Raw genomic sequence first — 72,089 nt, 5'->3', positions numbered from 1 at the left:
AGAGGCTTCAAACTGTTTATTGCCCCTTGCAGTTGAAGTTCACTGTCAAAATAAACACATAAAACTGAGAAAATTACAAATTATGTATTTAAAACAACCACATAGCTTTGTCTAAGGAAAGTTTACTTAGCTTAATGCTAAGAAACAATGCAAAACACCTCAGAAATCATCTATGTGGTGGTGTTATAACCCTTTAAGCAACAAATATTTGAACACAAACAGTGCATCAACACCTGCTGACAATATAATACTCACAGTCATATGTTCTTTATCCTCTGCAAAAAAGGACTAATATTGCTGCAGCTTAATGACTTTTTTACATTAGTTGTGAAACTCTTCTTTGTTTGTCTGCATGACTGTATTATACTGCTCCCGGTGGCCAAGTCATGCACACCGGAAGGATTCGCAACGAATTAATCATACTGGATAAACTGTTTTAATTCTTTAAATTCTATTTAATCATGTTAATACCACGCTTTTACAAAGTACAATATTATAGTATTTATATCGTGCTATTTGTCTTATTAAAAAAACACATTACAAAATTAATCTTTTTGGGGGGAGGCTGGAACTGATCAATGGCATTTACATTTATTACAATGGGGAAAGATGATTTGAGATAATATTTTTAGTTACAAGCATGGTCACTGCACAAATTAAACTCGTATCTCCAGGCACCACCGTATGTCTTTGTTCTTGTAAAGATGCCAATTATTTTTCTTGAAAAAAACGTTATTCTTATTACATTACAACTTTTTTTTTTTAACAAAATAGTATTCATTTGTTATTGTGACTTGACAAACGTTTTCTGTAAAATAGGAACCACCTCGAGAACTCCTTCGCTACTCTATATTACATACGGGCAAGTGCAGTAGAGCAAGTGCGACTCCATGTGCAGCTGTCTGGCCAGTTCCAGTTGGTGGTTGTCCATCAACTTGTCATTGACCACCACCAGCAGTGCTTTGCCGGCGCCCAGCGCCTCCAAGCAGCTTCCGGCCCCTGAAAGAAACAAGATCCACATTCCTCTCTGTGTCAAGAAGTCCACCGGCAATTTCTGGTGTTCATTTAATGTCTTGTCACCCATGTTTTAATGGAGTCTGTGTTCATTAAAAAAAAATAAAAAAATACAGCAGAAAGTATGGACAGGTCTGTAAAGTTGGAAATAGAGCCTAAGGTGGTGTACGCCCTGGATTGGTCATCACAGGGGCTCTGAGTTTTCAAAGTTGGAAACGTTCTATGAGAATCAATAGGAATAAACTGGAATAATCCCCATCCGTTTTCAAAAAGTTCCCAGTACTGCTTGCCGTTTCACAGCGTTTTGACTGATTTTTGAAGACCCACAGAATATTGGGCTTTATTTACTAATAAATTCATAGAATATTCTCACTCTCCGCACAAGTTAAGCGTATACGCAAAATCACAGTCAGATTCATCACGCTGGTACCGATTTTCAGTATCCCACTTGGTGCTTTATCACTTGGCATGTTGTGTAAATCAACCCCAGTCTGCTCCTGTTGTTAGAGCTGGGCGATTATGGAAAGAGTAATGATCACGATTATTTTGAGTGATATTAAAAAACAATAAATAAAAATAAACACAACCATGGCTAAAAACATTGGCACAACTGGGGTGACTGTATTGTCTATTACATACACACATTTGTTTAAAAAAAAAAAATCATTCTCTCAATATTCTGGCCTTTAGCAAACAAAAATAACGTCTGTAATCTTAACTGACCTAAAACAGGAAAAATTCAGTTTGATTTAATGTCAGACACTCAAGGGGGAAAAAAAGCGTGTCTCTTTTTATACGAAGCCATGACCGTTAACTGCTTTTCCTGCTGTACGTGCCTTGGCCTCATGGGGGCAGTGTGGTGCGATGCAAGCATGGACTTGCATATTATAGGATGCCAAAAAGAGTAGAAGAAGAAAGTCACAATAAAACTTTATTAAACTCGCTTTTCACAGAGTAGGAAGAATATATGCCTGTGAGTATTTTTGTGATATTGTCTGTCTGTATATGTTACTCTAGCATTTGTGTGTAAATACTCGTTTGAAGGTAAATCCCTCCTGTGATCTAATGCTAATGTTAGCATCCGTCAATAGGTTTTTCCATTGACTGATAGCTTAAACTGGCGATTTCTAAAACGACGTGTGACTTGTATTTAAATATTCGATGTAATTATTTTTGTTGTCTGTTTAGGTATACAGTAAACTCTAACTGGGGTGTCAATAAACGCTCAGGGAGGGCAGAAGAACATGCGTCACACGCTTGCTACAACTAACACAGGGTGCGATTACAACGCAGGAACTTGCATACACAACCGGTGCGGAGGCACATTAATCGTTTTTCTTCGACTCTAACGTTTTTATGATTGTGAGAAGCCAAAATCGAAATCACGCTTAAATTTTGATTAATCACCCAGCCCTATTTGTTATGTCATTTTAAAAAATGTATTACACTTTTTTTTTTTTGTCTTGCGTTTGTTGTCACATTTCTGTCGGGCCAATTATACATACTCGTGCACTCACTGTAGTAGTCTCGCCACGCTGCACTATTTGCATATCTGTTGTTGACCGATACTGGCCACTCATGCCAGAGTAGCATCTGCCCCACTTGCACACTGACCTGAGGAGTATTTGCACCATTTGCACAATCAACATTGTCCCAGATTATCGCGCTACTAGTCACTTTAAACTGCATACACTCCTTGAAGTCTCGGCGCCCTTTGCACAATGGTCATTGCACCGGACTATTGCTATATTAGTAATTCAAACTGCTCTAAGTGCTGGAGGACTCAGCCTCTTTTTGGACAATTGTAAAAAAACAAATAAATAATAATTGTACCGGCATGACCAGATAACTAGCAACCCTTTATTGCTCAGTGACTGTTTTGTCTCAATGTCTTTATGTCTCAAACGTGTTCTCTGCCAATTGACTGTCTGTTGTCGTACTAGAGCGGCTCCAACTACCGGAGACAAATTGCTTGTGTGTTTTTTGGACATACTTGGCAAATAGAGATTATTCTGATTCTGACTCCTTATTACCCTTCAAGGGGAATTTTAACAATTAATGACCAGTATTATTGGCAGAATTAGAGGGCCCCAAACTCAAATTTTGCTTAAGGCCCCCTGATGGCGGTTGTCTACAGACCTACATTATTTGCTGCAAATTTGGAATTCTGTGTGAAACTCTCTGGGTAAAACTATTTTGGACAGAAAATGAGCATAAGTGTCTACTTGCCCGCATGGCTGATGATGAGGTCTGCCTGCTCCATGTCCTTCGCTATGGAGTCTTTGAAGCGAAAAACCTCCAGGTTGACATGTGGAAAGTTTTCAGGATCCGGGAAAACCGATCCTCTTCCCACCTGGAGAACCAAACGCTCATAGCCACGATGATTTAATGCCTGGTGTCATAATAATAAACCCTGGTTTAATCATTTGGAAAACAAGGAACCACCATATAGTAAGTAGCATATTGGCATTAGCAAATTCACTAAAGCAATTTTTACTGTAAAATGACTGATTTGGCGCCACCTTGTGGCATATTGAAGGGATGAGCTTCATTTAGGAAATAGTCTTGTCTAATAGAAAAAAAATGCTTTGTCACAATCATGTAGCATCTGTAGGCAATTACAATCCTTTTTAGGGGTGGAGCATCGATTCCTCATGGATTTTTGGTATTCGCGGCAGGGCATGGTCCCTAAACCACGCAAATAGCAAGGGTTTGCTGTATCCAGTATATGTCAGTGACCAAAACACATTTAACTCAAAAGTGGAGGAGGAAGTACTATTTTAGTCCCAGTGAAGGGAAGTATTGTAATGGATATTGAACTTAAATGTGGATTTTGCAGTTTTTAAACTGCTGACAAGATTTCAAATGCAGCTTCACTTCACTACCTGCCCCTTCACATCTCTGCCCAAAGAAACGCCCCCAGATCACTAACGTTACCGTGCACGGCACGCCAAGGCTGCTACATTGCTAGTATGACCAAGTTATTCATGATGGAGTATTGCCGGACACTAAACGTTACCGGTTTGATGTTGCATTTTTTCCAATGTACAATCAATAAAAAATATGAGCGGTGATAAACATACCTGACGACCCGGTGAGAACAGTGACGTTGGTAGTGTGTTTTCCTTAGACTTTATACCGTCGGATACCGATCGTACGCTGATCGTCTGAAATGTCATAATTCGCCGATCCGGTCAATGACGTCATTGATCAGCTCCGCAAAAGACATTTACTCCGCGTCGCCATCGTGTACAGTACATTTGAATTCAAAAGCTAGTTTATTTTTAGCCTTGTCGCATGTCTTTTGACATAGTACTGTAAATATCTGACAACCAATAAAGTTATTTTAAAAAACATGTCGGCGGTGTGGGACAGACAACACGTCTGAGACAGACAACACGTAATGCGTGCATCAGACTACAAGACAAATTTGGTCTTTCACGATTGTACTATGTCAGACTACTGCAATAAAATCTTGTATTCCGATACCCCTGCATTTCATCTTTTAAAATCACTGGGCTTCATCTTGTCAACTTAAACGACATCGCAACGCGTGTATTATAAGAACAAAATGGGGAAAAACGTGTACTGGTGCTCACTGGTGCTCGGGAGAATACGTTCACTTAAGGCTTGCTTGAGGTATGTTCACATACTTTTAATACGACACGGCTCGCAAGCAGGCAACAAAACGTTATGTTAGTGCTAGTGGTTGTACCAGCGTTCTGTCGAATCATGCTCTAACGTTTCGGTGTGTGTTAAGTAATTTCATTACATCCATCCATCCATTTTCTGAGCTGCTTCTCCTCACTAGGGTCGCGGGCGTGCTGGAGCCTATCCCAGCTATCACCGGGAAGGAGGCGGGTTACACCCTGAACTGGTTGCCAGCCAATCGCAGGGCACATATAAACAAACACATTCACATTCACATTCACACCTGCGGGCAATTTAGAGTCTCCAATTCATGCATGTTTTTGGGATGTGGGAGTGCACGGAGACAACCCACGCAGGAGAACATGCAAACTCCACACAGGCGGGGCCGGGGATTGAACCCCACTCCTCAGAACTGTGAGGCTGACGTTCTAACCAGTTGGCCACCATACTAAGAAAAGTTAATTTGCGCTGCAGTTATTTGGTCTACAAGCGACTTTAACTCACGTTAACAGCCTTGGCGGACGTAATTTCCTCAATGAGGTCGTCAAAGCTCGTTGTGCCCACAGTGACAAACACGGTCTTCATCGCTGCTCACGCGTATGTTATAATTTCAACACTTTTTCTAAGTACTTTAAACTGTCAACAGTATCACCGAAGCAGACATCGCACCACGGACATCTGACAGGCACTTCCGGATATTCCGTGTGGCGTCACAGCACTGCTATGAAAATAATATGCTGCCTCTTACGGTCGTAGGCGGAACTGCAACATTTAGCATTTATTCAATATGCTTTTTATCCACCTTAATGGTAAACTTTTTGTCCTCACTAGTAAGACAATTCAGTGCACTAGTAGAACACTTAGGATGGACTATAACAAACGTGTCTTACTCGTAAAATGTATTCTACTATAAGTGCCACTTTGAGCCGACTTTTATACATTTAAACCTTACTCATAAACTACTGTGCTGTATTAGTAACACTAGTAAGCATGTCACGAACCAGTTCAAGGTCCAAATACTCGTTCCTATGCTCTTTGTCCTCACTAGTAATACAATTCAGCACACTAGTAGAACAACTTGGGCCATCGAGTAGAAATACCATTTTAATAGTAACATTATTTCCACTACAAGTGTCTTTCTTGGCCAACTTGGAGTATGCAAATACACTTTACTAGTAAACTACTGTGCTGTATGATTAACACTACTAGGCTCAAACTAGTAGGTACATGTCCCTCACTAGTAGTCTGCTTCAAGTATATTGAATAAATGCTCAAATAGCTTTTAATAATTCGATACCAATGATAGTCAGCTTAATGTAGGGGTCATGTGTAGTAGTACACTTTGTCCTCACCAGTAGGCTAACTTTGTCATAGTAGGACAACTTATATATTACGAGTGAGGTAAAACTGCATGAGTTAACGACATGCATGCTGCTAGTGGCATAAAATTCTGCTAATTAACATCTGGCACATCACCAGTAGTATTAGTGCAGATGTGCCTCACTCGTAACGTGGTTAAACTACTAGAATGTCAAAGTTGTCCTGCTATGAAAATAAAGAGCATATTAATACACTGACCTTCCACTGGACATTTGTAAGCATGTCAGCCTAGTAGTGTTACTAGTGCTGCGAGTATACATCCATCCATCCATTTTCTGAGCCGCTTATCCTCACAAGGGTTGCGGGAGTGCTGGAGCCTATCCCAGCTATCATCGGGCAGGAGGCGGGGTACACCCTGAACTGGTTGCCAGCCAATCGCAGGGCACATATAAACAAACAGCCATTCGCACTCACATTCACACCGACGGGCAATTTAGAGTATTCAATTAACCTACCATGTATGTTTTTGGGATGTGGGAGGAAACCGGAGTGCCAGGAGAAAACCCACGCAGGTATGGGGAGAACATGCAAACTCCACACAGGCAAACTAAACCCCGGTCCTCAGAACTGTGAGGCAGACGCTCTAACCAGTCTTGCCGCCGCGAGTATACAGTGAGGTTTAATTGTATACTAGTAGGCCAAAAGCAGTACTGGCAGTGGTTACAAAACAAATAAAAAAAAACTGCACTAGCAAGACCCAGTCGTTCTACTAGTGCGCTAAATTCTTACTCGTCAGGCCCATACACCCTGGGAAGGAAGGCCTGAGCCTAGATTTGAACCCAGCACCTCTTAACTACGAGGTTGCTGTCCAAACCACAAGTCACCGTGCTGCCCTGTTTTGAGTTATTTGAACTGTATGTCACTGTTACTGTTTGAGGATGTAAGCAGACTGTGTAATGCATTTATTACCAGATGAAAATGTCTGTTCGTGGGAAAAGAAGCAAGACACTGGGATACACCAGAAATGATTTTTTTTTTTTTTTTTAAGTCTCTGTTAAATTCTCAGCCTAGTTAAAAAACAAACAAACAAAAAAACACAATATAGCTTGTAGCCTGATGTCACCAAAGCAGAAAACTAGTATAAAATTAAATGTTTAAAACTGGCTACTCACATCATTAGTTTTTAATAAATATACTATTTAAAACAAAAAAAGAATACAGAAAGCAATGTTAAATCTGCTTAACATGTTGCAGCTGGAGTTATTGAATGAACAACAACAACAAAAATCCCCATGTTTAAATGATGAAAACAAAATCTGCATGAAGTGTGTGCTTGCTTTGGTCCTTTCGCAATCCATCTCCCGCCTCAAAGACGTTGGGAGAAAAGCAAACGAAGATGGTCGTCGACGTGATCCGTGCGCTTATGTATCCGAGGCGCGCCGTAGAATTCAAGCTTTAATACAGGAACATGGCTCTTTTTTTAATCATCTCAAGACTGCATAAAACATTTTCAATTTTGAGCATGCAGATTTGAAGATTTAACAATGGCCTTTACTGCAAAAAAATAAAAAAATAAGTTTGTTCCATACTGTCAAACGTCCTGTCAACATTTCCTGAAACGACCAAAAAAAAAAAAAAAAAAAAAAGTCCCAAAATAAAATGAGCAGTGTACTGGAAGAACAACTTAAGTGTGCATGCTTAAAATTAAAAATGTTTCCATAATATGAAATCCTTGTTCAAACTCCAAAAAAAACAGTGATATATGGAAACCCTTTTTGAACATTTATTTGATATCCATTATATCCATCTTAATGTTCACGTACTAGTACACTCTTTGCCCTCACGACTAAGGCACTTTAGCACACTTGGAGAACAATTGCCTTACCAATGTTTTCCCCAATACTTTTTTTTTTTTTTGTCGAACAACTGTTTTAATAGTAATGTTTTTTCCATTACTACCTTCCACTGGGCCTAGATTGTTACTAGTGCAGCAGAGTAGTTTACTAGTAAGGTTTAGTTGCGTACTAGTTGGCCAAAAGTGGCACTAGTTGTAAAAAACAAACAAAACAGGCCAACTACTGTACATACATAATACATGCTACTAGTATTACCAGTGACAAAATTCTATGAGTTAGTGCTTCACTAGTAGTTCCAGTAGCATGCAGATTTAAACTAGCACACAGTTTTTCCATACGAATAACATGTCGTTGTCCTACTAATTGGCCAAGGTTGTGCTACTCGTGTACAGGAAAGTTGAAAAGTAGCAAGACAGTTGTTCTCAATGTTGGGAAAGTTCAGTTCACAAATTCTAAAATGAACTACTTCAGTTCAAAGTAAAACATTTTTGAAACAAGTTCACCACTCCAAAAACGAAGTAGTTCATAGCTCACTTCAAAAAAATTTAAACGAAAAAACTGATTTTCCCCTTTTCAGTTTTACATTTCGACAACAAACTTAATTGAACAGTTTTAGAGGTTATGTTTGCTTTTAATAAGTGCTCTTACCAAAAATGACTGGCCGTTCCATTCATCTTCTGTTCCGCTTATCCTCACTAGGGTCGCAGGCGTGCTGGAGCCCATCCCAGCTATCTTCGGGCAAGAGGCGGGGTACACCCTGAACTGGCTGGCCGTTCCATTTTATTTATTTTTTTATTTTTGGGGAGGTGGGGGGCATTTGTTCCATATATTCTCTTCCTTTATCTGTCATTTTCTGAACTTTGCGTGCAGTCTGGGATCACTGCCTGAAATGCAGATTTCATTGGCTGAGTCATGTGACGTGTGATGGCTTAACTTGCATGTAAATTGGTCTGTACATTTCATCGCTACTATAAAGCCTGTAATGCTGCGCTGCTTAAGGGAAACTGGCACTATGAAATAAAAATGAACTGCCGTTTAAAAACCGTTAAGAGACGCCAGTTTGACCGCGTTCTCAAAAACGTCCATCAAGCAGAAAAACACACTATGTTCAGTTCATGTTTGTATAAACGAGTTAATGAACTTTCATTCGCTGAACTTGTTCAGGTACAACACTGGTTGTTTTAATAATGCACCCTAGTTCTTCTACTAGTGTGCTAAATTATCTTAGTAGTGAGGATAAAGATTGGACTAGCACACAGACCTTAAGATGGATATCAAGGCGTTGGAATAAATGCCCCAACGGCTTTCCATAGTGATGTAATACAAGTCATACTAAAGTATATAACTGTGATTAAAGCAGCTTTAAAAAGGAGCTGCATCCTCACAAACACTTGTGTTGTTTCTTACACTTGAGGGAGACATCTCACTAAAACGAGGGTGGGAGGGGGGGGGACGAATGAAATTCAAGAGTACTTTCCTCCGTGTCAAGTCTCTTCTTGTCCCTTTCAAGGCTCTTAAAGTGGCATTAGAAACATCCCGTTAACAGTAAGGATATAAAAAATAGGAGCGACATATCAGCTTTCAGATGCGTTAAGACGCTCAAGAACCTTCAACGTTAGCAGGGCAGCCATGTTGTGTGGTGGGGATGGTCTCAAATTGTCTCCACCCCCCACCCTCCTGTTTATCCAGACAAACGCTGCATCTGGAAAGTGGACAAAAACAAACAACATCTGAGTACAAACAGGCTGCCCACGATATGTGAAAATCCATGCCATAGAAAGACCTTATCAATAAATAAAAAAAAAAAAAAAGGTTTTACCGCTCTCACATGTTTTAAACACATGTAGGATACAAGTGTTTTGAGACACAGGATGAACTCGAATCTCAGGGCATCACTGTACATGTACTGTAAAAAGTGTTTTAACAAGTTTACATCATCTTCGCCCATTGGAATCAATGGAACTACCATTAATCCGTAGCAGCCTCCCCCCAAAAAAAATTGTACTAATGTTTTTTTAATAAAAGAAACAGTACTCTGTAAAACTGTACTTTATAAAACCATAAAGTAAGGACCTAAATAGAATTAAAAGAAAAACTGTTTTTGCCACTTTTGTCCTTCAATTCAATGGCTATTGTGCTGCTCCTTCTGGTGTGCGCAGCTTGACCACCTGAGGGCAGGATAATAGAGACATACATCAATGGCCACTCCTCAGTAGGCAGCAGTAATATTAGGCGTTCTTCACAGAGGATAAAGAATATATGCATTTTTTCCCCTTCAGCAGTTTCCCTTTTCGTAGGAGCCATTCTGACTGTTTAGCCTTTTGTTTACTTGTTTAGAAAACGTTCACATCGTCCATTGCACTTCTCTGCTGGTTCATTTAAAAAACTATGGCTACTGCTCGCATCTGTGATTGGGTAAATGTGCGTGGGCGGAACTTCCGCCTAGCATTTCTATCCAGCAGCGCCCGGACTGCAGGCAGAGCTCACATGATCACAACAGGTTGCTCAGGTGCTAGCATAGTAACATGGAGTAAGAGTGGATGTTGCTTGCTTAGAGTCATTTATTAACACTCCAGTTTAAGTTCACTGTAAAACTAAACTCTCATAACAAAAGAATTACACCTATTAAATACATCACTGCCTTCATTTCTTTCGTCGTTTTGTTCACAAAAATCGCTAGCTCAAAGCTAACATACAATGAATGAAAAACACAACTGACAAGCTAACTAAAATTAGAATTGAACTCGTGGTACTCTCAAAATTGTAATTATTGGTACACAAATGCTCTATAAACGCATACAAACAGGCAATATAACCCTCTGGCATATATCGTTCAAACTCTGAGAAAAACGAGTTATAATAAAAATTTTCGATCGTGACTTCTCCGACTTTCCTTGTTACTGCAAATGTGTTTCTCGTTGCGTGTATCACACTGCCCCTCAGAGGCAAAGACATGCAAAGCAGGACCAGTGATTGTCAATAAAACTGAAGAACCCCAGTTGCATCAAGAAGTTCAAGTTTTTTGCCGCACGTCAAGAAAGCAATCTTCCCACCATATACCGACAGTAAAAAAAAAAACAACACAGAATTGAACATTAATTGATATTTTGCACTGTTTGTTTGAATTATTTAAAAGGGACAATGCACATGAATGACCACCAGTGCAATTTTTGTGTATATGTGCCGTAGTTAGCATAAAGCTAATTTACATTCGTCGTCTCTTGGCAGGTGACTTTAAAAGTATAATTTGTATTTATTAGAAGTATTTTTCAAACATTGGTGCAACACCAGAAATGTTTCTCTTTTCTTCCGTTTTGTGAGATTACGTGAGATTTCGAGTTCGGCGGTGGTGTCCTGTTTTGATATTGTCGGAGCACACTGCACACAATATGACCAAAACTGTTAATTGCCAGATCTTTCATCTTTATGTGTGGGGTCTGTCACAGATAAATAATCTTAAAGATTTGAAAAATCCTTGTGCATGTACCAGACATTAGCCGCAGAACAGACACCTAGTTTTCAGCTTACAGCAATGCATTGAGTCAATGATCGCTACACAGCACAAGAAAAAGCACATCGATCCTTCCGTTCAGCTATACCAAGACCATTTGTAAATGGAAAATAGTACGTAAATAGGGGTCATTTTTCTACGAAAATATTGGACGTCGTAAAATAGGTTGTTCGTAACCTGGGGTTCCACTGTATTGAAATTGAAAGTCGCTGCGCTTTGGTTTCAGAAAACAGATGGCCACTGCTCTGTGATAATGTCATGCTAACTTCCTGTTGTGGAACATAAATTCTGATTCAGGATGTGGCATTTTCCTCTTTGTACCATCTGCCTTGCTCTTTAGCTCTAACCGCAAATTTGCATCATTTATGGCTGGCCCCTTTAAAACATCCATCTTAAATGTCGCCACCCACTCATCCTTTTCACTAAATCCCTTGTCAGTCATACACAAGATGTTGCATTGCAACACCACGCAGTCATCCAATTTTCAGCTTTCTACTCAGTTTATGAATCAGTATAATAACGGCAGGGGACCATCCGTATAAAGTGAATTCCCACATATTCAGTTTAGCATTCACGAAATAGCCATGTCTAATATAAAAATATTGCTTTAGCACCATCTTGTGGCATCTTGGGGCCAAGGAGATTTAGTCAGGCCAGAGCTATAAAGAAGAATAGGACTAAATAAATACATAGATACATAAATAAATAAAGACAGAACAACTAAAGAGGAATAAAGTTGAGGAGCCAAACAATGAAGTTATGGGAAAGAGTAGTGGAGGCTAGACTCAGGACAGATGTATTTCTAAGGAACAGTATGGTTTCATGCCTAGAAAGAGTACTACAGGTGCATTATTTGGCTTGACGTGTTGAAGTACAGAGGTCAGAAGGACCTACATTGTGTCTTTGTAGATCAAGAGAAAGCCTATGACAGAGTACCTAGAGAGGAACTGTGGTACTGCATGCGGAAGTCTGGAGTGGTAGAGAACTATGTTAGAATAATACAGGACATGTATAAGGGCAGCAGAACAGTGGTGAGGTGTGTGGTAGGTGTGACGGAGGAGGTGGGACTACATTAGGGATCAGCTCTGAGCCCCTTCCTGTTTGCAGTAATGATGAATAGGCTGACAGATGAAGTTAGACTGAAATCGCCATGGACCATATGTTCGCAGATGACATTGCGATCTGCAGTGAAAGCAGGGAGCAGGTGGAGGAACAGTTAAAAAGGTGGAGACATGCACTGGAAAGGAGAGGATTGAAGATTATCTGAAGTAACACAGAATATATGTGTTATGAGATGGGTGGAGGGAGAAGAGATAGAGAGGGTGGAGGACTTGAAATACTTTGGGTCAACAGTCCAGAGCAATGGTGAGTGCGGTAAGGAAGTGAAGAAACAAGTCCAAGCAGGTTGGAACGGGTGGCGGAAGGTGTAAGGTGTGTTATGCGACCGAAGAGTCTCTGCTAGGATGAAGGGCAAAGTTTATAGGACAGTAGTGAGGCCAGCAATGATGTATGGATTAGAGACAGTGCCACTGAAGAGACAATAGGAAACAGCGCTGGAGGGGGTGGAAATGAAGATGTTGAGGTTCTCTTTGGGAGTGACCAGGTTGGATAGGATTAGAAATTAGCTCATCAGAAGGACAGCCAATGTTAGATGTTTTGGAGACAAAGTTGGAGAAAGCAGACTTCAATGGTTTGGACAAATCCAGAGGAGAGATAGTGAGTATATTGGTTGAAGGATGATGAGGATGGAGCTGCCAGGCAAGAGAGCTAGAGGAAGATCAAAAAGAAGGTTGATGGATGTAATGAGGGAAGACATGAGGGCAGTTGGTGTTAGAGAGAAGGATGCAGGAGATAGGCTTGCATGGAAAAGGATGACACGCTGTGGTGACCCCTAAAGGGACAAGCTGAAGGGAAAAGAAGAAGACCCTAAATAGTAGAGTTTTCAGTTAATCTACAATTACGGATGCAGTGATACTGATAGTAGTATCTGATACTGTATGTCAGTAAAAATGTTCCAATACCAATACCACTTTAGCAGCCTGACATATCCTTTTCAGCCTTGTCAGCCATGTGATGACTTTTAGGTCAACACGGATGACAACACTAAAGCCAACCGCAAATTATGCACTCCAAAATGGATGATCAACTCTGAGCTGCGAGCCAACCGTGCTTCACCAAGCCGCAGTGGAGGAGGACTGGCCTGGCCCTCCTCTGTCCGTGCGCCGTGGAGCCTACCTGGCTAACCCTGTCAGTAGCATATGGTGGTAAGATTAAGCCACGCAAGTTTAAGTACATGCTGGGTTCCATGGTGTAATGGTTAGCACTCTGGACTTTGAATCCAGTGGTCTGAGTATAACTCTTACAACCAGTTCAGGGTGTACCCCGCCTCCTGCCGGATGACAGCTGGGATAGGCTCCAGCACGCCCGCGACCCTAGTGAGGAGAAGCGGCTCAGAAAATGGATGGAAGTTTAAGTACACACAAACCTGTACTATGAAAACTGCGAATGGCTCATAAAATTCCCAACCCTTACTTGGATAACTGTGGCAATTCTAGAGTTAATACATGCAAACGAGCAAAGGGCACCTGTGCATTTCTGTATTTATTTAAGAACTGAAAAGGATTGTGTTACAGGCTACATTTAAATGAAATTAGTTGCAAGACAAGCTGTTGGATGGTAAAATGTAATGTACGGTAATAAACAAAAAATTTAAAAAAATGCCAGAAGTAAAAAGAGAGGGAAATTACAACTGTCAAGTTTGTAACCGTGCACGACTGACCAATGGTCAAGCAGAACAACGGAGACATACAGTCCTTGACGATTCCCTATATTGTCGTGGATTTTCAAATGAAATGTCTGTGCTTGCAGTCTAATGTTATATGGCCTTCTATGCATTAACTGTATTTGCTTCCATTAAGTTGCAATTCATGATTGCACTTTGTAATAGCACATTTATTCAGTTATCCCTTACTAAAGTAGAATTTTTTTGGGATAATTTATTTTTTTAAATGATCTATAATTTCTTCTAATTTAAAGATTCATTTTGAACACTGTTACAAATTCATAGATCATTTTACACTTAAAACTATGTGAGTCCCAGGATGCACATGTCTAGAAACAATGAGTCACAGCCCTGGAACAATGAGTCCCTGCAACTTATCATTACGAAATACAGATACAGTAAGGCTCTGTTCACAAAAATTGCACTGAACAAAAAAATTTAGCACAGAGGTATAAACAGGCATTAATGCCTAAACCGGCAATATACTACCAATCCAGTTTCCAGTTGGTTAAGAAAAAGTTCAAAGTACAGCAACATTAATAACAGCACAGAAATTAGTAGCTTTGTCAACATGTTCAATGGCTGCACCTCTTACAAGTGAGTCCGCTATGCCGTATAGAAGGTGACCACACGTGCACCACATACGCTGTCATGTTTCCATTTGCATTGTTGGGCAAAGTGTTCCATAACTGCAAGCTGACGGGATACAGGAAATGTCCCATCATGTTTTTTTTCCCCCATCTGAAGAAATTTGGTGGGATGGTTGTGTCTAAAAGCGATTTTGTCACTTTGAGATTTTTATTTGTGTGCTTGTCGTTGTGACTTCAAACAAACTCGACATACCAGCTCGTTGGTGTTAGCGGGATGGCCGTGTTCATCTAGCTTAAATCCAAAATGTTCCCACATCGTCGCGGTGACGATGGAACTTTGGAACGAATCCTATTTAAGCCGCTCAACTTTCTGTAACTGTGCAGCTACCGGCTCGCTGTCAGAAAACTTAGTTTTGAGGACGCTTACTACGCTAGTGCCTGCTTTTGAGAAGCACGCACGAGCGTGCGCACGTACGCTTAAATACGGCCAATCAGAGGGAAGGTGGGATGGTCCTGTCCTGCCCTTCACTATTTCCGATTGGTTTAGAGACAATATAGGTTTCATGTGTCTGCTAATAGGTCGCATTGCTTACTCAAATGGCTGAGCGTACATGTGGACCCTCTCTTTATTTCTAGCCTTATCATTCTGAAGGTAGGTTGCATAGGCGACCAAATTAGTCGCACTCTACAGCCCTGTCTTGTCAAATTAAAATAAATAAATAAATAAATAAAAATCCAGCACTTCACTGGTATACTTTAACCCATAGCATTGCGTCCTCGGACGCAGCCTCATTTAAATTTATGCGTCCCTGCTCATTTTTGTGTCTCAGATAAGGGACTCACATAACACGAGATTCTTGCATATTGTTTGTTAAAAAGTAGTGCAATAAAAATTTATATTTTTACCTAACATGAGGAATAATCTTGATTACAATATTGTCAAAAAAAGTTGTGATTATTATTTTAGCTATAATTGTGCAGCCCTAGGAGGAAGCTAGAGTAACCCACACATGCATGGGGAGAACATCCAAACTTCCCATAGGAAGATTGAAGCCAAGACTGGGACCCCGAACCTCATAACTGTGAGTGCTAACCACTCCTCCACCAAGCTGTGGGGATGTATTCGTGATCAGCAAATTATCCGTACCTCTTGGTCACTGTACCACGCAGGCAGTGCAGCACTGCTCCTGCTTCTCCGGCAGTGTGGAATAGTTCATCTGCCGCACGATCTCAGCGAACAGCTCATCCACCATCGTCTTGCTCTTGGCCGAGGTCTCGATGAAGGGGCAGCCCCACTCCTGAGCCAGGGCCCGACCATCCGAGCCCGCCACCTCACGCTCTGACTCCAGGTCCACCTTATTGCCCACCAGGATTAGCGGCACCTTCTCAAAGCGCTTCACTCTGACTATTTGGTCACGCATGGGTCGAATGTCCTGAAGGAAGAGGGAATAAAAATGAATGGGGTTATATAAAAAAAAAAAATAATAATAATCTATTTATAATACAAACGAGCAACATGTAGCCAAATGGTAGAACAAACATGAACATATTAGTACAGCAAACAGTGAAAAACTGTAATTGACCCCGAAGCCCCCAAAAATAGAAACCTTAAACTTTCGTAAATGTAAACTTTATCGCTGTTCATTGTTCCAGCCCCCAGTATATCGTAAAGTTTAAAGTGATTGATTTTTACGGGTTTTTAAAGAAAACAATCAAATTTTAATTGTGATCGTGATTTTGGCTGCCATGATTAAATAATCCTGATCGTTGGCAATTTTTTACATTTAAAATGCGGGCACTGCTACATATGAGAAGTGCTTCATTTGTATTTGTCCGCAACCTAGTCAGCCAGCCATGGTTTGGAAACCATTTAAAATGTGTATTTTTGCACGGTGCAAGCCTCCGGTGATCTGTTTTTTCCTCTTTAAATTCTCTTCTTTCTCACATTTTAAACACGTCGTTCACGACGTGACGATGTCACGCGACGTCAAAGCCTGTTTTTACATTTTCTTAGCCCCCAAAATGTCGGACACAACCCACAATACAAAGCGTTTCCTAAATCCTATTTTGAGTGCCATGGGGAAAGAAAATCTGGCAAAAGAACAAATATGCGGGGGATTGGATTAAAAAAAAAAAAATGAATAAGTGGGGGTTTGTGTCAGTTCTACCGTAAACTTCAACAGGGAGTGACAAATAGACAGCCTGAAGCAAGCACGCTTTACCTCTTATTTTGGAATTTTACCAGTCTTTTCATTTCCTCAAAATGATGTTATACATTACCCTCCCATTTCTTGAAAGCAAAAGAGCGAGAACAGGCGCTAGGAAAAACTTTTAAAAGTGTGTTTTAATAAGTCTAAGTGCATTTTAACTGTTTGTTGTAAATTACATTTTAATGTTAATTTTATTAAACGTGTTTAAAAACATGTGAGGGAGATAAAACGACTCGAGTTTTTCTATGGTCTCTTTGTATCACGCATTTTCACCTCTGGGTGGGTCTGGAATGCATCCCCCACAATAAACGGAGGTTCACTGTATAGTCAAATTCATAATGGTTCAAATAAAAATGCGTTAATGTGATGTATTTTTCATTTGTTGTGGCAATTTAGTACTTCTGATGGGTAGCTCTACCGTGTCAATTTCTACATGTTTCTATAGTCTCTCTATATCGCACACGGGGTGGGCCTGGAACGTATCCCTCATGATTAACAGCGGTCTCACCGTATCTGACTTAAACTGAAGGTAAGTTGTCGTACAAAAGTTGTTTGTACTTACCTGGAAAGATTGCTGGTTTACCAAGCTGTAGACCAGGATGAATCCCTGGCCGTTCTTGATGTACAAGTCTCTCATGGAGGCGAACTGCTCGGTGCCCGCTGTGTCCAGGATCTCCAGCACAGACGGCGACGAGTCCACCTCGATCTCCTTCCTGTAAAAGTCCTCGATGGTGGGGTCGTACTTCTCGATGAAGGTGCCGGTGACGAACTGGACGGTCAGCGCCGACTTGCCGACGCCGCCGCTGCCCAGCACGACCACTTTGTACTCCTTCATTTGTGGTGGACGGACGAGGAGCGAATTTAGAGCGGCTAACGGATTAGCTTCGCGGCTCCTCGAAACATTTAACAGGCCTTTCCCCCCCTCTCCTTTCTCCAAAGCGAGGCCGAGACAACGATAAAAACGACGTCTATTCGCTCACATTAACTATTCGAGCACTCATAATTGTCCCCGGTTTAGGTTAAGAAAAACTCTTGAGAGTAAGAAAAAAAAGTTGCTATCCGTCCACTCCACTCCGCCTGTTAGCTAGCTCGACGGTGGCTAAATCTTCGCGGTCCCATTCCCGAGCTGCTCAAGGGTCCGACCCGGTTAAGAAGAGGCGCTGTCGGGGAACGTATCGTCGAGTGACACACGCCGTGTACCACATTCTATTTAGCCGTGCCAATTCGGACACAAACAGCGCGCCGGCGGCGTCCCTTGCTCTGGTGTATCCGTCCGAACGGCCGTGGCCTGCTTCTGTTTCCGGGGCTGCCCGGCTTCCACCTTCGGACGGACTCCGTGTGTGCTACCGACGTGCAGCCAGCCAGCGGATCAGCTAACACGGCGGCTCCAGGAGTCACTCGACGACACACCGGGTTTACATCAGAAATCTATCCATTTTCTACAGCGTTTATCCTCATTAGGTCGGCGGGTGAGCTGGAGCCTATCCCTGCTGACTCTGCGAGGGAGGGAGGCGGGGTACACCCTCGACTGGTCGCCAGCCAACCGCAGGGCACATCGAGACGAACAAGCTTTTACTCTCACAGCGACGCTTAAGGATATTTTTGATTGATTGATTGATTTTATTTTATTATTATTATTATTATTATTCTTTTAGCAGTTTGATACTTCAAACTCAAGGCTCGGGGGCCAGATCTGGGGCCGCCAAATCATTTGATGCGGCCCATGAAAGCAAATCATTTGCGTCAGCTTCCATGATTCTTACCAACATCTGTACTGAATTTTAAAATCGTCATATGTAATGAGGAATAGGATTGAGATATTGAAAGCATTTTTGTTTTGTTACCAAACCCCTTTTTACAGTAACTTGATCAATAGTTGAACAAATCTGATTTCAAAAACTAGTTATCCATCAAGTTGTTGTATATATGTAATAATTTGAGGTGATTAAACATTTCTATGGTTTCAAAGTCATAGCGGCCCTTGAAAGTTCTGAGGTCCGGGGTTCAATCCCCGGCCCCGCCTGTGTGGAGTTTGCATGTTCTGCCCGTGCCTGCGTGGGTTTTCTCTGGGCACTCCGGTTTCCTCCCACATCCCAAAAACCTGCATGGTAGGTTAATTGACAACTCTAAATTTCCCGAGGTGTGAATGTGAGTGCGGGTTGTTTGTTTGTATGTGCCCTGCAATTGGCTGGCATCCAGTTCTGGGTGTACCCCCCCCCCCCCTCCCTCCTGCCCGATGATAGCTGGGGTAGGCTCCAGCACGCCCGCGACCCTAGTGAGGAGAAGTGGCTCAGAAAATGGATGGTGGATGGATGGAATTTGGACTGGTCGGCAGTCATTTACATTGCACGTATAAACAACATTCACGCCCATCAGACAATTTGGGGTTTTCAGTTAGTTTCAATTTTTTATTTTGGAAATGTGGGAAGAAGTCGGACTGGACTGGTCGCCATCAAATCGCATGGTGCATATCCAGCAACCATTCATTAGTCATTTAATTTACATGATTCACCTTAACGATTGTGATTTTAAATATTGAACAGGTTTACCAGTTATGATAGTTGACCACAACCATTTTCCAAAAGACCGGGGAGTAAAAATCATTCTTAACACACCTTGCACCGCAGAATAATCCCTCAGGATAATCTTTTAGAGACATCCCAGCATCAGGCGGAAGGGGGCACTCGGGCTGATTATTAGTATGTGTGTAACCTGCTGAAGACATATAAATTATCAGTCAGAAATTAATAGCAAGGATACAAAATAAGTGAGATCACAATGATTTTATTAAAGGTCAAACAGAAATAGCAGAATAATAGGCACTGTACCTTACTCATAGTAATAACTATACATGCCAAATGAATAATTGGCAAGCAGCACGGCACATACAAAACACAACAAAAAAAGAAACAAAACACTACAAAGCAGTCACTTGTGATTGAGTTTATCATTATATGGCTTATCCTGAAACTCTCCAACTACATTTTTTGACTTTTCTTTCATGTTTTACATACACTTGTTTTAGAAAGGAGTATCGAATTAAATGCAAAACATGGACAGAAAATCATATTAGCGTCATAATGGCACACATACTGTAGTTCTGTGCACTACTAGAAAGACTGTGTCTTACTAGTAAAATTTTTACTACTGTCCACACAAGTAGGACAACTTTGGCATACTAGTAGAACAACTGCATGTTGACTAGTGAGGCAAAACTGTGCACTAGTTGACATCTGTGCACTACTAGCGAAGCGCTAGATGCTGAGTGGTAGAATTTTTATAAACTCACTAGTAGTACTAGAAGTATGCAGTTGTTGCCTCACTAGTAACATGTAGTCCTTCTAATAGGCCAAAGTTGTCCTACTGGTGAGGACAAAGAGCATACTAGTACAAGGACCTTAAGCTTTCCAGAAAGCCGTTTGAGAATTTATTCTATATCCTTCATAGCTAGCTGAAGGTGTACTAGTATGTGCTTTGTCCTTATTTGTGAAACAAGTTAGCACATTTGTAGAATGTCTATTTTACTAGTTAAATTTCTCTCACTCGTAGTGCCACTTTTGGTCTACTAGTACATGGACCTTAACCTGACAAAGGACATTGAATAACTGCTCAAACGTCTTTAAAACTAGCAAGACAATTCAACGCACTAGTAGAACAACTTTTTCTAATTAGTCATGTTTTTTGCTACTACTGCCTTCTACTCATTTCTGTACACTAGTAGGACAACTACATGTAACTAATGCTACTTGTCAGTTCCAGGAAGGTAATAGTGCATGACATATGCCTACTATTTAAGGTTTAATTGTGTACTAGTCCAAAAGTGGCACTAGTAGTGGCAAAACATTAATTCTATTATTGCGCTGATTTGTCTTAGTAGGATAGTGAATACATGCTCAAACGGCTTTCATACCCCCCGCGTGCACTAGAGTTCATATTAAAGAGTTGGAGGGTTGTGAAACTAGTCATCAGGATGACTCAATAGAGCTGGGATCTGCACGATGGCAACAACATGGGCAAGCTGGAAGAGCAAAAATAAAGAGCAGAGAGTACACGTCCAAACCTGCAGCATACAAATGCTGCAGCAATATCACGACAAAAACAAATCTACGGCTTTGTCAGTGGGGATACAACACAGAAGAAAATTCAGTTTTGGAATAAAGGTAACAAGGAAACAACTTTAATGGAGCCCCGCCCCCCCCCCCCAAGAAAAAAACAAAAAACAAAAAAAAACAGGATGATATAGATATATAGGAGTCCCTTGTTTATCATGCGGGTTTACGTTCCAGAGGCGTCGAGAAAAACCTGCAAAGTAGACGAAACTGCAACGTAGCGACCATGTATTTATTATATTATTTATATATAGAGTAGTGCCTTGATTTGATTTACGTGTTTTTCTAATTTCTGTCTTGAGCTTAAGGGTAGTAAGACAAGTAATATTGTCCACTTGCGTTCACCATCCTCACATTCTACACTGTAGTATCTGTGACTTTGTATGTATGTTGCGTGTGGTTTTAAAAGGCAGGGCCCGGACTGGTGAGTGGGAGTCAGCGAATGAGAGTATAGCGTTGGCTGACTATTAACTGACCAACGCATTAGCTAGTCTGCGTGTTCAGTGCCTCTGGGTGAGCGCCAGTTTGTTTATTTTGTTACCAATTGTTCAATAAAGCGACTGAAATGCACATGTGGAAAAATTATCAACGCAAAATCCAGAGGTATAGCGACAAATCTGCGTTGTAAAATTAGATGTCATACGACTTAAAACTCTGTGATTCAGTGAAGTGTACAAGGGACAACTGTACTTCATAACTGAGTTATAGGTTGGTTTCATTTTGTTGGTGATGTGTTTGACAACAAGATTGCTAGGAGGGGGCCCCATTAGGGGGATTCCTGAATCCCAACGTGTCATTGCAGTATCTACAGTGGTTTCTGGTCGTGTCGTTGATAAGGCCAAATATCAGCAGTCTCTCAGGGGCCCCCAACTAGCCACCAGCCAACAACAACTAGTAAGGGGAGCTACGTGGGGCATTCCCAGTACATTGTTGTTGCAGTGTCTAAAGCAGTGCTGTTGTTATTGATACAGTATGAGTAAATAGTTGTCTGTCAGGGCCCTTAGCTCATAGCCCTGCGCGCAATGAACTTGTTTGCTGGCTAGTTTATTGGTTAGAAATGTTTCCGAGTGTCACAAATTTTCACTAATTATGTCTTTACTTTTGCATTAGCATAGGTTGGTGATAGGATACAGAATAAACTACAAAATTAGGTTATGTTGTCGCCATAGAACGGAATTACGTCATAAACCAAGGACAGTGGACAAGTAGGCTTACACCAGTAGGTATGGATTTTACAGAGCTAAAACATTTTATTACATTAATATGTATTATCCATCCATCCATTTTCTGAGCCGCTTCTCCTCACTAGGGTCGCGGGCATGCTGGAGCCTATCCCAGCTGTCATCGGGCAGGAGGCGGGGTACACCCTGAACTGGTTGCCAGCCAATTGCAGGGCACATAGAAACAAACAACCATTCGCACTCACAGTCATACCTACGGGCAATTTAGAGTCTCCAATTAATGCATGCTTTTGGGATGTGGGAGGAAACCGGAGTGCCCGGAGAAAACCCACGCAGGCACGGGGAGAACATGCAAACTCCACACAGGCGGAGGCCGGGGATTGAACCCGGGTCCTCAGAACTATGAGGCTGACGCTCTAACCAGTCGCCACGGTGCCGCCAAATATGTATTAGTTAATATAAATTTTTTTTAGCATAATTTAGTCTCATAAGTGCTCAAGATGTGCTCCATGAACAACGCAACATTCCTCAAACCGCTCCAGAACAGTATGACACAAAGTATGACACAAATCTCGATCTGCATCAGTCTACATTTGGCCCGCCCTGTATATCATTTTTAGTAATATTTTTATAGAACGAGTTCATTTCAAGCGGCACGGTGGACGAAAAAGCTCCAGCACGCCCGCGACGCTAGTGAGGAGAAGCGGCTCAGAAAATGGATGGATGGATGCATGGAGTTCATTTCATAAGCAGGACACTAAAGAAAAGGGCGTGACACTCGATTACTGCCGTGCTTATTGTTTTTAATTGGAATGTTTTATATCTATGGCCTACAAGTGCTTTCCATACAAATATTTACTGTAATTATGACATCACTACTGCCTTAGCATAGGTTAGTGATTGGCTGCGATGCCTTCTTACTTAATTTTTTATCATATTTTTACACAAGCAGTTCCATTTTGCTATTCCTCCAGATTATCTGACATCAGTGCAGGACTATACTCAAATAAAACAGCTTCTTTAAAAAAAAACAAGCATTTCATAAGCAGAAACAAATAAAACGGACATGAAGCAATAGCATTACACTGTCCTCAAATAATAGACATACAGTAGTCATACTATTAACAATTTACTGGTTGGACAGTCTATGAAATTATTTTCATCTAAATGTATTCAAAATAAACATTTTCGGGAGTATTTATACTTAGTTCTATAATATGTACATAAGTGCAAACGAGGTGTTACACATTCGTAGAGGCTGGACATTTGTCAGCAGCTGGACTCCTCCCCCCCACAAAGAGGAGACTTGTGGACTTTCTGTTGCAACTCTTGTATGAGTTTTAAAAAAAACAAAATAAAAAAACCCATGAAAAACTCAGTCCAAAAGCCCCATTATCTCCCTTATAGACCATTACTTTAGACACACAAATCAGTTGGTTAATATGGAAATATAGCTGTGCCATTAGAGTTAGAATTTCAATTTACAACACTGCATTTTACCATGAAATTTCTAACCCAGGATTTTTTTTACCGTCAAAAAAATGTAGCGTAAACATTTCAGTTTAAAAGATAACCCTCAATTTTTTAAACAAAAATCTTGACATTAAATATTTTTGATGGTTAAAAAAAAAGAACTGAATTTTTGGATGGTAAAAATTCTGTAAGAAATTTGATGATTAAAAAAAAACAACAATGTTAGAAATTTTCAATTAGTGTTACATATTTAGTTTTAGAAAATTACATAATTTGACACAGAATTTTCTTCCCTGAATTTAGAATTTTTGACATTGAACTTTGAATGTTTGACACTGAATTTTAACATTTTGACACTGAATTTTGAAATTTTTTTTAACTCAACCGCCACAGATTTTTTTAAATGGTAAAGCAAGTCAGATAAGTCAGATATCTTTGTGGTAAAAAAAATAAATAAATCTGTTCGAAATTAGTTGGGAAGAAAAATCAGTGCTTGACAGTCAGTTTAAAAAAAGACTGAAGTTTCAACACTGAAATTTGCGTTTTTGACAGAATTTTGAATTCTCGAAACTAAATTTTTGACACAGAATTTTTTTTTTTTTTACTAAAAACAAAATTGTGTTAGAGATTTGATGGTTAAAACAAAGAAATTCCATTTAAGAATTTTGGACAACAAATTTAAAAATGTTTTGACACTGAATTTAAACTCTGATGGCACAGCTATACTTCCATAGTTTTAATCCCAAAACACCATGTACAGTACAAGGATTTAAACAAATAACATAAGGTGGACTAAATCAACACCTGATCTTCCCAAAGGACCTTTGGATATTTTCATAATTCGGTATGAACATTCCCCTTTTTTTTTGAATAAATTAATGATGTGTCACACTCGCTTTATAATGAGGATACTAGAAATGTAGTCATGTTGTCATTTGTTGCCATAGCAACTATTAGCATCAACAATGACTCCACCATTGTGTAAAAATGTCAAATATTTTATATTATACACATTTCTTGTTGCTATCAACTATGAATAAAGATGTTTGTATTTTCATGCCGTCTTTTCCCTCTCAAATAAAACAAAATGATTAATTCATCGTTATACCTACAGTATGTTTTTACAGTGAAGAAGAGATATGGTCCTTTTTGTTTGAGACAGAAGGACTAAAGCGGGGTACACACATACCGATAATCGGGCCTAATTTGACCATTTTCTGATCAAAGTCAGCCAACGCCCAATTATCTGATGTCTCTCAAAGATTATCCAAAGCGATTATCCAGTGGTGTGGGGTATGTTCCCATCCCATCATAATCACATTCGTAAATGTTAAACCTGTTCAATATTTACGATCACAAATCCTAATGTGAATCACGCAAATCCACTGATTCTTTTCCTTGTCGCGTTTAAAGAAATTGGTTAAGATGTGAAAAATTGGTATGTGTGTACCCCGCTTTAGTTCTGCAAACAGCACCTATCAGTTTTCACACCTCAGAATGACACACAAGCTTTTTCACTGTTGGCTGATTTAAAAAAAAAAAAAAAAAAACGAGGAAAGGTTTTAATGTTTGAGTATTTATTTCATATCCTTCCATGAACTAGAACACTCTTTATTCTCACTAGTAGGATCACTTCGGCGTACTAGTAGGACAACTACATGTTATTAGTGAGGCCAAACTACGAGTGGACACTCCAGGTTACGAGTGGGTGACACTTGCCTATTCGTTAGGCCTAGTAGTGTTACTAGTGCAGCACAGAAGTTTACTTCTAAGGTTTAATTGCACACTAGTAGGCCAAAAGTAGCCCACTATGTCACAGTCTGCCATGACAGACAGCCAATCTGTTAGCCAATCACAGTGTGATGCCACAGTCAGCTACATCTCCCTATTTAAGGCTTTGTTGATGATCCAATTAGTGTCAGAGTGTCCGACGGTCATTCGTGCAAGATGCGACAGCGCTACCCCGTGAATCTACTCGCTTCCCGTCCACGACGGAGTTCCACCAGATCAAGTTTCTCTGTTCCTGTTGGCTGTTTGTCCAGCCTTCTGCTTTCGGAACTCGAACGAGAATTCTGACGGCTCAAGGTTGCTTGTTTCTGTGGCTGTTGGATCAGCCTTCTGTTTTTGACTTTTACCCCTACTAGTCTTTTTCCGGGTGCCTGTGGCGGCTGGGGATTCTGTTGCACGATGAACCAAGTGTGAGTTTTCCGTTTGCCCCGTTCTGCTCTTTGCGAATCATGGATTAAGAATAATGACGTTTGAGGATTCCTGACCTGCTATCTGTGGATTATGAAGCATTGCATCATTTTGTCAATCTTCAAAGCCACATCATCGAGTATGAAGTTGACTGCTCTGTACCTTGGCTTTGAAGTGATCTGTCACAATTGATCTTAAAGTAATTATTAAAATAATTTTCCATTTATTCCGATGGTTTGGTGTGCTGTACTTGAGTTTTACACCACACTCGTCCCGTGTCACACTAGTAGTGGAAAAAACTTTTACTCGTAAGTAAATTGTCCTACTAGTGTGCCCTAGTTGTACGAGTGTGTTGATTTGTCTCACTAGTGAGGACAGAGACCGTACTAGTACATGGACCTTAAAATATCAAGGATATGGAATAAATACTCAGATTTTCATAGACAGCAGTTAAAAAAAAAAAATAAAAATCCAAAAAGCATTATGAGGAAACTAAGGCTGGACTAATGGGATGTGTGTTTCTCTTCTTGGGTGGACAAAACTCATGTTTAAGAGGGAAGGTTGAACAAAATAACACTTGTCTCCACATTCTAAGTATTCATCATATTAACTGAGAGAATAACACCCCGTGGCTTAGATTCCTTGAAGTAGCCGACCTTAGAATTGCAGTACAACAGGCAAACAATGTATTTGTTTTAATTTGTGCTAAAGATGATACAGTCACATTTTAAGTGGTTCAAATAAAAAGTGATAACACGCTGATATGTACTTTTCATTTTTTGGGGCACTTTGGGATACAGACTTTTAAAATCTTTTGGAATTCAACATATTTTTATATGTCTAAAAATACGATGACAGAATTTTAGGCAACCACACTGAAAAGAAAAAACAATAATTACACTGAAATTTGAGTTATATATTATCAAGATCAAAAGTAATATTTTTTAGATTTAAGTCGTAATATTTTGAGAATTAAGTTGTATATTTTAGAGAGAAAAGTTGTATATTTTCAAGATTAAACTGGTAATACTGTATTATGAGAATAAAGTTGTAGATTTTTCCAAGAATAAAGTTTAATATTTTTCCAAGAAGGAAGTTGTATATTTATATGTAGATAAAAAGTTGTAATTTTGCAATTAAGTTGTTTATATTTTCGAGAACAATGTCAAATGTTTTCAAGATTAAAATTGTAATCTGTTTGAGGGAAAGTTATATGTTGCAGAGATTAAAGTTGTATTATTGCAAAAATACAGGTGTATCTTTTTCTGGGAATTTTTTTTAATGTTTTCAAGATGAAAAGTCGTAATGTTACAACAAATTAGTTGTATATATTTACAAAAAAACTTACATTATTTAGATTAAAGTGGTAATATTACCGGAATAAGCTCATACATGTTTTCGGGAAAGAAGTTGTATATTTATTTTAGATTAAAGTCGTAATATTATGAAGTGGATAGGTAGAATATCTTTGGAGAAAAAGATTAATATATTTTTGAGATAAAAGTAATATTACAAGAATATAGTTGTACATTCTTTAGAGAAAAGTCGTAATTATACGTGAATTAAGAAAAAAACACCCTTTTGAGATAAAAATAAATGTACTTTCGGACTAAATTTGTAGTTTTATGAGAATAAAGCCCACTATTTTCTAGAAAAAAAGTCATCTTTGCGCCCCAATACTCCTTTGTAGAGTATGCTAGCTAAGAGAGTTCATGTTAAATTAATCCATCACGATAAATTAATCCATGACGCCATAGTTATATTTTATATGGTCACATTTAGCATCTGAGCATTGTATAATTGACAAAACCGTGACGTGATTTATTAAAATGACTCCTGTACAGAGTGTAAAATCTTCAGCACCAACTAAGCAAATACCGGTACTTATTTCACACAATTCACTGTCGCTACCACACTGACAAATAAGACAGCACAGCTGCCTCAGAGAGTAAGTCACAACACCAGCAATGTGTTCACAAATATAATCATTAATACACAAAATTAAACAAAGTGTAAGGACATTGAGGGAATTTGAAATAGGCACATTTGAATTTCTATAGAAGGGATTCGCAACACACAATTTACACAGAAAACAACCAAAAACCTAAAACAATTCCTTTGTTAACTTCTGACTATCTGCGGCTGGCATATTTACAGTCTGCCAACTTTGGACTGTCACAAAACAATCGGAACATTTAAAGTTTAGACTGCCCTTCAAGAGCCGTAAAACAGGAATTTTATAGTGTCAAACATTCAACCTAAAAGGCTTCAAAACATAATGAAAATGACACAAATGATGTTTAAAAAGTCCATGTGTACATTATAATCCAGCATTGCGTAAAATGGTGCAGCTCCTTTGCATATAACAGCAGACTTTGGCCCGAATGAAATGTCTTCAATCATTGTGACACTCTAACGTCGTCATCATCATCATATTACTTGTGGCTTAAGACCAAAATGAAGCTTCTAGAAGCTAACACCATGTTTTTTTTTTTTTTTTCCCACAATCAAGAAAAAAATTTAACACAGTGACTCAAATGAAAATAACTGTCAGAATTCCACCCGTCTATTCAGTTAATTATGGTTACATTATTCCTAAATCCTTCCGGAAACATTATTTTACTTCTACCGTTGCGTATATAGTAAATATACTCTTAATTAAACACATTAAAATCTTTCTGTAAATGGCTTTTTATTAGTATTATTTTCTTTTACTGTACTGTACATAACTACAGTGGAAGTTTTTTTAAATGTAGTTTTCCCATAGGAATCATGGAAATTGAGTTCATCCACTCAAACTGGTCAGACTGTCCAGGCAATGTTTGAAGTAACATTTGAACATTCTTAACTGGTGTTCAAGTGTAAAAAGAAGAACAGTAAAAACATCATTTGTGCACCTGCCCTCATTTTGATGACGACGATGATGAGTGAATGAAACTACTGTAGTTATTTCTATAACGAAAACTGTTCTGTTGATATCATCCTCTAATTATTCTCTGTTCTGTATTTTTATACAGCAGAGGTTTGTTTATTTGTGATTTATTCATTTTTATATGGTCTCTCCATATTATGAATTTTCACCTATCGAATGTACTTTTGTAGTTTTTTTAAACAATATGGCAGGTGACTGTATGTTCCTTATTGGACTTTTGTGTTTGTGTTGAAGTCTGCAGCTGAGCAGCTCAAACAGAAATCACAACCAACTCAACACAGTAAGACCAACCAAATGTAACACAAGTTAATAGTGAAAGGTTTTACATGAAAGGCCATCTGTAAACACGTCGTGACCACAAAGCACGTCTGCCACAAATCTGTCTTTCGACTGGTCTTCATTTCATTGCTTCTGAACAGTCAAACAGTTGGGCTGCCCTCTAAGATGAGTCCAACTCATAAAGGGGGTTTAGTTTTCTGTTTGTGCATGTCTTACATTTTACAAGTCGAGCCACTGAGAACCAGAATGGGCCAACTCCATTTGTGTCATGAATACTGCATCCAAATCAAGGTTAAGTTCCAATTTCGAAACAGTCCCTTATTGCTCAAAACAGTCCCTTATTGCTCTCAGCACTTTTCCAGATTCATCACTGCAACACTGGCAAACTCCAATTTCTGAGATGGATGCACCCATTACACCAGGCTTCACCCACATATAGAAGGTCGGTCCATTTTTGCACCCGCGCTTTTCCGGACACATCAGTGTAACACTGGGGCAACTCCCATTTCCACATCTCGAAAAGTGAGGTTCATAGATTGTTAGAAAGTAAGTAGTTCTGTAGCTTGTGTCATTGTATGTAGTGTATGTGAATTTTATTTACCATCTTTCATGAAATATTGGCAGATTTAATGGATGTTTGGACTTAGATCACTATTGCACATTTCTTTTTTTCTAATCCTAGTTTGTTTGTTTTTCTTTTAGGCAACCTAAATGATTCTGATTGGGATCCAATCTATGAAACTGAAGAGGAGGACAGTACTTCAATTGTGCATAAAAGTGCAAGCAATATGAATATCCAATATGATCCAAGTCCAAAATTATTATATTTGGCAAAATGACAAAATCTGAGGAAAACAAACATTTCTGTAAAAAAAAAAAAAAATATATATATATATATCGCAGCCATACAACTTTAAATCACTCTCCTACCAAATGACAAAAAAATGGGGTTAGCCCACTCTAGTTCTCATTGGCTCAGCATGCACGTATGCTGCACTTTTAAGGTGTTGGTATGTACTGTATGGCTGAGAAGAAGGTGGCGTCTCTTAAGCACAGCCTTCAAACTTGGCGTGCAGTTGGCGAGGCACACGTTTGTCTTTTATTTTTTGTCTTCTTTTTATTTCTTATTATTTTTTTAAGGGATCTTAAGTGATGTTTGGAGAAAGGCTTACTGAATCGAGGGCCACGGGAGCCACCATCAGCAGTTTGGGCACGGGACACAGGTGAGCCTCCATGTCCATGGGGACACACGGGAGCGCCAACGGATCGGAAGTCACCAGCTCAGAAGGGTCTACTGGGAGACACAAGAGAAAATGGGGGTTGGTTCATCATTGTTTTATTTGGTTATTTGTCGGTTTAAAGTACAAATTAAAAAAACAATTATAGGTGAAAAGTATTATTTCTTTACTGCAAATAATGTATCTTTGTTCGCCTATTGATGCGTGTAACGGTTAGTGACAGAGAGAAGAATGAAATGCTCTTCCACTAGATTGAAGAAGGTACAATCAACCTGTGTATCCACTTGTTGCCATTCATACAAAACAATAACAGCTAAACACGCCCACATTTCACAAGCAGAAAGTTAATTTGCATGTAAATTAAGATGAGATCATCATTATTTTAATATGTATACATTTTGTGACATTTCTGTTTGGTTTTGTTTGATGATTTTTTTCTCATGTAAAATATGTGCCATGGCTCAATAACAGTTGGGCAACACTGCCTTAATGACCAACCATACAAATTGAAGACTTAATTTATTTGTAAGTGAGCAAAAATAAATTCTGCAAGACATCAATTAACGTTTGAGCTCATTTGCTCGTATGCAAAATGCACCGACAAGTGTAGAAAGATGAAATGTGACCACAACGCACACCTGCACGCACTCCCACACACATACACACACAAACACGAATACACAAAATAACAATGTCGATGACAACGGTGAGTGAATGGAAAGCTGTTTCAGGATTTATTTGATATCCTTGATATCCAGCTCGATGTCCATGTACTACTTTTGGTGTACTAGTGGGACAACTACATGTGACTAGTGAGGCCAAACAGTGCATGAGTTGACATTTGGGTGCTACAAGTACGACAGGTGAGAGTGAGAATAAGAATAATTTAATTATGGGACTAGTTGTACTGGTACCACACAGTCTTTAATTAGCCAACAGTTATGACGCACTAGTAGCATGTAGTTGTCCTACTAGTATGGCCAAGTTGTTCGACAAGTGGGGGAAAAGACAGTACTAGTACCTGGACCTTAAATTGGATATCAAGTACAGTGGAACATTGATAAAACTGACCCCGATGTCACGGCTATCGGATAAAACAGACCATCGGGACTGAACAATGTGTCCAAAAATAGTTTCCATTTGTCACTTAAAATGCCGTTGACAAAGTCTGGTAGTTCTAGAATTGTCCGTTGCTGTTTACTGGTGCCGTGGCACAATGCAGGCAGAGAATGGAACTGACGTATTGCCGGGTCAGAGATATACAATATAACTAGATCCAATTCCAAAAGACGTGCCTTCCGTGCCTACATGACGGCCATGTTGAATGTGGGGCATTGATGTAGCGGCCATGTGATGATGGTTATATCTATTGTCCATTGTACATAGAGCAGAGAGAGAGTGACATGGCTGCAGTGCTGAATTGTCTTACTGGAGAGGGCAAAGAGTGTACTAGTACACGGACCTTAAGCTGGATATCAAGGATATGGAATAATGCTCCAAAGGCTTTCCATACCAGACAGCTTGGTTAAAAGACAAGATGAGGGCAAACCTGATCGGAGGTGGCGGATTCAGCGAAAGGAACATTGGCGACTGCGCTGGAGGCCGAAGAAACAGTGGAGGAGGAGGCGGGCGCGCCGTGCATCATGGGAACTTTTATTCAGGCGGGTCAGACAACAGTCAAGAGGACGAGGATGGGAAGGGGGGGACAGGAATGATATGGTTACCATGGCAACAGGTCAAGCCACGTCGGCAGGATGAAATCGGACGAGTATCGCCAAACACGCAAACAAAATAAAAAACGCAATTGTCAAGTTTCCCAACAAATAGCCAAAGGAGTCATACAATGTGATCAGAGTGCGATATCTGTCAATTGTATTCAAAATGGACATGAACATGGAGAGAGCATATGATCAATAAACAACAGGCCTACAGTAAGCTTTACATTAAACAAATCTAATGAAACATTAATAGATTCAAAACTAAATCATAATATTGGTTACATGAAATTGTTGTTTGTCATTTATTGTTTTGATCTAGTTGCATTTCACTGGGCTTCACTGCTTCTTCCAGTGTGTGTATAAATGGATGTTCATGTTTTTTTTTTTTTTCGTCCTATCAAAATTTAGCCTCTGTGTGTTGCCATGTCAATCTAATCTGCCCAGGGACTTCAGAATCAGTCGTACATTCTTTCATTTCATTTCACCTGGACAAAATATGTCTTTGTTCTTGGAAAGATTATGACCTTTTTCATGACAAGGCAAATTTTTTTATCCTAAAAAAAAAAAAAAAAAAAAAAACAATCAATCAGAATTTGTTGTTGTAAAATTAAGAACTTTTTTCTCGAAAATAGGTAACTTTTTAATTGCTATGGCATTTACAACTCTTTCAAGAATATATATATATTTTTTTGCCAATAAAGACATATTTTGCCAGGAATGAAAGCTGTACAGTAAACTAACGAGAATAAAATTTCATTTTTGAAATTCACGTGTTAAAATATGACTCTCTTCTTTAATGTCATAATATAACGACTTTCTAAAAAAAAAAAAAGAATATTCTCATAAGACACCTCCTTTTATTCCTGGCAAAATCTTTTCTCTTGTGAATAGTAGTTTTTTCCTTGAAAAAAAAAACACAATTTTAGTCTCATAACATTCCAACATTTTTTTCGAAGAAAATATTAACATTATTATTACATTACGACTTCAATGACTTTAGAATTCAGAATTATCAACTCGCAAATGATATCTTTGTTTTTGAAGATTATGACATTTTCCCCCCTCAATAAACCCCTGACTATTCTCATAACATGACAGCTTTTTTCTCTGTAAAAACATGAATTTGTTCTGGTAACATTATAACTTTGTCTTGGAAAAATACAACTTTAATTTAATGTTATAATAACTTTATTTTAAAAAATATGACTAGTCCCGAAAGATAATGATGTTTTATCCAGACAAAATGTCTCTGTTCTTGTACAGAGGACTTTTTTTCCTTGGAAAAACAAAAAAAAGAATCTTGAAAAAAAATACAACTTCATCCTCATAAAATGTTTCTCAAAAAAAAAATAAAAAATGAATTTGTTATATTAACTTTACGACTTTGTTTCTCTAAAACAGGCAACCTTTTAATTACTAGGGCACTTCAGGGTACACATAGCAGTTATGTTTAATTGGTGCTAGGATTTGAGGGGGTCTTTTGAAAATTGTCTTGTTCGAGAAACCTCTGCTGTTGTACCCGCTTACTCACCAGTGGAGATGAAGGCAGGCTGTTGTAGCTGCATGCTGGCCAGGGCCTGCTGGTAGTGGAACACGTTGGGGTTGAAGACGAGGCTGCCGTTGCTCTTCTCCAACATCTGCCTCTTTGGCAGCAACTGCACGCCCGCCGCGGAATGACCCTGACCACGCCGACCGTGGAACATAAAACAGCATAAAGCAAACAGACTTTCATGAGATAAAATTAAATGGTTTGGTTGAACATTTTTGCTGTTTAAATATACAATGTTGAAAAGTTTTTATTTTTTTATGTTTCAGTTTTGCAGTAAACGTCAATTCGGAGTGACAAACAGCTTGAATGTTGTGAATGTAAAATATGCACATTGGCTCGATAAACATTGAGAAACACTGCCTGGTTATGATTATGTTTTCAAAAATAGAGCCTACTAATAATAATTTCATGTCTTTATAATGGTTTTAGTGAGTCATGGATGCAAATGCATGATGATAAAGATGCCTGTAATTTGACTTGCATATGTTTGTGTTTCTCGCCACCAGAGGGCGTTGCGGTATATAATAAGAGCTAAAATTTACTAGCAGTTAAACTTGGATCAAAAAAATAAATAAAAAAAATCACCTCTTCTTAGGATGTTTTTTAAAATTAGTTTATTAAAAAAACATTTTATATATATTTTTTGCAGTTATATTTTTTATGGCAGCACAGTTTACTTGTGGTTGTTTGTCTGTATGTGCGACTGCTCGATTGGCTGGCGACCAGTGGTTAGTTTGACAGTAAATTCCAACAGGTAGTGGTAAACATTATCAACAGCTTGAAGCTTCATTTTGAAAAATATTCACTAATTATATCAGCCAAACTGCTGCTTGTTGTGAAGTGAGCGGAGCCACCTGCCGCCATACAGCGCTTGTATCTCAAGTTTAGGCTCACAAATCAAAGTAAAAACACGGCCGAGCGACGGCTTGTATCGCGAAAAAAATCATAAGTCGGGTCACTCGTATCTCAAGGCACAACTGTAATTGTTTGTGTGGTATTAGTTTTGGGCAGACTGTTTTTTAGGCAGACTGTTTTTTTCGTCTTGTGATTTAGATGAGCATCATTTTTGTGACTAATTTCTACAGAAATTTTGGAAATTACAAAGGGTACACATAATTACTCCTCCCACCGTACCTACAGTGGGTACGGAAAGTTTTCACACCTACTTAAATTTTTCACTCTTTGTTATGTTGCAGCCATTTGTTAAAATAATTTAAGTTCATTTTTTTCCTCATTAATGAACATACAACACCCTATATTGACAGAAAAAAAAATATTTTTGAAATTTTTGCTGATTTATTAAAAAAGAAAAACTGAAATATCACATAGCCATAAGTATTCAGACCCTTTGCTGTCACACTCATATATTTAACTCGGGTGCTGTCCATTTCTTCTGATCATCCTTGAGATGGTTCTACACCTTGATTGGAGTCCAGCTGTGTTTGATTATACTGATTGGACTTGATTAGGAAAGCCACACACCTGTCTATATAAGACCTTACAGCTCACAGTGCATCTCAGAGCAAATGAGAATCACGAGGTCAAAGGAACTGCCCAAAGAGCTCAGAGACAGAATTTTGGCAAGGAGCAGATCTGGCCAAGGTTATAAAAAAAATTCTGCTGCAATTAAGGTTCCTAAGAGCACAGTAGCCTCCATAATCCTGAAATGGAAGATGTTTGGGACGATCAGAACCCTTCCTAGAGCTGGCCGTCTGGCCAAACTGAGCAATTGGGGGAGAAGAGCCTTGGTGAGAGAGGTACAGAAGAACCTAAATATCACTGTGGCCGAGCTCCAGAGATGCAGTCGGGAAATGGAAGAAAGTTCTAAAAGTTCACTGCCGCCCTCCAACAGTCAGCGCTTTTTGGCAGAGTAGCTTGACGGAAGCCTCTTCTCAGTGCAAGACACATGAAAGCCTGCATGGAGTTTGCTAAGAAACACCCGAAGGACTCCAAGATGGTGAGGAATAGGATTCTCTGGTGTGATGATACCAAGATAGAAATTGTTGGCCTGAATTGTAAGTGGCATGTGTGGAGAAAACCAGGCACTCCTCAACACCTGTCCAATACAGTCCCAACAGTGAAACATGGTGGTGGCAGCATCATGCTGTGGGTGTGTTTTTCAGCTGCAGGGACAGGGAGACTGGTTGCAATTGAAGAAAAGATGAATGCGGCCAAATACAGGGATTTCTTGGACGAAAACCTTCTCCAGAGTGCTCAGAACCTCAGATTGGGCCGAAGGTTCACCTTAAAAAAAGACAATGACCCTAAGCACACAGCTAAAATACCGAAGGAGTGGCTTCAGAACAACTCTGTGACTGTTTTTGAATGGCCCAGACAAAGCCCTGACTTGACCTGAAAATGGCTGCCCAACCACGTTCACCATCCAACCTGACAGAACTGGAGAGGATCTGCAAGGAGGAATGGTAGAGGATCCCAAATCCAGGTGTGACGAACTTGTTGCATCATTCCCAGAAAGACTCATGGCTGTATTAGCCCAAAAGGGTGCTTCTACTAAATACTGAGCAAATGGTCTGAATACTTATGGCTGTGTGATATTCCAGTTTTTCTTTTTTAATAAATCAGCGAAAATTTCAACAATTATGTTTTTTTCCTGTCAATATGGAGTGCTATGTGTACATTAATGAGGAAAAAAATTAACTTAAATGATTTTAACAAATGGCTGCAATATAACAAAGAGTGAAAGATTTACGGGGGTCTGAAAACCCTCCGTACCCACTGTACCTACCTACCTACGTAGGATTTACCTCCCTACCTGTGGTGTTAAGTGTAACTCACCAAGGCCGCAGAAGCTGTGTTGTGTCCAGCTTTGATCCTGGCCTGCAGGTGGGTAGGAGGGTGGAAGTACTTGCACTTGTCCCGGCCGCAGCGCCCCTTCACGTAGTCCATACAAACGATCACTGAGTTCTCGTTGCAGTCTACCATGCCGGCCTCCACAGGGTGCGCGTAGCGACAGTCGCTCTCCCCGCGCGTGCAATTCCCACGCTGGAATTCCCGACAAACCTGCGGGAGCCATGATCTGAGTTTACCTTTCGACGTACACAAAAGGTACACAAAAGATGTACGTGCCGTACCTCCAGCTTGTCTGTGCGTGCGTGCTTTGGCGTGGTCGTGCCGTTGCCTGTGGCTGTCAGGCCGGTGGGACTTCCAGGGACTAGTAAGGGAGTACTGGGGAGCAGGTCAGGCATTAAGCCCATGCCCGGGCCCATGTGACTCAGGTATGGACTGAACGGCATACTGGGACTGGTTGCAAGGGAGGGCGTCATGGGGAATGTTGTCTATGGGTTTCAGAAAATGCTGTTAATCAGATCAGTGTTTCCAAACATTTACTGAGCCCACGCACATATTTTACATTAGAACAATCTCATGGCACAAGACCAAACAACAAATGTCACCAAAATGACACACTGTTCATTGGTACCTTCACTTACTAGGGCCACAATGTAAATGCTGCTCCCTGTGTGTGTTAAAGGAGCAGTTATTTGAAGGTTGAGAAGTACTGTAATATCTTTGCTCATTTCTATCAGCCCGTTTATGGGATTTTCCATTACATGTTAGCATTAAGCTTGAAGACGTTTTAAACAAAAATAAATAAAAATAACATAAAAAAAGATGTTTACATGAAAACAAAATTTTAATGAAAAGGAGCAGCGAGAAGTATAAATCTGATATTTTCTGCCTTTTTTTTACTAGATAATATTGCCAAATTTCCCTTTTAGACTCTCTATTCAAATACATCCACCAAAATCTTCTGAATGATTTTCAACCTATTTTGCACTTTTCAACCTATTTTGCACTTTCTTAATTAACAATTTCATCATTATTTAAAACCTTTTATTTATTGAGCTTTTTAAATATATTGAGTTTGACTCTTTTGTTTCTTTGTTGAGGTTGTTCCACATCTTCACATACTTTTGTTATTACTGTATAATGTTTGGTTGAACATTTTGGTGGTTTAATATACCATGTTTAGCTCTATTTTCATTGATGTCAGTTTTATAGTAAACTTCAAATGGATTCACAAATAAACCTTATTTGGAGAACTGTGCGATCGCTCGTCTTCTTGCCCTGTCTTCAAAGTGATGTTAGACAATAGGAAATGAGTGCGAACAGGTGCTAAGGAATCTTTTATAAAGTGTGTTTTTTTTTTTAAGTTTAAATGTGTTGAAACCGTCTGGGAGGGGTTTAACTATAAAAAATATATAGTCTCTCTAAATTGAAAATTTGTACTTAATCGCAGGTGGGTCTGGAATGTATCCCATGTCAAAAACGGGGGTTCACTGTACCGCTGAATTTTAAGAATTGAGAATGTAGCACATTGGTCCACTCACGATGGGCTGCAGCTGCGCTCCGGGCAGCATGAACTGCATCTGTTGAGCCAACATGGCGGCAGCGGCCTTCTGCTGGATCAGGTTGTTCCTGCCGTTAATCTCCAGCTGGGTTTTGAGGTGCGGAGGAGGGTGCAGGTATTTGCAGTTCTCTCGTGCACAGCGGCCCTGAGGAAAAGAAGACAGGTGACACACTGCAGCGACTCGGAATACATGACCATATATTCACTTATGAAACAATATGATGTTATCAGGCTACCACAAAAGATGAAGTTCAGTCAGAGGAGGACATTTTATTTCAAGCATCACATTACTCAGATCACCTTAAAACAAAGGTGCACTTGTATTGTCAGAGTAAAATCTCAACATAATTATTTGAAGGGTTGTAAAGTGAACCCCCATTTATCACAGGCCTCCTCTGTCATTGATGAAAATCTGCAATAGAGACCATATAAAAATAACAAAATAGTTTTACCCCCCCAACACACACACACACTTTAAACACATTTAAACTTATCAAAACACACAGACTTATTAAAAGACTTAACAGTTGTTCCCACTCTTGCTGTCAAGAAATGTGTGACTATCGTACAACAAACATAAAGGAGACGTGCTCGCACAGCTCTCCTAATAAGAGCCAAAGTGTGCTTGTTTCAAGCTTTTTGTCACTCCCAGTTGACGTTTACTGTAAAACCGACATAAATGAGAATCAAACATTTAAACACCAAAATGTTCAACCAAACCATATCATTTCATCGAATGAAAGCCTGCTAGATTAATGCTAACATATAATGGACCGGCTTATGAAATTTGCTTGGTTACGGTAACTCAATGCAATTCATTTTATTTTTTGTTTTTAGAGCACTTTAAAACAACCCCAGCTGCACACAAAGTGCTGTAAATTATCTAAAAACAAACGTTGTAAAAACAATTAAACAAATTAAAACAATACATTATTAGTGACATTAAAAACAATAAAACACTAAAACAGTGCAGTCTCATGCTGAGTTGAAAGCCAAAGAATAAAAATGGGATTCAAGACAAGTTTTAAAGAGGGACAGTGAGGGGGCTTGCCTAATAATTAGGGGCGTTTATTCCACAGAGATGGACCGGCAACGAAAAAAGCTCCATCCCCACTGAGCCTCCGTTTAGTCCTCAAGGAGCGTCTGGTTGGCTGACCTGAAGCAACATACAGGAGTGTAGGGGTGGAGCCGCTCAGAGAGGTAATGTGGGGTGAGACCATTTAAAGATTTAAATACAAATACAAGAATCTTAAAAAGGACTCTAAAATGCACAGGAAGCCAGTGAATGTAGGCCAGAATTGGGGTGATGCCCTCCCTCCTACATGCTCCAGTTTGGAAGCGAGCAGCAGCGTTCGGAGCCAACTGGAAACATCTGAGGGAGGACTGGTCGACTCCAAAATAAAATAATTCAAAATCTTCAAACAACTGCTACATTAACACACACGGAGCAGCAACACATACAAACAGAACATACAGTACAACAATACTCACAGGCTTTTACCATGTTTTTCTGCTCTGTGGGAACAATAACCATTACTGCAGCTTTGTAGGGGACCTTTTTTGCCTTTTACTCTTGCTCTTAATTACATCCAGTAGAGCTCCGTGCTGCCCGGCATATTGTGGCATAACGTAGTATGACACTGAAGGCGTGCAACTCTAAATTGGGACTTGCCTGTATACTCTAAAAACCCATTAAAAAAAACAATCACTTAAAAATCTGCGAAATAGAGGAAGAACTATGCTTTCATTAACAAATCATCTTCAAGCATGACAATGCACCATCTCAAAGAAATTCTAATAGAAAATCTCCAAAAACTCATAAGTTTAAGGGATCGATGAATTGTGAAGCTATTATCAAATAAGGGTCCTATGTCAAAATGAAACTTGATTTATGATGTTTTTGATTGAAATTGATTTTGATTTCAGTAAATATGACCTCTGAATGTTCCAAATTCAATAAATGACTATTTCTGTTGTTTAGAACTTGTCAAATGTCTTGAAACTGATGTGCATAATAATTTGGAATGGTGCATTTTTATTTTTCAAAAAAATAATGTTATCATTGGAAGGTTTGTTCAAAATTGAATTCTATTCTGACAATTGATGACTTGAAAATTATGCCGACTGTCATTTGTATCAACTATGTCGGAAAATCAGAGAAAGATATATCATTTGCATAATAATTTGGAAAGCAGTGTAAGTGACAGGCCATCTAAGATTCTTTGAGTTAAATTTAGGGCCAGACAAAAGTAAGAATTAAAAATGTTTTACTCTTCCTTTCCAATCATCGAAAGTGTTGATACAAAAGTTATTGTGGATTTGCACATCATCATTTTGTATTGCACTTTCTACTTTCATAAAAGGAACAAAACAAAAAATAATAATCAGATCTACATGTAATCATTACAAAACTTGCCATTTTTTACATTATCATTGCAAAATATCAAAATTTGTTAGCTAGGCGTCGAGTGGGTTTTAAATACACGGCGGCATTTTGGAAGTTCTGCTGAAATAAAGTACTAATGAGGCCTCTGAGGAGCTTGTGCTGGATAATTTATGAGTAATGTGCCAGCCGTCTCTAAAACTGTAAATGGTCAGACACGCAGTTGGCAATGTTCTGTCTGAGCAAAACATCTACATGTAACTGCAATACAATTGTGCAATAAAAAGTCCATCCATCCATTTTCTCTTGCACTTAGCGTCACAGGTGAGCTGGAGCCTATCTCAGCTAATTTGAGGGTGAGATGTGGGGTACACCTGGACTGGTCGCCAGCCAATCCCAGGGCACATATAGACAATTATTTACACTCATATTCGCACCAATGGGAACTCGTAAACCGAGGGCCCGGTATGTGCATGATGCAATGCTGTTTTACCGAATTAAAACTGATATGACTTCGATGAGAGGACTTAGATAGATCTTGAAAGGCGCTTATAAATCAAATTTATTTTCATTACTACAGTATATACAATGGTGCCTTGCGATCAGTGCCTTGACTTTTCCAAATACGAGCTGTCATTTGACCAATGTTTTTGTCTTGAGGCAAAATTTGAGATACGAGTGTTTCAGACCCCCACCACTAGATGGCGACAGCAAACGGTTCCCCACAGAAGAAGAACAAGGAAGGACAATGTTTTAAGTTAATTCATTCGTGTTTTCCGTATTTGCAGGTTATGAGGAGAGCAAACCTTATAACTGTGTGTTTTTATACATTAAATAGAGTAAAATAGTGCAGTCAAAAGTCTTTAATAAAATACAACTGTTATGTTCAACTCACGCAAAATATTTGCAGCGGTTTTGGAATTTTTGCCAGTGGCAAACAACAAGTTGACCAAACAAGAGTGACAAGAGATAAAGCTGGTGTGTGGAAACAGATGGTCAAGTCTCACCACCTCAAGTTCAGTATGTGCAACACACTCGTAAATTGAGGAACTGGTAAATAAACGTACCACTGTTCTTGTATGAAATCTGTCTGTCTTAGTCAGGATTATACTAAAATATATTTTCTCCAACTGTATTTAAATTCTCGACTGAGAGCCAACCTTCAGTTTTGTAAATTCCTCATTCATTCCCATTAATGCCCATGGAAAGTTTGGAACCCTACCTATAATGAACATAGAATATTCTGTTCTTGATCCTGTAATCCGTATACAGTGGAGCCTCACAAATTCCATTTGTTCCATGACCAAGCTCATAACTCAAAACACTTGTATCTCAAATCACCTGTCCCCATTGAAATGAATTGAAATCCCTTTCAATGGTTTCAGCCACCCCCCAAAACAAACAAAATAATTTATAATGTGCTGTTCAATTTAAAAGAATACCAGCATTCCATCATATTGTACTTTATAAAAATCATACAATTATGACAATAAAACAGAGTCACTGATGGTGTAGTGGTACATTTGCCTAACGTGGGTGCAGGTTCAGTTCCCACTCAGTGACGGTGTGTGTGTGAGTGCGAATGGTTGTCCGGGCCAGTTCAGGATATAGTCTGCCTTTCGCCTGAAGTCAGCTGGGATAGGCTCCAGCACCCCACAACCCTAAACAGGATAAGTGGTATTGAGAATGGTTGGATGGATGGACAATTAAATAGTGTGTAAAGAAATTACAGTTTTTGCCACCTTTATTTTTTTTGCTTCAATTCAATGGACGTTGCAGTGCTCCTTTTGGTGTTAGCACCTTGGCCACCTGGGGGCAGTATAATACTGACATAGAAATACACAATTCATGGAGATGGTTACAAATTATGCCCCTGTAAGCCGCAAATATTAGTCCTTCTTTGCAGAGGAAAAAAAATAGTTGCCTTTGAGTATTGTTTTATCTGTCTACGTGTTAATCCACCTTTTGTGTTCATATATATCTGTTGCTAATGGTTTATGACGCAGCAACACCAATGCTATTTGTTTGTTAGCATTAAGATACCGGAATTTAAGGCATTATGTTAGGCATTAGTTATGTTTTTTTTCATATAAAAACTGGAATTATCTTTGTTTATGTTTAGTTTGACAGTAAACCTACACTGGGCATGGCATAAAGCAACTTGAAACCTCTTTTTTAAAATAATTTATCACTGTCTGTCAAACTGCTGCTTGTTGTGACATGAATGGAGTTCACTGCCACCATATAGCGCTCGTATCTTAAATTTTTACTCACAAGTCAAAGCAAAAATTTGTCCAAACGACGGCTCGTATCTCATAAAATTCGGAAGTCTGGTCACTCGTATCTCACGGCACCACTGTACAGCCAAAGCAATTCCACAGATCGGAATCGATTAGTATTAATAGCTAAACACGGACGGCGGAGTCAAAAGAAATGATTTTACTTGTGCAATAATGGCCTAAGAGGAGTGTTCTGGCTCTTTGCTGGTGCAGGAGCACCGCAGGTCAACAGGGAGGGAGGGGGGGGGGGGTGTGAGGGGGGGTGCTGGGCGGTGGGGTGTGGGGGGACTGCAGTTGCCATTAACCCCCCTGCAGAAGGGCTGTTAAAAATTACCTCTGCGTAGCTTCCACCAGCCCCATGCTTTGTCATTAAGCCACACCCACACTCACACACGTCATCTCTTCACCAAAGCATCCACAGAGAAAAACGGGGAGTAAAAAACAAAGACAAAGATAAGCTGACGTCACCATGAAAAAACTGGAATGGATGATGTGCTATCTTGTGTAAAAAAAAAATTAAAAAAAAGCCGGGGAGCTATACCAGGGATTGCCAAAGCTCAAGCACAGTGTTACCTCATTATATTGTTATCCTACTTGCAAACATTCATCTTACATACATTTTGAACATACACTTCTGTGTTAGTAATTGTAGTACCACATTGCACCACAAAATGCCGGGCACCATTGTGGTCTACTGGAAGACTGGCAGTGAAATTAAGAGCAAGAGGGAAAGACAGAGAAGGTCCCCTACTAAGTGCAGTAACAGTTTCTACATGCTGCTTCATGTGTGTAAATTAGCAGTTGTTTGAAGGCGTATAAAGTAATTACTGTAACAGCTATGCTAATTTATGTTAGCCTGTCTATGGCGTTTCCCATTATATGTTAGCATTAAGCTAGATGGCGTATGTTCTTAAGCTAGATGACGTATGTTATTACATTAAATTTTTTGGTTTGAATGTTTGAATCTCTTTTGTTTTACGTGTCAGTTTTACAGTATACTTCAACCTTTGAGTAACAAACATCTTGGAGACCTGTGCAGGCGAGTCTTTTTTTTCCTTTTCAAAGTGATGCTATACGATAGTCTTGATAGTGAGACCAAGAAAAGAATACTTTGAAAAGTATGTTTTAATAAGTTGCAATGTGCTTTAATACATTAAAATATGTTTGAAGTGTGTGAGTGGGGTAAAACTATATAAAAAAAAATTTTATATATGGTTTCTTAATAACACAGATCTTCACCTATTGCGGGTGGTTCTGGAACATATCCCACAAGATGACTATCTATCTTGAAAAACCCATAAATCGAGTCACCCTTATCTCAAGGCACCACTGTACATTGTGGGCGTGACCTTCCTCAGGCACCAACTTGAAGTCTCTCTCTCGACCTAACCATCATGACCTAGGGGCTTGAGACAATCATATGTGACCTCGATGCGTCCTCTTGGCCTTTGGCATAAAACAGCAGCAGGCCTCTTCCTGCCCTCGATGCCACCAACACCGAAGCAGACTGTTGCTCGGTGCTAAAAACAGCCGTGCCACTCAAGAAGATCAAACTATCCAATGGCTACGCACTCCTGTGCTGTTGCTAGGCCCCCCTCTACTCTCCCTTCTCCATCTCCCTGCTGCTCTGGAGGACATAATGCAGAAAAATGGAACAATAATAAATTCAAACTCAATAAGCAGGGAGACGGTGGCCGCTGAATTAGCTGCTACACAAAGCATATTGTCTGACTCGCACTTTCCTTTTGCGGCAGGAAACCTAACGTCTCGCAAAGACACAACTATAATGGCTGAATGCAGCCTCTTCGTAGGTTTTTGTTGTAGTTTTGGGAATAAGTAAAAGGCCGGTGCCAGAGGACCTCAGGACCTGTGAGGGTCGACATGAGAAATCAATCAACCTAATATGCCTGTGAGTATTGTTATATGCTGTTTGTATGTGTTGCTGCTCAGTTTAAAGGTTTATAATCACTGCACCATCTATGCTAATTTCCGTTAGGCCGTCTATGGCGTTTAAATGTTAGTATTAAGCTAGAAGACTAACTAGCTAATGTTTTATTTTGATTTTGTATTCATTTATCTCAATCAAAAAAAAATTAAATTAAGATACACAATTTTACATATATTTAGTAAATTTAATTTAATCAAATATTGGTTAATAAAGTTAGAGTTTAGAAGTTTTCTTTACACAAAAGTAGTGCTATACCACCATTTTGTGGCATCTTGGTCCCATGTAACTAACCTGAAAAATGTCCTTTGAATATACTTAATTTGAACTTGTACATCAGTTGCACATAATTAAAATGTCATAATTACACCCTCTTCTCAATTAAATTTATTATAACTAATATACAGTAATTGAAAATGAGCATTAGTTATCTTTAATTACTACTAGCATTCTATCCATCCATCCATCCATTTTCTGAGCCGCTTCTCCTCACTAGGGTCGCGGGCATGCTGGAGCCTATCCCAGCTGTCATCGGGCAGGAGGCGGGGTACACCCCGAACTGGTTGCCAGCCAATCGCAGGGCACATACAAACAAACAACCATTCGCACTCACATTCACTCCTACCTAGTCTCCAATTAATGCATGTTTTTGGGATGTGGGAGGAAACCGGAGTGCCCGGAGAAAACCCACGCAGGCACGGGGAGAACATGCAAACTCCACACAGGCAGGACCGGGGATTGAACCCGGGTCCTCAGAACTGTGAGGCTGACGCTCTAACCAGTCGGCCACCGTGCCGCCCTAGCATTCTATTAAAACATTATTTTGTTGCATTAATTTAGCCGCTTACACCTAAAATTGGTTAATAAAAATACATTTATTCATTTTTGATTAATTCATCTCACACATTAAATAATGGATATATTGATTTATTGTAAAATAATGCTGGTACAAAAATACATGTAAACAAATTGCAAAATGATTCATAAAATTAATAAATTATCAACACATTTTAAAATGATAATGATCTATTTTATTATGAAAATTAACAATTTTACATACACATTTTCAGTTAAATTATTATGTAATTTTTTTTTTTTACCTCATCTATAAATTACCTGGCCCATCTGTACATTTTAGAAATCCAATGTGGCCCTGGAGCACAAATGTTTGCACACCCATGGACCAAGGTAATATGCATGTGGTGAACCTTAAACCTTGATGCAACCATTACATCAATTGTGTACTGGGACTTGTGGCACAAAGGTTCATTCAAAGTCTGAAGGGAGTAAAGCAACATTTTCCGATGGTTTGGGTTGTGGTTGCGCAGAAAAGGCGTGTGAGTCAGAAGCGCTGCTGCGGTGATGTTGAGGACACACCAGTGACCAGCACACATCAGTAGCCGAAAGGACGTAACTCTTTGGGAAATTCACTTACTATTTCTATTCATGGGGGATTGAGACCGACCTTGCCAAGAATAGTGGAAAACCAGAAGTAATTGACACCACCCCAAAATGTTTATAATTGCCTATGGTGTTTCTTGATCAGAATCTGAGCACCTGATCGTCGACAAAGGGGGCTAGGTTTACTCATGAAATTTCACGATTGGAAACTGATTGTCGACGGATGTACTGTCTGGGCCTTCCGTCATGCGACAAATTTCTCAAGCCCTGGCTCCAGGTCTGATTGTTTAAAAAATGTTTTTTTTTTTTTTTTTTTTGTTCGGCCCGGTACCAGTCTGCAGCCTTGTGGTTGGGGACCTCTGCCCCTAAGATGCCAAAGATAGAAGTTTTCTGATGACAAAAAAAATACCTGACGCTGGGATCTATGTGGCTGACTGGTGTATGGGGTGGCCAGCAAATGTATAGGGGTGGCCCTGGCCACCCCCAAATAGCAGCTCTGGCTACCACGCTGCACACGGCAGAGACACTGTAGCCTAAATAATATAAAACACTTAAGGGAAGAAGTATTCTTTTCAGGTCGTGGGCCTAGCTTGATGGCCAACTCCACACTGTAGTGGTAGAAATGGGCCAAGTTATTATCAAGGAAGTGGCAAATTGCCCCAAATAGCCACTGCATGGAATAAGGGTGCTTTGTACTAATAGAGTTGGGCAGGGCCGACTCATGCTAGGCATCCCGCTTGCGTCACCTGGCCACCGTTTTAGCCACGCCCCAAAAAATCTGGACAACTGAGATGGTGAAAACGAGCTTAATGCTGCAGTATATCACAACAAATCAGTACTAACTTGTTCTCATTCTTTGCACATTTTTTCAGCCCTTACCTTCAAACATATTTAATGCATTTAGAAAAAAAACCCGAAAATTATTTTCCTGGGTATTTAAGGAGGTTCTCCTCGGATCACACGGCATACCTCCAACGAATTCATCAGCCAGACGGCAACAAGTCGACGTGCAAACAAAAAGACACACCCGAAGGTGCCACATCTTTGGAGGAGATCCATATTTAAGTTGTCACGTTTGTTTGGAACATTTCCAGGGGAACCTGTTCTATTGTGGTGCTCATGAATGCACAAGGAGTGGTTTATTATACTAATTAGCGGGTTGAAGGTACAGTGGTACCTTGATTTACAAGTGCCCTAACTTGGGACTTTTTCGAGTAACGAGCTGTTGCTTGATCAATTTTTTTGCGTTGTGTTGCGAGCCAAAATTTTAGTTACGGGTGAAAATGAAACTCCTCAACTCACTTCAGTGTAGTTCCCTGGCACCAAGGTGCCACAAGATGGTGGTAAAGCACTACTTTTGTGTAAATAAAGCTCCATATCTCACTTCAACATAGTTCATTGACACCATGATGTCACGTTGGCAGCAAAGCACTACGTTTGTGTCACTGAAGATCCTTAACTCACTTCAACATAGTTCCCTGGCACCAAGATGGTGCCAAAGTAGTACTCAAAGTAGTACTTTTACTGCTTTGGACTTAGCACAAGAACAGCAAAAAAGGGGATTTATTCAATGAATAACAGAGCTTACGTAGCAAAAAAAATGTGACTTGGTGAAGCGCAAATACCGCGGGGGTTAAATGTATTGCAGGCTGCTCAAATATTTTGCTGGCCTGCGGGTCAGTGAACTCGACACGGCGGCGCGACGTGTCCAAATAAACAAGAGCTAGACAGCTACTGGTTACCTTAAGGGAGTCGAAGCAGGCGATGACTCTGCCGTTGTCCACATGGCAGCTGCGCGAGGGGTGCGCAAACTTGCAGTCGGCATCCGAGCGTGAGCAGGTACCTCTTTGGAACTCGCGGCACACTTCCAGGGTCAGCCATTTGGTGTCTCTTCCCATGCTCATGCTGACCGCCATGACTGAGTAGAAGCACTGGAGCAATAACAGCAACGGCTGGAAAACTGTCGTCAGGGTGACTAATGGTGATGCACGTGTGGGATACGTCCAGCGGAAGATTTCCGAGTCGGTCCTTTTCGGTTGCTGTGGTTTATTTGCTCTTCCCAGGAAAAGTAGCAGCTGAAGTTTGACTGGGGTGAGATAGCAGGGTTGAATGTCCATGAAAAAAAAAAAAAAACTACTGTGAGGACATCAGTGGGGCATGGTGGGGAGAGGAGGAGAAGGAGGAGGAGGGGGCTTGGGGGGGGGGGGGTACCAGTGCCAGGCCCACCCTGCGTCGCTGTACCATTCACGTCAACATGCTGGAGGCAGTCACTGCAGCGCACGCTTATCCCAAGAAGTGACTTAGCTGCTCAGCGTCCTTGAAACGTCCAAGACAAAAAGGTGGAGCTTACAAAAATGTAGTCTGCATTCCAGGCCAGCGGGCACCGTGCCGCCCTCATCCAGCAAAAAACAAAACAAAAAAAAAAAAACAGCATCAGATGATGACTCCTCCTCACTTCCGAGTTCCACTCCCTCCTCTTACTTTAGCCTCTTTTCCATCCGTTCCCTCCACATCCTCCTCTGCTTGGCTGGAAAAAAAGATGGAAACACACAATGGTTTGCATAAAAGAAATGTAGCACTACCAGCAAAATTGTGTGGAGCTGAAGGCGTAGGAGGAGGAAGAGGAGGAGGGTGCTGATGAGGACCACGAGGCAGGAAGGGAAGGAAAGAAACAAGCGACGACAAACAAACAGGGGAGGGGAGCGGCCGGAGCATTGGCGAAGGAGGGAGGGAGGCAGCAATGAACAGGAAAGGGCAAGCTACTGTATGCCTTGATTAAATGATACAGCAGAGAGAGAGAGGAGAGAGAGAGAGACGGAGCGAGGGAGGGAGGAAAAGAGAGAGGGAGGATGGACAGAGACGTCATTTCAACTTCCCCACGAAGCGGAAAGTCATTGGCTGTGTTTCGAATCAATCCCTAGCCACTACTGTATATGGTGCTTTGTACAGTATACGCCAGTGCAGTGATTCTCAACCGGAGGATCGGGGAGCCATTTTGGGTGGGTCGTGGACAGGTTGTCAAAAATTACAAGAGGCTTTCGATTTACGACAGCAGTAACATACAAACTTTTGAGGTTACAGAATACGTTTTCCAGCGATACAGGAAGGCAACATGACTTAGTGCAGTTTGTGTTTCTCATACAAATATTTACTGTAATTATGGCTTTCATGTTACATTAGCATTGGTAAGTGATAGACTATGGTGTGTTCTGACTTGCGTACAAATTTGTGTTGCATCGCTGCCACTACATCCCAGGTCAGACTTTGCTGGTTTTTGTTTTTTTTGGAAAATAACCAATTTAACAGGCATGAGTCAGAAATTTAATTGCTTGGGGCATTTAAACATTTTAAGAATGCCATTGGTGTTTTCATAGCATAATTCAGACTGTTAAACTGTTACGGTTTGGTCTGCATCCTTCATTTCCTAAAAAGAGATCAGTGAGAGATATTGATATTAGTACATGCATACTGCAAAAACTCATAATTTTACCAATAATATCTGTCTTATTTGTAGTCAAAACTAACCTGTTTAAATGAAAAAGAAGACTCACCACCTAAAACGTTCTTTTTTTTTTTTTATAGACAATTTTCAATTATTTCAAGCTAATTTATACTTAAAATAAATGGATTTTTTTTCTTTCTACTATGGTATTTTTTCTACTTATTTCAATTACATGCTGTGTATGGATAGTTGGGATAGTATCCAGCACTCCCGCGACCCTTGTGAGGATAAGCGGCTCAGAAAATGGATGGATGGATGTTGGATGGATGTTATGCATGTAAAACAACCACACCACTTTGCCTTCTGCTAGCTTAATGCTAACACATGAAGCAAAGCTCCATAGACAGACTAGCATAAATGTAGCAGCAGTTATAACCCTTTAAAGCAATGGATATTTTAACACAAATGGTGCAGCAACAGATGTAGACAGAGAATATAACAATACTCAGGCATATAGACTTTGTCTTCTGCGAAAAGCGACTAATATTACTGCATCTGAGTCAGTTATATATATATATATATATATATATATATATATATATATATATATATATATATATATATATATATATATAAATATTTTATTATTAATGTCTGTATTTTACTGCCCCCTGGTGAACAAGGTGCAAACACCAGAAGAAGCAGAATGTCAAAGGGTATTATATCATGAACTCATGATGCAAAAACTTCTTAATTCTTTACATTCTATTGAATTATGTTAGGTGCCACGGTGATCGACTGGTTAGCATATCTGCCTCACAGTTCTAAGGACCGGGGTTCAAATCCCGGCCTCGCCTGTGTGGAATTTGCATGTTCTCCCCATGCCTGCGTGGGTCTTCTCCGGGCAATCTGGTTTCACCCCACATCTCAAAAACATGCATGGTAGGTTGATTGAGGGCTCTAAATTGCCCTTAGGTGTGAATATTTGCGCAAATGGTTGTTTGCTTATGTGTGCCCTGCAATTGGCTGGCGACCAGTTCAGGGTCTACCCCGCCTCTCGCCCGAAGTTAGCTGGGATAGGTTCTAGCACGCCCGCGACCCTTGTGAGGATAACGCGGTACAGAAGATGGATGGATGAATTATGTTATTACTGTATGTTTTTAGAAAGTACAATACAATGGATCCCCACTATTCCGCGGTGATAGGGACTGAGCCCGACCACGAACACTGAAAATCCAAGAGTAAGTGACACATCCATTTACAGTAATTGCAGTGAAAAAAGAATTCCCCCAAAAATGCGATTAAGCGGGGAATTCCATGGATGACAGGGGATAGGTTCCCCCCCAAAATATGTGAATAGCTCAATTTGCCAATGCCAAACCGTGAATATGCGGGGGTAAAGTTAACATTTTATTTATTGGTGTTTACTGTGAGGCTGGAATGGATTAATGGAATGTTCATTAATTCCAATGGGGAAAGATGTGAATGTTTTAAGTTACAAGCGTGGTCACAAAACACACACATAACTCATATCTGAAGGCACCACTGTACTCCACTAAAAAGTCCACTAAAATCCTTATATAATGATTAGAGTGTATGGAATTAGTGAATGATTATGAACGCAGCGGGTGCATTGGAAATCATTCATCATTCCCTACTCCCCAATCTCTTCAAAGGGATTGTTTTGTGGACTGTTTAGTCAACTATATAAAAAGCAACATAAAAATGTAAATACAACTGAACAAATCTGAGGTGTTGATTCTTTCATTCGCTGTGTTGGGAATCTTTTCACACAGCCACGGACTAACTGGACATGAATCACACACAGCAAGACAGGCAGCGTCCTTGAAAAGAGGCAGTGCCGATGATTTACACCCAAGAGGCCAGGCAGACACTTACTAGGAGGATGGAAAAAGGGCGGAATGATGGAAGAAGGCAGGAAGACTACTGACCACCTGCCAGTCTGCAGCCAATTGGACGCCTCAACGAGCCGGAAATAGCGATTGAGCGGCCAATGGCACGGAAGCTCATCGCTCCACACTGAAAGCACTTTTTTGCCCCCACTGACACAGCACAGACATGGCCAAGCCACATGCACATGCAAGGAAGTAAATAGCTATAACATGACTAGTGAGAAGATGATACTGGAATTCTTGTGTGAAGTCTTCATTCTGAACTTTATGTACAAATTGATTATGCGTACAGTTAACCCCCGTTTATTGCAGGAGATACGTTCTCTACCTGTTAGGTGAACATTTCCGACACCAATCCTACACACGTATTAAAATACACTTAAACCTATTAAAACACACATTTTTAAGTATGCCTCAGCACCTGTTCTCACTGTCTTAACGTCAAGAAATGCGTTGCTGTTGTATAACATCACGTTGAGGAAATGAAGAGGCCTCTCACTCACACGCTTCTCAAAATAAGAGGTGAAGCATGCTTGCTTCAAGCTGTTTGTCACTCCCAGTTGAAGTTTACTGTAAAACTGACACATAAAATGTATTTATTATTATATATGTTTATTAAAATATAAAAAGATAGATTCATACATCAGGAAGAAGAGTACTTGGGCGAGAATAAAAACTAGAGTGTTAGTCTCGCTCTGACACAATTTGTTTGAATGTGCGCTGGGTACACAAACTTTGCTTTTTCATTCACAGGCACATTATAGATTGTGAGTAGCTAGTTATGAATAGAGTTAAGTATTGATGTGAAACACAATATCTGATGCCTTATATACTACTTATATGGATTGAGTCCATGCGGCAACATAATTAAAACCCGGAAATGTATTTTTAACGTGAGGGAAAGTTTCTGTGCATTTAGCTGTCAGCTGTTGCTAGGTGTGCGGCAGCCTATAACTCGGGGGAGGGCAGCAATATTTGTTTTTCACTTTATTGCAATGATGAAAGTTTACAATACAAGTGTGCAATACAAGTTTAAACATTTAATAAATGTAAGATGAGAGAGGGCAGCAATGTACAGCGGCAAACAGATATCATTAAACGTTATCAATCCCAGAATGCTTTGCACACGCAAAAACGGCAGTAACAAACCAAAAATATTTTCTAATTTAAAAGAATAATTTATAAATACTGTATGTAACATTGTATTTCAAAAGGTCAGTGGTTGTATTTTAAAAAGTATTTGTCATTACAATCAGGGTTCCCTTTAATACTAATATATAATGCAAAATGCCATAGACAGGCTAATGGAAATGATCATCCATCCATCCATTTTCGGAGCCGCTTATCCTCACAAGGGTCGTGGGAGTCCTGGAGCCTATCCCAGCTATCATCGGGCAGGAGGCGGTGTACACCCTGAACTGGTTGCCAGCCAATCGCAGGGTACATATAAACAAACAACCTTTCACATTCACATCTATGGGAAATTTAGATTCTTCAATTAACCTACCATGCATGTTTTTGGGATGTGGGAGGAAACCGGAGTGCCCGGAGAAAACCCACACAGGCACGGGGAGAACATGCAAACTTCACACAGCCGGGGCCTGGGATTGAACCCCAGTCCTCAGAACCGTGAGGCAGACACTCTAACCAGTCGGTCACCGTGCCGTGGGAAATTATCATACATACGGTAATTATAAACAGTCAAACAACTGCTTCTTTAACACACGGAGCAGCAACACGTACAAACACATGCACATACAAATAGAGCATACAACAATATTCACAGGTATATATGCTCTGTGGGAACAACAATTTGTACTGCAGCTTGGTTGGGGACATCTCTGCCTCTTTTTCTTGCTCCTAATTACACCGAAATCTCACCTTGTAGAGCTCAGTGCTGTCCGACATGGTGTGGAACAACGTGGAACTACAGTGAAGTCGCAAAATTCTGAATTTGGACTTGCATGATACTGTAAAAACCCATTAAAAAAAAACTGCGATTATAACGGGCCACGGACGATGACTTATGACTTAGAAGGGGTTCACTGCAATATATTAGAAATTTCTGATGGGGGCGTTTCTCATGATGTACAATGTATACATTCTGTGTGTAAACGAAAGGAGATTGCAGGAGGAGGGCTACAGTGCTTTGGAGGAGATATCGTCATGTCTGTGTGTCTGAGGATGGCAGACACAGACGGAGGAAGCCGCAGGGGGGAATGTTAGGCAACGTGTTCGTGTGTGTGTGTATGTTTGTGTGTGTGTGAAAGCTAGAGAGCATGCAGATAAGACAATATAGAAGGAGAACACTGCAGTGGAGATGGATAAGGGGGCGGAGGAGGAAATTGAATTTGAACATCCACCTCCAGAGGCAAGAACAAAGGCACATTGTCTTAAAAAAAATACAAAAATAACTGAGTATGACCTCCAGTTTTTCTTTCATCTAATCCTCCCTTCGTATCGCTACAAACGTGACTCGGGGGGTGACCACATGCGGGTCCATTTTAGGGTCTACACGTGACATCATGAAAATGCTCCCCAGTTGCTGCCGTCACTCCCTCCACACCAAGTCTGTGTTTCAAATCACTCCGTAGTATCCGCTGATAGTGCAGATACCATATAGTGAGTTGGGCTTTTTATAGTGCTGTTTCAATCTGTAGTGAGCCTAAGTTAATTCATAATTACTTCGTAAATATCTCATGCTATCTTTGTCCTCACTAGTAAGACAATTCAGTACACAGGTAGAATGAATGTGTCGTACAAGTAACGTTTTTCCACTCAAGCACCACATTTGGCCAACTTCTACGCCATTAAACCTTACTAGTAAACTACTTTAGTGAATTTCCCCTGCTAGCTATCTTAGCAAATGTGCTACTATATTGGCTAGCTTTACCCTTGTTTTTTTACTTACTTCTTTCCTAGCTAGCTAACCTTCAACAGTAGTTCCCTACCCATCTTTAAATATACCTTTATTTTTTTATTTGCATTATTGGTCACCTTATAATTTTCTAGTTAGGTGTCTTTCTTTCGAGCAGGCTTGCTACCTTAGCTAACTTGCTCCTACTATATTGGCTGTCTTATCTACCTGTCTGTTTGTCTATCTATCCAGAGATCCATCTATGTATATCTTTTAAAAAGACTTTTCAAAGACATTTTATAAGGCCTCTTTGCTCAAATTCAACAACTCACCTTGGTTTGGGTGACACGAGTCAAAAACAGTAACAACCATATTTGTGATATTAAATACCTCTGTCGGTTGTTGTCGTCCACATTTGTATGTCATAATTGTATTGGTTGTTTATCTTATCTATGTCAGTTGTTGCTTTCAGAGAGAGTCAGAAATCTTAGCTCTCCTCTCACACAACAGGTGACCAATTGTTACAAATGTATAAATCTATCTGGCTATAAAAGGAGTGTGCAATTGTGTATCCTGTAGATGACAAAAGATGACATCTAGTATGTATAAAATCATGAACCCATGTGACATAAACGTCTGTTATCATGTATTCAACACAACCATCTTCACATGAGGCTCATCAACAGTGCTAGCTAGCATACTAGTACAGCTGGGAACTATTGGAATTGAATTTGCCTGATAACACGAATGACAGGTAATTGATTAAAAGGCACATGACGAATGATCCAAGAATCATAAGTGAGATTGAAAGTCAAGCAGGGAGGGAGGGAGGAAAGTAATTAGGTTAAGTATCAGTAATCCTCCATGCTCGTTAAAGCAGCAGGTTTTGTTTTGCTCACCTGACCCGTCGCATTAAACACAGACAACAAAGTATGAAGCTACAATTCAGCTGCACTTGGCGTATCAACAGAGGAGAGACTAATAAATGGCCGCTCGCATTGTTTTCACTGATTACACTTGAAGAGCTTGATTGCAAAAGCAGACCACTACATTTTTGGGGAAGTGGGTACAATTTGTTTTTTTTCCCCCCATTATCCATCCATCCATCAATTTTCTGAGCCGCTTCTCCTCACTCGGGTCACGGGCGTGCTGGTGCCTATCCCAGCTGTCATCGGGCAGGAGGGGGTGGGGGGGGGGGGGTACACCCTGAACTGGTTGCCAGCCAATCGCAGGGCACATACAAACAAACAACCATTCGCACTCACATTCACACCTACGGGCAATTTAGAGTTGTCAATTAACCTACCATGCATGTTTTTGGGAAGTGGGAGGAAACCGGAGTGCCCGGAGAAAACCCACGCAGGCATGGGGAGAACATGCAAACTCCACACAGGCGGGGCCGGGTATTGGACCCCGGTCCTCAGAACTGTGAGGCAGACGCTCTAACCAGTCTTCCACCGTGCCGCCTCCCCCATTATCATTATTAATTATTGTTCCAGGTTAAAGCTAATAATTTTCATTTCAGAAAATGGATGAATTGGTTGTTATTAAACTTTTATTTTGATACAGAATTTTAAATAACCTTTATGTGCTATACATTTTAATTGTATCGCTATTTAAGTACTACTTGTATTCATATTCAAACTGTCCAAAATGTTATCATCGCTTGAAAAGAATATTGAATGCACTTCGTAGGAATAGAGCCTCGTTTTTGAAGAAAAGTCGGGTTTATATGCTACTGTATTTTATTGTTTGCCCATGATTGTAGTACTTGAAGAGCTAAGTATTTTTTAGGTGATACTTGGTGTAAAACAGTTAGAAAAACCACTGTATTAGGTAATTAAAAACATGCTAATTTCTGATAGCCCGTTTATGGTGTTTCTCTTTGTATGTTAGCATTAGGCTATCGGAAGGTGAGCTTTGGTGCTCATCCAAATTGAAATTAATCAAATTATCACTGCCAGTAAATGTTAATGAAAGGCTTTTGTGTGTGTGTGTGCGTGTGTATGTGTGTGTGCTTTCCTGATCATCTGTGTCGATGAAATAAATAAAGACGGACTAGATAGACTGGTGCAAAGTCCACAGCCTTCGGGGGTAAGCATGAACTTGCCGTGACTGGTTTTATTGTTAAGTGAGCCAAGAGCACTGCAATACTGTGCGTCCTTTGGGAATGTGTGCATGTGTATCTGTGTGGAGGCAAGTTGTGGCAACACAGTGTGCAATGGTGGTGGAGTGTGTGACCCTTTGAAACAAGGACAAGAATGAATGAATCAATGCAAATGGAAAACTCCAATAATCTGGAAATTTAGCACAGGGGTTCTCAAACTTTTTGGACGCCCTCATAAGTACCATGATTACCCCGAAATGCCATAGTGCCAAATTAACATCGTGCTTATTGTCCAGAAAACTTGTAAATGTTAGGGTAACAAATTAATATTTTTTTTATAGATCTAAAAAATTTGAATGTTATGATAATAAAGCTGTATTCGAATTTTTTTTTTAAATCCTTACAAGAACAAAAAGATGTATTTTGTTGGTATAAAAAATCTATCTTATGAGAATAAAGTTATAATTTTCCACTATAAAGTTGTAATACAGTGGTGCCTAAGATAGTTTTTCAAGATACGAGCAGTCATTCGGGCGATAGTTGTGGTTTTATAACTCTTTACAATGACTATTCGAACACAAATGGACCAACGACATGTACACAAATAACGTAACAATCCTCACAGGAGCACATTGTTTATCCCCTACGAAAAAAGGCTAATATTACAGCAACTTACTGAGTAGCAGTAGAGGAAGAAGTCTATTCTTCTTTGCTTGTGTCTGCATGACTGTAATATGCAACACTACCTCCTGGTGGCCAACGCAGCTACACCAGAAGGATCAGCACACTGTAATTGGATTGCAGCATTAAATCATCATGTACAATCTGTTTAGTGTTTAATACTTTACATTGTATTTATGTATGTTATCAATATTATGTTTTTTTTAATAAAGTACAATATTAGAGAGTGTCATTTGTTTTCATTATGAACAAACAGATTTTTTTTTGGTGGCGGGCTGGGACGAGATTATGATATTTGCATTGATTTCAATGGGGAAAGATAATTTAAAATATGCCTGGAGTTACGAGCGTGGTCAAGTAACGAATTTAACTCGTATTTCAAGGCACCACTGCATACATAAAAAAACACAGTATACACAAAATTAAACATGAAATAACATGATACAATTACAAACAGAAAACTACACAACACAAAACCGGAAGAGCAACAAAGTTATTGTGCAAACCAAAGTGCAACACGGCAGAGCTGCTATCAAGAAAATCTGCAACTTTTCACTTAAAACTATGCAAACAGACCAATGACACTCTTTAATGTGCTCTCTTCTGGCTCATACCTGTTTGTATTGCAGTCAAGTCCACAAATTAACGTTACTGAAGAATTAGTCAGCAGTATTCCATCCAGATTAAATCTCCTCAACAGCAGTGAGTGGTCACGAACGTGCAGAAACAAACATAAAAAAGACGAGAAAAAAAACGGCTTGGAAGCCGCAATTTTACAATCTGTATGACGACGGCATTTCCCCCCCCCCCCTGTGCGCAGCAATGAATGATAGCCAGGCAAGCGAACAGATCTGGAAAATAATACGTGGGAGGGGATAGTGCTGAGGGAGGAGCTGGAAGAGAGAGAGAGTAAACGTCAATTACAGAAAGTCACGACTGCCCCTGAACGCCTCACAGGTGGGACGTAGTAAAAAGTAAAATAATAATAATAATAATTAAAATACATTTTTTTAAAATTGAAAAAAAATCTAATAAAAAGGAGGAGCTGGAATATTCCACTTTGCTGTATTAACATGGAAAAACATACTTCGAGCAGTAATTCTCAAAGTGTGCTACGCGGGCACCCTCTAGTGGTTGGCATAAGAATCACAACATTTATTTATTTTTTTCACGACAGTTTGTACATAGAAATAAAACACGTCTTTAAAAAAACACGAAACACATTCAAACTTATCAGAATGAATGAAAATATATTATCAACCGATGACAGGAAAATGAAGGGACATACAAAGTAAAGACGTTTAGTTAAATGTTCGTAGCATTTAACACTTACATATAGTGGGGGTCAAATTTGACCCATCTTGACATCTGACACCAATACAAACTGCTTTAATATCATTCGTTCACCATGAATTTGGCTAATTTTTCCAAAATTGACGTAAAATGCAGAAAAATGAAATACTTCAAAAATGTCATTCTTTTCATTCATATATATTTTATTTCAATGAACAAAACAAAAAATGGCACAATTAAAAAATATGTACAAGTTAATAATGAAAGGGCAGATGCAAATTAATTAAATTAAGCTTTTCCACGATGCATAATAAAACAAACACAGTTTTATTTGATGAAGGACTGAATAAACAACTGAATATTTGATAAGTTCTGGTAAGGATCATGCAAATTTTGATCATTCACTTACATGTATAGCCCTTTAACTTTCACACCAAGAAAAAAGGCAATTGAAAAAATATTTCTTTGCATTTCTTTCACCCTTGGGTGAGTCATAAGCTTATTCAATTTATTTATTTTATTTTTTTGCAACAGACCCCATTATTTTAAAAATGTTAATCTCAACCGAATAGTTGAGATGTAAGTTAATGGTTAATGTACAGAACTGCATTTGAATACAAGAAACAGTGAATAACTTCAAATAAAACACCAATTTACATGTTTCAGGCTCCATGCAATTGTTGGAAAAGAAGTTTAAATTCAATCTTTATTAAAGACCTCAAACAACAGTTGTAACATTAATATACTCTTTCATTTATATAAGAGGCAATTATTCGTGAAAATTACAATTTCCTGACATTGCTTTTAGATTTTTAGCTTATTGAATAATCAACTCACAAAATGAAATAAATTAAATAGTCAAATTAATTCAGCATAGTCATGATGTAATAAAATTGTATGTTTTATATTAACAGCAGGGGATGAAAAGAAATAAAGATTTTACAGCAGACAGTACATTTGAATTTCCTTAGCTTAATTTAGGACTCTTACCATAAAGCAATTGGTTGAGCACATTTTCACAAACTTATTAGAAATGGATTGTGTGTGTGTGTGTGTGTGTGTGGTATCAAGTTAATAAATTCAGTTTGGTAAGCTCTAACACTTGCATGGATCAAAGATCTGTTCCTAACCTTCAAAGTTTCACCATAAACAGTCCAAATGTCAGGCAATATGATTGGTGGTAGCACACGCCTACTGTTTCCAGACTGGAAAAAGAAGTATGTTACTTCACTGTGGCGGTTTTAATTTTGTATAAATGAGATTTATATTTGGAACGGTTATCTCGTTACATCTGGTAGCCTGCATTTCCCGCGGAGAAGGACGAAGGAGCCAATCACGTTGCAGGGGTGAGTTTCCTGCCTCGAACATTAGTGGTAAATATAAAAAGGCAGCAACATGCCTACGTGGTGGGTGCAACGTTCTCATTAAAACAATATTTTTACAAATGAAAAGTAATTTAAACGTAATTCCAGGTGTTCCCTTATTGTGATTGTATGGTGTGCAGGTAAACTTGTTATTTTGGTTATGCGACTAATGTGAGGCCTAGTTACTGTCCCCCACTAGTTTAGCACGTAGCCCAAAGGAGCGTGTTGTATTTACTAACTATTTTTCATTTCAATGAGTACCCCTGCTGGACGGTATTGTCTGACGATGGATAACATCAAGTTAGCTTCAATACCATCTTGCAACAACAGGAAGTGGAAAAGCCAATAAAAGAAAAAAGAAAACATTACATTGATATACAGTATGATTGTTTTAACAGTGAAATATATGTTTTTACATAGACACATGTGCACACCTACCTGTTTTAGTTCGCGTTTTGTGTTTAATTGGATCAGGCATTCAAATACACAACACTTAAAACCGGAACTGCTTCTCCCATACCAATCGAATGTTAGCTTGACCGTAAAACCCGAGTTAGGGGGTGGATACAGTTTTTTTTTCTTTTCCTCCCCGTAATTCCGTGGTAAAAAATCATCTTTGGAGAGAAACCACATCATCATAAACATGCCCGTGAGTTCTCTTTATATGTGCAAACCGTAATAGCATCTTAATGATTTTTTTTCATTAGAACGTCACTGGGTTTAGTCCTCCGGTGGCGTCGCTGCTAAGCTAGCTATCTAACCAGCTCATTATTGTTTTCACGAGTAACACTTGCTAAATTTTCTCTTCAAGAAGGTAAATGTCACGTGTCAGTTGTATGCATTAGGTTAGCCACAAGTGGGGTGGTTCAGCTAAAAAAAACAACAACAAAAAAAAGTGCTGGTCAAGTTGTTTGTTTTCGACACGCAAAATAGCCAAGTCACCACAAGTCAGCTGTATTGTGTCTGGGTTAGGCACCAACATAAAAAAATAAAACAAAACAAAAAAACCCTCAACAACATCAACACTACAGTACACGTTTGAGCTGTTTTATTTGTCATATCTTATATTTTGCGATATTTGCAAGTTCGTGTTTTTTTGTGCATGGATTATTTGAAATTTCATTTCCTCTCATTCTGAAATGACGTATTTATTAAATGTGCCAGGGCAAGAAGTCGAAAGTCGATAATTGTCACCGATCAGAGCAAAAAAATCCAATTAAACGAACAGTGTGTGTGTTGTTTAATGAACCGGAGTTCTTGTATGACTTGACAGAAACACGAGTTTGCGGTGGTCATGACGTGTGAAGGATGTTCAGGTGCTGTTAGCCGGATCCTCAGCAGGTTGGAAGGTGAGACTAAAGCCCGGTACACACAGGGCGATATTTAACATCTTAACTGATTTGTTTTAAATGTGAGTGAGCCCACACGTACGAAGAAAGAAATTAATATGTGTGTGCTAAAGTGGAGTTAGTAATATGTCTCGAGGCTTCCTCTCTAATCTGCTTGGGAAAAATGGTTGGGCTGACATTCGTAAATGTTAAACCTGTTCAATAATTACGATGGTGAATTTGATTCGCATTACATTGTTACATTATTATTACATTGCCGATACAAAGTCTGCAATACTCCTGTTCGAATGAAAGTTTTTTTTAATGTGAAAATTAAGTACATCGTTTCCAAACTTTTCACAGCAGTAATGTGCCCAACAACCTGCACAATTTAATTGAGGAAAAAAATCGACAGGGGAAGTAAAAAAAAAAAAACTGAAATAATGTGGTTGCAAAAGTGCACACACACCCGTCTCCATTTTAAGTACCTCCGATTAACCCCCCAAAAACTTCAGTTGTTTTAGTATTTGGTCAACACTGAGTGTGGCTGAGCCACGTACTCTGTGATTGTCGGCCGATTTCCGATCAGATCGCTGAGGAAAAATCCCTCTTAACTTACTCCACAATCACTGATCATCATCTTTTTGAGCAGTTATTCTCAAAGTCCTGTACCGATTTCAGTTGTATTTAACCTTTACGTAAAATACATTTGCATTTCATATTTAAGAACTGTGTTTATTGTATTTAAGTGTAAGTTGTTTTTTTAACCTTCATGTGCAATACACTAATGAAATTATAAAGTACAGTCCTTTTTTTTAAGCGCAGTAACAATGTTCCAACTGTGCAAAATATTACAGTGGCTTACAACAGTATTAAATATACTTTTTAGAAAAAAATAATCATATTTTTGATGAAAACTTGGCCACATTACACTACTATATTTTAATGGAGGTCATTGTGGTGGTACATGGAGAGACAAGTATTTTTTAAAGTGGTACTTGGTGTAAAAATGAGAACGACTGTTCTAGAAACATCCAAGAATTAGGCGTTCGCTGACTTTAATCAGAAAATAGGGAAAAAAATAATGAAATACGCCCCGATTGCCAATACGTGTGTACCTCACTTACTTACTTCACTGTTCCCAATATAATTATCCACGGTACACAGACACACAATCGAGCGTTGTCAGAATGAAAAATGAGCTCCAGTGTCGTTTGTGCTTCACAAATTGTTCAACGGTTGTTGTTTTTTTTAGACATCAAATTTGAAATCGACCTTCCGAATCAACTGGTCTGGATCGAGTCGGACAAGGACGCGGACGTTCTACTGGAGACGCTAAAGAAGTGCGGCAAACAGGTCACGTACAAGGGCACCAAATAAACACAGGTAACGTGGCTATCATTTGATTACAGAAAGAATTTCAAGAACTTCAACTTCTGTTATACTGTAGAGTGAACTCCCATTTATTGCATTCCAAACTCACCAGTGATAGGTGAAAATATGAACTATCGAGACGATATGATAAAAAAAAAAAGTTTTGCCCCTCCCACACAGTTTAATCACCGATTTGAAGCAAAATTAAACTTTTTAAAACACTTTTAAAAGTATAGCTTAGTGCCCGTTCTCACGCTGTCGTTGTCAAGTAATGGATGACATCACTTGGAAGAAAGGAAAGGAAGACTGGCTCACATAAATAAGAGGCGACGGGTGCTAGCTTCAAGCTGTTTATTTGTCACTCCCAGTTGAAGTAAACTGTAAAACTGACACATAAAACAAAAGAGAATCAAATGCTATTTTTTAAAAAACTTGGCAACACTTGTTTCATGCTCACATACAATAGACGTGCTAATGGCAATAAGCGTAGATATGGTAATCATAAACCTTTCAACAACTGCTACTATAACACATGGAGCAGCAACACAAAGATATCTATGCTTTGTATATATTTAAATTAAACACCAAAATGTTCATCCCAACCATATAATTTTGTGTAACAAAAGTATGCTTGCTTAATGCTAACATATTACGAGATGCCATAGAAGGGCTAATGGTAATTGACATCGAAGTTACAGTCATTATAAACCTTCAAACAACTGCTACTTTAACACACATGGAACTGCAGCACATACAAACAGCACACATCAATACCCACAGACTTAGACTGTAGTCTCTCTGCTCTCTGGGAACGACGACTCTTACTGGAGTTCAGTTGGGGACCTTCTCTGCCTCTCGTTGCTCTCAATTGCGCTGCATGTCTTCCAGTAGCGCTTAGTGCTGCCTGGCAAGTTGTGGCACAACGTGGTACAAAGACGGACGATGTGCAACTCTAAATTCGGACTGGCCTGTGGAACTGAAAAAAAAAGGTCGCTTAAAAATCTGTGAAATTGCTAAACATTTTTTGCATGAAGTCACACAAAAAACTATTACAAAAATAACAAAATCTATAATAAACCACACAAACTACTGTTAACACAAAATTTCACGCGACCTCACACCAATTTACACAACCAATTAAACCTTATCTCTGGACAAGCTCCCAAAAACTCCACACAAACTTACGCCTAAACTATGCATACAGTACATGTCACTAACTGTTTGCTCTTTCTTTTGTGTGTTATTTCTTTCTCAAGGATGAGGAGTTTTTATGGTGCCAAATGAAGTAATGAGCTTCAATCGTGGATGTCAGTGGAATGACTCTGAAGTTTCTTTGACGACGTTCTTTAATTTGAATATCACGTACAATCATTACTTCCTGCACACCGTCATGCATTCCGCGCTTAAGCCGTCAAACGAAGAGCTATGAAGATGTAACACTGAAAAATAAAATCCACATTTATTCATTTTTGTAGCAAGAAAAAAACATGAATTCTGCGTCTTGTGTATTGTAGGTTATCAATGCAATAAAGTTACAAACATCTGTTTTATGTTTTCAGCCGCCCTTAGCATGGAGGTGCTCGTCTGTTACCCATCTTTCAGTCAGCAAGGCCGCGACTCGCGTCTGTTTGTACATGTTTGTGTGCGCGGTAGCACAAATTAGCTGCACTCTGTTTTTAGGAGGGATGGGCAAGTACCAATAGCAGGAATTGGTATCAGGCTGATATCGGCCTTATTTCAAGGTATCAGGTTCTCACGAAGGCTGCAGATACCAGCCACGACAAGACAAATTTGGTCTTTCCCGATTGCACTGCCAGACAAGTGGTGTAAAGTCTTGCCGTATCTCGGTCAGGCAGTGGCAACACTACACGACATGTATTCCGACACCACCGCATCCTGTCTTTTATGATCACTGGGCTTTGTCTTGTCAAATCAAATACTGTCGGAGAGGCAGAACCAGAAAACTTGATGCCGATCAACGTGACCGGATACACTCGTTACCATGGCGACTTCAACAAAGCGGCGCGCCAATGTATTGTGTGGGTGGAAAAAAAAGCACAAATGAGGAAAAACTAAATCTAGGCATAAAGCAAACAAATCTAACATGCAGTAAGTACTCCTTGTCTGTAGTTGGCGCTGGACTGTGGCAGTTTGAGACATCAGCGAACCATCATGTACGTCAGAAAAAATGAAAGCTCTTTGTTCACAATTATCTTGTCATCGTCTTAATTGAAAATTGATCTTGCAAAGGTAGTAGTTGTATCGGTACTCTATCGGTGAGTACTCAAGAATGACTACTTGTTCGGGTGTTGGTCTGAAAAAAGTATCAAACATCCCTTGTTTTTAGGGACGCTGCAATTTGAAACAAATATACTTTTATTTGTAATTGTAATTTTTTTAAAGTTAATATTTAATTTAAATTATAACTTGAAATGTAATTTTGAACAATTTCACATAAAATTTCTGATGTCATTTTTGGTCAATTTTACTTTCAAATTGATTTTATTTTTAGATTATTTTATTTTTATTTTTATTTTTTTAAACTAACTTAATTTAGATTCTAATTAAACATTTCGGGGGTGTGAAAATTTCTGAAAACAAACATCGAAAAAAACTTTGAAATTGAAAGTTTATATTTTACAGCATTAACTTGCATCAACCTCCACAGAAATAAGAGAAACAAAATTTGTTCTCACGGATATTGCAAAAATAAGTAAATTCTCTTGGGGAGGGGCGATCTCTTATCAAAAAACGATCCTTAATAAATGTATTACTAGTTTTGTAAGGATTGTGACATCAAACAACAACAACAAAAATCGATTTTGCCCCACCCAAAAATAGTCCTCCGCATTAATCACGTTTTAATAATAAAAAAAATGTGTTCGTACTCCAAGGTAAATATTACACGTCATTTGTAAATTAAGTGATTCTCAACTCAACTTTATTTACTAATAAAACACTTTACACAAAACATAAAATTATAATAATGCAACCATCAATCAGCAAACAAAACATCGCACATACGAGCTATGCAGGCTCTGGATAATGCTATGCGGTTCGCACTTCACATAGCCAGTTGAAAATAAACCTTTTGTCTCTTCCAAGGTACAATACCGAATAATTCTATCCTGTTTTTGGCTGAAAAATGCTGAAATAATGTTATGCGACTAATGTGAGGCCTAGTTACTGTCCGAAATATCCAAGGACACAGTATTAAAATACCACCATACCAAATTATGAATAAGAAATATTTTACGAGCAATATTTGGGCTCCAGTTGCAGTTGCATTCATACGCCGGGAGATGGCAGCAAAGCTCTATCAAGGATTTGCGTGAAAGAATCTAAAGTTAGTTTTGAAAATTACAGTATAGTGCTGCGAAATTTTTATTTAAAAAAAAATATTTTAAACAAAAAAAACAGCTTGAAAATATTCATATTTTAATATAGATTTAATCATTTCTGACCATATTAAAAGTATTGTTATTAACATGAATAATACTCATTATTATGCTTGAATGATAATGATGATTTTTACTTTTCCTAAACTCGCTCTTGACTTATTTTTTGAATCACGTCAGGGATCATAATGAATAATATTATATTTCACTTTCCAAAACTAAAACTTATATTTTAACATTTCTTCCCAATTTATTATTATTATTATTATTTTTTTAAATTTCCTTTCAGTAATCATAATGAATCAGTTTGAGTTTCCAAAACTGAAATGGATTTTATTATTCTTTAAACTCATAGTGTATCCTTGTTAGTGTCCAAATTTGATATGTAAAGTTTAACCGTATTTTTAAAATTTTTTTATTAGTCTTTTAAGGGATCAAAATTTATATTTTCTATTTTCCCAAAACAGAAATATGGATTTTAATCAATTATTACCACCACTACTACTAATAAATCCTTTAAAATTTAATTCCCTTGAGGGATCAAAATAAAAACCGAGATTGTATCGATTAAAAACATTTAAAATCATAATAAATAATTAGATCTGACCAAAACTGATTTAAAAATAATTTAATTAATTCTTTGTCTTTAATTATTTAATTAATGTCTTTAATTTTGATAATTAATGTTTTTAATTTTGATTTTTTTTCAGAATTTATGACTTTTGAAAATTCCCAATGAATATCTATTAATCTCCAAAAGTTAAGTTTTTATTCAGTGTTATTTTAAAATTAGGTCATTTTATTATTTCCCGTCAGGGATCATAAATAATACAACAGATAAAATGTAATTCTCCTTTTTTTTAAAGCAGTAAAAGTAAGGACTTAAATTATTTAGCACAATTTCAAGGTGAAAAACATTTGGTGCTGCGATACATTTGCATTAATTACTCATAATCTAAATTGCTTTTGTGAGAAACAAATCAAATGGAGGGCACGGAGGAGGTGACCAATCAGGAGCCTGAGGTGCATTTGGCGAGCACCTTGTGGGCGGGTCTTATCAGGGGCCTGATGGATGTCTGTCTAGGACGTCCTCTGACAGAATGCGGAAAATTATGATTTAAGAGGCCCTGCGTTTATTCACACCGCGTCCCCAGATGAACGAGGATCAAATTAGAGCTTTATGAGCTTGCCCGTCCACGCTGACATTTATATGAGCACTGTGATTTATGTTTACAGCCCCGGCGCTGCAATACATAACAAATAACAATAAACAAAGTAGCCTGGAATCCGATTTGAAGGAAGAGCCACGGTGGCCGTTGAGGTTCGGAGGTGAAAAGTGTGTGGAACATTCTGGGCACAAGCCGATATAACAATGATACATGGAGGAATAAATCATTAATTAATTCCTGCTAGCAGGAGACAGCTGTTCATTTCCTGTTTGCAGCTGTTGTCATTTGCAGAAAAAAAAATATTTTGTGTCTTTTTCCCCCTCGCTCCAGTTTGAAAGTTTTGTCCAACGTGAAAAACTTTTTCGGTATTTTGAGCTAAGATTGCTTGTAAGGTTGTGTGCATATCTTTGGCATTTGGCTAAATTTGCCTTAGTTAGCCTCCTTCAGTTAGCCTGTGTCAGCCATCTTTCAGTAGCTGAGACCGACAGTTTTTTTTTTTTTTTGCTACTTCTGCGTGTTTGTTAGCCTTTTTGAGCCTCTGTTAGCTTTTTGAGTGGGCTTTTATTCGTAAAAGATTAGCTTCCACTCTCCTCACTTAACCTTGCGAGGCTCCTCTTTCAGACACTGTGACCTCTTCTCGCGTCTGTTAGCTGTTTGTGTGCTTTTGTTAGCATAAATTAGCCTCTATTAGCGCCACTCAGCCTAGCGATAGACTTCTTTATGCCTTTTTTTGCAGGTATGGGTGTATCTGCCGCTGACTAGCTGTCGGAGGTGGTCACTCAACGAGCACCACTCTTGATAGCGCAATTGGAGTAACAATGTTTTTCTGTGTTTGACTGCATTCATTCTTCTTCATCGCCACCTCGCTTGCTACTTCCCATCATTCCTTCCATTCATCCATCCTCTCACTCCCTTCCATCCTTTCATCCTTCCTTGCTCCCTCCCATCCTTCTTTTCATCTGTCAGTTTCCTTCCATCCTCACTCCCTTCTTTAAATCCTTGTTTCCTTCCTTGCTTCCTCCATTCTTTCATCCATCTTTCTTTCCTTGCTGACTTCCCTCCCTTCCTTCTATCTATCTTTCCTATCATACAATCCTTGCTTGCTTTTTTTCCTTTTCTATCATAAAAACCTTGTTTCCTACCTTCCATCCTTCTTTCCTTTCATACATCCTTATTTGCGTCATTTTTTTCATATCACCCTTGATTCCGCCTTCACTTCCTTCCCTCCTTCCAGCTTTCCTTCCCTTCTCCCATCTTGTCTTCCATACATTCTCCCTTCCATCCTTCTCTCCTTCCTACCGTCCATCCTCTTCTACTTTACTTACGAACTGTTCCCTTTAATAATGCCACACGGATATAGACCAGCCACTTGATGGTAGCAAAGTATCACATTTTAAGCCGAGAGAGGGAGATCACGCTGAGGAAAAGCGAGGACATTTGTCATAAGACGCTGGAGGAGGGGGAAGAATGAGGATGAGGAGCATCCATAATGCATGCAGGAAGATGCATACTCAGGCTAATGGTGACACGGATGCTGGGAAAAAAAACTAAAAAAAAAAACACTCACAAAACTTACTGTCCATCATGACCACTCCTAAAGATGTCACAATAAATCAAAATGGCCATTGAGTTAAAACAAAAAAAAATGTTGATTAATCAAAAGCTGATGGCTAGGAATTCACTAGTCACAACATTAGGTACACCCGCACAAATGAGGGCATGTCTATTATGAGGCGACTCACAAAAAAGTCTCAAGAAGCCATACCCAAAAGACAGAAAGTCTGCCATTCTGATCTAAATAGGCTGTTTTAGAACTCACTGGCCATTTCTAGGGGTCCTTCAAAGACAAACTCCGAATGATTTTGTCCGATTTCTATCAAATTGAGCCTCGTATACAAGACATAGTGCCGTGAAATAGTATTGGCGCCCCTTCTCAAATTCCTTGTTTTATTATTAATTTTCTTTGCATAGTTTTCCCACTTTAATGCTTAAGATGATAATTTTTTTTAAATACCAGATGAAGATAATCCAACTAAACATAAAATGCAGTTTTTAAATGGTGATTTTATTGATTAAGGAAAAACAAACAAACAATTCAATGCTACTTGGCCAGTGTGGAAAAAGTTATGGCACCCTCTCAGCAGCAACAACTGAAATTTTAAGCATTTTCTGTAACTTTTACATCTATGTTGCAATATTTTGGCCCATGCTTCCCTGCAGAATTGTTTTCATTCAGCAACAATGGAGGGTTTTCAAGCATCAACGGCCATTTTAACTGATGGCCAAACTTTCTCCTTCAGGACTTTCTGGTAAAGAACAGAATTCGTGGTTCCATCAGTCACAGTAAGTCGTTCACGCACCATGCCATCACACTGCCACCACCATGTTTGACAGTTTGTATGATGTTCTTTCACTGAAATGCTCTGTTACATTTACGCCAGATGTAATGATACACACACCTTCCAAAAAGTTCAACTTTCATCTCATCAGTCCAAAGAATATCCTCCCAAAAGTCTTTCAGATTTTTTTTTCCATTTGTTTTTTTGCAAAAGTAAGATGAGCCCTTATGTTCTTTTTGGCCAGCAATGGTTTTCAACTTAGAACTCTGCTATGGATGCAATTTTTGCCCAATCTCTTGCTTATTGTTGAATCCTTGTTGAGACCTTAACCGAGGCGAGGGATGTCTGCCGTTCTCTAGCTGTTGTCCTGGATTCCTTTGTGACCTCCTGGATGAGTAATTGCTGTTCTCCTGGGGTAATTTCTGTAGATTGACCATACTGGGAAGGTTACCCAATGTTCCATATTTTCTCCATTTTGTGGATAATGGCTTTCACTGTGGTCCACTGGAATCCTAAAGCCTTAGAAATGGCTTTGTAACTTTTTTCCTGACTGATAGATGTCCATAACTTAATTTCCTCTCTGTTCTTGAATTTCTTTGGATCGTGGCATTTTGTTGCAGCTTTTGAGATCTTTTAGCTGACTTCATTTTGTCTAATAGGTTCTATTAAAGTGATTTTTTTTTTTTTTTTTTTATCGAACAGCTCTGGAGCTAATCGGACTTGGGTGTGGTCACTGAAAATGAACCAAAAATGTGATTAACCACTCACAGTTAATTCATGATTTAACAAGGGAGACCATTTTTCACACAGGGCCAGTTAGCTTTGAATAAGGGCTTTCCCACTGCAGGAACCTTTGCAGGAACTTCCCTTGCTACTCTGGTAGCTTTAGTTTCCTCTGTGTCCCCATCAAAAAAACTCTCAGGCTACAGAAGGTTCCCCCTGGATTATTTTTGTTCCTCCTGGCGAGTAGGGTCTTCCTACAGCTACCAGGAACTCTTTGGGGGGCGGGCTGTGTTGACGAATGCTGAATGTTTGACAAACCTCTGTAGGCGTTTACGTTTTCATTTACAGAGCCGCCATTATGTGGCGTTACACAAGGCTAGAAATAAGGGGATTAAAATACATTGCAGAGCAGAATTTCCAAAAAATGATCTATACATTTTCCTGCTGAGCTGCACTTGGTGGACAAAGAGCAGGCTGCACAAACTCTGTACTCGCTGATCTTACATCGCCGGGCCGAAGCGGGGCTCACATGCCTTTTATGGACCTTTTATTCACCATGTACTATGATGTAATGTAATATTTAACTTGTTACTGTACAGTTTGTATATGTATTTGCTTCTTTTTTCGGTGGGGACAGAGGGAGAACTCAAGCTACCAGTGTAGTTCCTGCAGTGAGGAAAGCCTCTCATGTTCTTGGGCTGGTTGGTGGTAAAGCCCCTAATAGTTAAAAAAATAAATAAATACATTCCGTTAATAAATAACATCACAATTTAAAAATGGCATTTTATGTTTAATTGGGTTATCTTTGTCTGATGTTTACATTTGTTTGAAGATCTTAAACATGAACATGTAGAACCTATGGAAAAATCTAAGAATTTGAGAATGGGGCCAGTACTTTTTTCACGGTATTGTAGATGGACGACACTAAATTGCAAAGTTTTTGTCATTGCGTGTGTGAGGAGCCTGGCATCTCCTTTGCTTAAATGGACTCCCTGTTTCCTGTATGGTATTACACATTCAAATTATACTTTCTCTTCAGATTCTTGGAAGGATGACTTTAAAAATTTTTTTTTTTTTTTTAAGTGCCTCAGATCTCTTTGTCTTTGGCCCCAGTTTAAAGTTTGATCTCAATTCTCCGCTTTAGGAACCTCCAAAGTTTTGGGCCTTATTAAAAAACTTTCCGTCTTTTTTTACAGTGCAGAGACGACATCGTCTTAAAGATGGAGGCGACAAAGGCAGCGGGATTAAAAGCACCTGAGCGAGGCGAGGAAAGCGAGCGCTAACTGGCTGCTAATGCCTTCCTGTTTAATCACGGCAGCCTCTCACCTTTATAGAGAATAATATATAGCAGACACTTGTCAGCCAGACTCCAGCGTAAGGATTGCGATTCATCGAGCCGCGTTGTAATTTTTATAAATTGGTGTTAAAACAAAAAGAAAAATGTCATTTATTGTCACTGGGGAAGGTTTGTTTCCGCCGTCTGTTGCATCAGCGCTGATTAAAGAGCGTCATGATAGCCTGATTTATTATCGTAAGGAAACAGGCGACATGTTAATAATGAAAAAGGTTGCGTCCTAACATTCGTGAAAACAAAGAGATTAATTTGAGAGACTTGGTGATGATAACAATTATACTCCCATGAAAGCAATGCAAACGTGTTACACATGTTGGATCGCATAAAGCATGCAATTCACTATATGTTACTTATACGTTACTTGTTCTCTTAACAGCCCATGTTGAAGGGCCTAATCTTTTGGAGTAAGTGGCCTACAATAGCCACTTAAATCAAAATGGCAGACTTGCTTTTTTTGTATATTCGGACATGGCTTCTTGAGACTTTTTTGTGGGTCTCCTCATGATAGACGTGTCTACTAAATGTCATGTGGCTTGGTATAACTGAATTTTAGGGCTGAATTTAAAACCCCCAAAAATGTGTATAGGCGCAATTGAGTTAACTGTGCCTAAAATGGCCACTTCCAACCAAAATGGCAGAGTTCCTGTGTCGTTTCGGACATGGCTTCTTGAAACTGTTTTGTGGGTCTCCTCATGATAGGCATGCCTCACAAGTTTAATGTTGCTAAGTCATACCTGCTTTGGAGTCCGCATTTAAAATAA

At 39.3% G+C, this 72,089-nt stretch overlaps 4 protein-coding genes across 12 annotated transcripts in view; 1 reads left to right on the top strand and 3 right to left on the bottom strand.

The window, feature by feature from the left end:
- zgc:92907 (uncharacterized protein LOC436733 homolog) overlaps positions 1–5,526 on the bottom strand; it is a 6,779-nt gene extending 1,253 nt beyond the window's left edge. The window contains exons 1-3 of one of the 4 annotated variants that reach the window (XM_061686439.1): positions 5,170–5,526; positions 3,244–3,367; positions 861–999 (exon numbers count right to left, since the gene is read on the bottom strand). In XM_061686439.1, the coding sequence (XP_061542423.1) occupies positions 861–999; positions 3,244–3,367; positions 5,170–5,250 (344 nt within the window). In that variant the 5' untranslated portion in view covers positions 5,251–5,526. Of the gene's footprint in view, positions 1–860; positions 1,000–3,243; positions 3,407–4,097; positions 5,067–5,169 lie in introns of those variants that run through there. The other 3 variants (XM_061686438.1, XM_061686437.1, XM_061686440.1) reach the window with 3 other exon arrangements.
- A 1,624-nt stretch (positions 5,527–7,150) lies between these two features.
- On the bottom strand, positions 7,151–18,464 carry rap2c (RAP2C, member of RAS oncogene family). 2 transcript variants are annotated; one of them, XM_061686267.1, is made up of 3 exons: positions 17,497–18,464; positions 15,872–16,157; positions 7,151–9,543 (listed from the first exon to the last, which is right to left on the bottom strand). In XM_061686267.1, the coding sequence occupies exons 1-2, from the start codon at positions 17,767–17,769 to the stop codon at positions 15,879–15,881; spliced, it is 552 nt and encodes a 183-aa protein (XP_061542251.1). In that variant the 5' UTR covers positions 17,770–18,464; the 3' UTR covers positions 7,151–9,543; positions 15,872–15,878. The 2 variants fall into 2 exon arrangements, with proteins under 2 accessions (XP_061542251.1, XP_061542252.1); XM_061686268.1 differs by lacking the exon at positions 7,151–9,543 and adding an exon at positions 9,556–10,009.
- A 1,030-nt stretch (positions 18,465–19,494) lies between these two features.
- On the bottom strand, positions 19,495–57,811 carry mbnl3 (muscleblind-like splicing regulator 3). Of its 5 annotated transcripts, XM_061686264.1 has the most exons (9): positions 57,601–57,811; positions 56,982–57,092; positions 47,729–48,513; positions 37,959–38,123; positions 36,702–36,905; positions 36,406–36,630; positions 33,592–33,739; positions 30,277–30,398; positions 19,495–19,649 (listed from the first exon to the last, which is right to left on the bottom strand). In XM_061686264.1, the coding sequence occupies exons 3-9, from the start codon at positions 48,101–48,103 to the stop codon at positions 19,584–19,586; spliced, it is 1,305 nt and encodes a 434-aa protein (XP_061542248.1). In that variant the 5' UTR covers positions 48,104–48,513; positions 56,982–57,092; positions 57,601–57,811; the 3' UTR covers positions 19,495–19,583. The 5 variants fall into 5 exon arrangements, with proteins under 5 accessions (XP_061542248.1, XP_061542246.1, XP_061542249.1 ...); XM_061686262.1 differs by lacking the exon at positions 56,982–57,092; XM_061686265.1 differs by lacking the exon at positions 56,982–57,092 and having other exon boundaries at positions 19,495–19,646.
- Positions 57,812–60,185: 2,374 nt separating this feature from the next.
- On the top strand, positions 60,186–64,549 carry atox1 (antioxidant 1 copper chaperone). Its single transcript, XM_061685993.1, has 4 exons — positions 60,186–60,292; positions 60,917–60,992; positions 62,227–62,357; positions 63,602–64,549. The coding sequence occupies exons 1-3, from the start codon at positions 60,287–60,289 to the stop codon at positions 62,349–62,351; spliced, it is 207 nt and encodes a 68-aa protein (XP_061541977.1). The 5' UTR covers positions 60,186–60,286; the 3' UTR covers positions 62,352–62,357; positions 63,602–64,549.
- The last annotated feature ends 7,540 nt before the right edge of the window (positions 64,550–72,089 follow it).

This window comes from Phycodurus eques, chromosome 9, assembly GCF_024500275.1.
Source record: "Phycodurus eques isolate BA_2022a chromosome 9, UOR_Pequ_1.1, whole genome shotgun sequence".
NCBI classification, from domain to species: Eukaryota; Metazoa; Chordata; class Actinopteri; order Syngnathiformes; family Syngnathidae; genus Phycodurus; species Phycodurus eques.
The sequence above is the reverse complement of the archived record's forward strand: the minus strand, read 5'-3'. Positions and strand labels throughout refer to the sequence as shown.

Excerpts from the sequence above, each read along its gene's own strand:
- mbnl3 (XM_061686264.1), bottom strand. The coding sequence starts at position 48,103 with ATGGACATTCAACCCTGCTATCTCACCCCAGTCAAACTTCAGCTGCTA. Across the intron at positions 36,906-37,958 it reads GAGCGCAGCTGCAGCCCATC|ACAACATTCCCCATGACGCC; the intron begins GTGAGTGGACCA and ends TGAAACCCATAG. Across the intron at positions 33,740-36,405 it reads ACACAGCTTCTGCGGCCTTG|GGTCATTCCGCGGCGGGCGT; the intron begins GTGAGTTACACT and ends CGGCGTGGTCAG.
- rap2c (XM_061686267.1), bottom strand. The coding sequence starts at position 17,769 with ATGAAGGAGTACAAAGTGGTCGTGCTGGGCAGCGGCGGCGTCGGCAAG. Across the intron at positions 16,158-17,496 it reads TAAACCAGCAATCTTTCCAG|GACATTCGACCCATGCGTGA; the intron begins GTAAGTACAAAC and ends CTCTTCCTTCAG.
- atox1 (XM_061685993.1), top strand. Across the intron at positions 60,993-62,226 it reads GATCCTCAGCAGGTTGGAAG|ACATCAAATTTGAAATCGAC; the intron begins GTGAGACTAAAG and ends TGTTTTTTTTAG.